Source organism: Sinocyclocheilus grahami, unplaced genomic scaffold, assembly GCF_001515645.1.
Source record: "Sinocyclocheilus grahami isolate Dianchi unplaced genomic scaffold, SAMN03320097.WGS_v1.1 scaffold1321.1, whole genome shotgun sequence".
NCBI lineage: Eukaryota > Metazoa > Chordata > Actinopteri > Cypriniformes > Cyprinidae > Sinocyclocheilus > Sinocyclocheilus grahami.
The window spans coordinates 29302-87560 of NW_015506500.1; the positions used below are offsets into that span (position 1 = coordinate 29302).

The 58259-nt window shown below is 38.4% G+C and overlaps 2 protein-coding genes across 3 annotated transcripts in view; both read left to right on the top strand.

Moving 5' to 3' along the window:
- The first annotated feature begins 4108 nt into the window (after positions 1 to 4108).
- Positions 4109 to 39480, top strand: LOC107569183 (parathyroid hormone/parathyroid hormone-related peptide receptor-like). The gene is made up of 13 exons (XM_016255192.1): positions 4109 to 4174; positions 15981 to 16086; positions 16858 to 16968; positions 32084 to 32205; positions 32684 to 32778; positions 33271 to 33424; positions 33531 to 33684; positions 33827 to 33887; positions 35163 to 35229; positions 35426 to 35520; positions 35602 to 35743; positions 36326 to 36367; positions 39055 to 39480. The coding sequence occupies exons 1-13, from the start codon at positions 4109 to 4111 to the stop codon at positions 39478 to 39480; spliced, it is 1641 nt and encodes a 546-aa protein (XP_016110678.1).
- A 6898-nt stretch (positions 39481 to 46378) lies between these two features.
- LOC107569197 (RUN domain-containing protein 3A) overlaps positions 46379 to 58259 on the top strand; it is a 21594-nt gene continuing 9713 nt past the window's right edge. Inside the window, exons 1-9 of one of the 2 annotated variants that reach the window (XM_016255218.1) lie at positions 46379 to 46562; positions 46740 to 46862; positions 51151 to 51266; positions 51365 to 51492; positions 53121 to 53206; positions 53409 to 53498; positions 53736 to 53816; positions 54573 to 54735; positions 54855 to 55012. In XM_016255218.1, coding sequence (XP_016110704.1) covers positions 46558 to 46562; positions 46740 to 46862; positions 51151 to 51266; positions 51365 to 51492; positions 53121 to 53206; positions 53409 to 53498; positions 53736 to 53816; positions 54573 to 54735; positions 54855 to 55012 — 950 coding nt within the window. In that variant the 5' untranslated portion in view covers positions 46379 to 46557. Of the gene's footprint in view, positions 46863 to 51150; positions 51267 to 51364; positions 51493 to 53120; positions 53207 to 53408; positions 53499 to 53735; positions 53817 to 54572; positions 54736 to 54854; positions 55013 to 58259 lie in introns of both variants that reach the window. The other variant, XM_016255217.1, reaches the window with a different exon arrangement.

The following is a 58259-nucleotide window of genomic DNA, read 5'->3' on the forward strand; positions in this document are numbered from 1 at the left end:
ATATATATATATATATATATATATATATATATATACCATGCTCACTCTGTCTGTCACTGCTGCTATATTGTATTTGTCTTCTTGATGTTATCTGGAGTTCACTGTTTCTTGTGTTTTGGATTACCTTTTGCCACGTTTTTGTTCCGTTTTGATTATTTGTTACTTTCAATAAACTGCACCTGGATTCTTACCTTGTCTCTCTTGGCATTCCGTGACCGTTTCACTTTCACAATGAAACACAGCGTCACACACGGTGGCCTAGAGTGAATAGAGACCAGGGAACTTTCTTTGCGTGAACATTTGGGCGGCGTTATGCAAATCTTCCCACATCGTGACGTAGACATGTGGGGGCGTGTTAGAACGAGCCGTTTTAGGTAGGCGTGGCTGACTAACTTTTATAAAGCATATCTCTTTGGATTTGAGACTTTAGTCTTTGCAACTTTACAGATCTTCTTTATGCACCAAGAGCTTGTAACACTCCAAAGAGAAATAAAAACTTGAAATCGCATCATATGACCCCTTTAAACCTGCTTCTATCTGTGTGCTTAAAGGGATAGTTCCCAAAATTGAAAATTAGCCTATTATTTACTCACCCACCATCCTAGGTGTATATGACTTCCTTCTTTCAGATGAATCCAATCGGAGTTATATTAAAAATTGTCTTTAATCTTCCAAGCTGTTTAATGGCAGTCATTTCAGTTACAGTTCATCGGTCCAAAAGAAATGAAATAAAGCGCATCCATTCATAATAAAAAAGTGCCTCACATGGCTCCGGGTGAACAAAGGTTGTGTTGTAGTGCTCCTGTAGTGAATCGATGCGTTTTTGTAAGAAAAATATCCATATTCAAAACTTAATCAATTTAATCTAGCTTGCTCTCACTGTTGTACACGGAAGCAGCTCCGGGAGGATGACGTAAGATGTCGGCGTTGTGCATTAATATAAATATTCTTACAATCAGATTTTTTCACATTTGGACTCCCCATCTTAATAGAAAATCCAGTACTCACACACTGTCTGAGAAGCATCTAACTGGTTGTATACTTTGGGTTTGTCAGACAGGATAAGTACTGCATTGAGTTCTTTGTCAAGGCTTATTACACTTAACTTCAGTTCAGATATGTATTCTCATCCATGCATTGTTTTTAATTTGCTCTAACATGTCAATAACTTTAAGTAGTCCTGTACTGCATCGGATATATTTACATACCACTATAAAAACAATACAGCAATAAAATCTTTGAGTAGACACTCTTATTGTCACCACAATATATATTTTCATACCACCCAATCCTAAAATAACTTTTATGTGTCAATCTTTATCAGGGTCCGGTGACAACTAGGGGGTGTCGACAAACGTCTAATGAGGACCATTAGACCACTTGAGAAGAATTACTTCATATGACCAAGCTTTAATGTTGTAAAGTGTTGTTAGATAAATAAGTGTATGAGTGAATAAATAGTGTGTGTTCCACAGTTATTGTTAAGTGTTCATGAGATGGATGGCCTGAGGGAAGAAACTGTTCCTGTGTCTGGTCGTTCTGGTGCTCAGTGCTCTGTAGCGTCGACCAGATGGCAACAGTTCAAAGAGGGAGTGTGCTGGATGTGAGGGGTCCAGAGTGATTTTTCCAGCCCTTTTGCTCACTCTGGATAAGTACAGTTCTTGGAGAGAAGGGAGGGTTGTACCAATGATTCGCTCAGCAGTCCGGACTACCCTCTGTAGTCTTCTGAGGTCAGATTTGGTAGCTGAGCTGAACCAGACATTTATTGAAGTGTAGAGGATGGATTGAATGATAGCAGAGTAGAACTGTTTCAGCAGCTCCTGTGGCAGGTTGAACTTCCTCAGCTGGCGAAGGAAATACAACCTCTGCTGGGCCTTTTTCACAATGGAGTCAATGTGAGTGTCCCACTTCAGGTCCTTAGAGATTGTGGTGCCCAGGAATCCAAGCTCTTTGCACCAACGGTCGCGTCTGGTGTGACATGCTGTTGCGTTAAAAACTCGAGTTTTACTCATTCATCAGCTTGCTCCGATCCGGCAGTGCGTGGTAGCACATAATTTCAAATGTTGAAGATTCATCGTATAGATGTCGTATAGAGGTAAAGAAGACGACTCCTTAACAACTGAAAATGTTCGATCGATTGCAATGTTTACCAGATGCTACGATCTCTCACAGACGTCTCCGCGACGTACCTGTGCTATCTGGGAATAGCCTGTGAACCAAACTCAGCATCATCTCAGTATTTTCCTTTCGTTTTGTTACTGTTAATTAGCCTATTTAAGTCAAATATTTCGCATATTCATTCATTTTATATATAGACTATGATTTAATAAAAACAGATTTTGTTATTTTTTTGTTAAACTGAATTTGTGTTGCTTGTCTGCGCTCATCCGCCACCTTTTTTTCACTTCTCCGACCCCGCAGCTCTCTCCGACAGCTCAGTGTTAGTGGCACCAGTCCAGGTGTTTCCAGGTTTTACTCGTGCTATTTCTCCATGTTGAGAGTTTGGTGTCGCATATATTGCATCTGACTATGCATTCTTATCCTTTTCTCCGATAAACTGAAAATAACAGGAGTGTGTCCATCTCACAAATGTAGAATCCGTCTCTGCAGTCATCTCAACCATCTAATTCCAGCAACAGAAAATAGACAAACTATTTTACTCGCGGAATTTTTTCTCTGGTGCTGTTTTGCGGTGTTAGTAAACACTTAATTTTGAGTTAAAATATGTTGTTGTAACTTGCGTTACTGAGATTGTAACGAGTTATTATTACCTAATTTTATTAGCAATGCGTTATATTACTGCGTTACAGCAAAAAGTAATATAGCCTACTACTGTAATATTATTACTTTTGTAATGCGTTACTCCCAACACTGCTTTTCAGTAATATATTTCAGTCTTTTGTATTTTCTACAACATGTTGAAAATGTATAATATAATATAATATAATATAATATAATCAAAAACAGCATGCTAATGATATTAATAATAATAATAATAATAATAGTAATAATAATAATATTTTTTGAATTTTCAGTTTCTTGTGAAATATATGAAAATAATAATGTTAAAAGAATAATGGTATATGATTAATACATATATATATATATATATATATATATATAGTGGACAACAAAAGTGGATTTCATTTATTATGTATTTCATTAAAGGCTAGCTTATTATGTGTTAGACAAATTTACCTGTTGATTAAAAATTATTCACAGTATATTGTGTTCCAGGGTTATTGTTAACAGATGAAAGAAAAATACAAAATACAAAAACTGATTCAAATATTATGTTATATATATATATATATATATATACACACACACAGTATACATCTGGCTTCATGTGTCACACTGTTTTTCCTGCTTATTACACTGCAGCATATACCAAATACATACATAGATGTTCATGAAATCAAACTGAATTTGTGATGTTTGTAATGTGTGTGCATGAATAGGCTTAGAAAAATAGCAACTCTTGAAAGGAGTAGAGTCAGGGCGTTGTTTTCTCATGGCAATGAAGGGTTAACATTTTTCATGCCCATCCCACATAATAAAGAGTGGTGGAGCCCAACAGCCAAGGGCCAATGATGACCACCACGCTATTAACCTCACTGAACACTCTCACACACAGGAGATCATGTCTCTACAATGACAGATGAGTCTCTCCGTAACAGGTCTCCAAATGGATCATCAAGTTTAATCTTCAATCAAGAATAAGAGAACAAGAATCTGAGAAATGTAAGAATATCATCTGTGATGGGTAAAGAATATTCAATTGTCATCTTTCCCTTTTTTTTATTTGAAACATTTTACAAAGAAGTGGATTTTACTCTTTTGAAATATGTCTATATATTCAAATGTAAGTGTATCCAGGTAGCCCATAAATTAACCTGAGCTAAAACAAACTATTGATCACACTCCAACAGATGAATAGCTGGTGGACGCAACGACATCAGAATAACAACAGCTTTAACACAACACAGCAGTAATGGCTCCAAACGCCACTTCTCTGCACCTCAATTAGACCACCATGTCCTAAAGAGAAACAGGAGCTCTCTGGTGAGCTGAAGTTCTGGAAAAGGTCAAAGGTCTTGGGTTAAGCATGGTGTCAGTGGAGGTCTCCGTGGCTTTTGTGTTGTGCTGTGTGCTGATGAAAGCCAGAGCTCTGGTGAGTATTTCACTACTGGCATGTGCTTACTTCCCAGCGTTAACATTAATACTGTACATCTACTGTGGGGCCAGTTTTTACACATTTGTCAAGACTTAACCTTGTGAAAAAGAGTGTGCTTAACTGTAATGTATGTGATCTGAAATGTGTGTGTGTGTGTATAATATATTACATTATATATTTCTATACAGTCAGATAATATATTACTTAAATAAAAGGTCACTTAAATGTACTTAAAGAGAGTACACTAACGTACACTTTTAAAAAGAGCATTTTGTAATGTCAAATATTTACAAAAGTTTTACTTTAAAGAACGTTTTAAATCATTGTTTTATCATCTTTTGTCCTGCTTTAAAGAAGTACACTTTTTGATGTGCTGAGTTAATATATTTTAATTGTACAAAATTGCATTCATCATTAAAAATATGGAAGTATCAATAGAAATGACATTGAAAAAAATATTTAGGTTTGCTATTAATGTTTGTCAATACATTCGGCAGTAACCCCATATCTATTTCTATTCTGCCTACTTTTCTTTTTATTTATTTAAAAAAATGACCCTCTAGCACTAGCCTTCTCTATTCTTTTTCTATTCTATTTACTTGTTTTCTTTTTATTTATTTAAAAAATACACTCTAACACCAGTGTTCTCTATTCTTTTTCTATTCTATTTGCTTGTTTTCTTTTTATTTATTATATATAAAAAATGACCCTCTAACACTAGCATTCTCTATTCTTTTTCTATTCTATTTACTTGTTTTCCTTTTATTTATTTAAAAAATACACTCTAACACCAGTGTTCTCTATTCTTTTTCTATTCTATTTGCTTGTTTTCTTTTTACTTATTATATATATAAAAAATGACCCTCTAACACTAGCATTCTCTATTCTTTTTCTATTTTATTTACTTGTTTTCTTTTTATTTATTTTAAAAATACACTCTAACACCAGTGTTCTCTATTCTTTTTCTATTCTGTCTACTTGTTTTCTTTATATATATTATAAGGAAAAAACCTTGCGCGTAGTACTGCATTAGACTAACCTGGACTTGTCGCAGCACTTACATAATACTGCTCTTTTGTTCGTTTGATTGCTTCTATTGTCCTCATTTCTAAGTTGATTTGGACAAAAGCATCTAAATTACTAAATGTACATGTATATTTGAACGACAATAGAAGTAATTATGAAATTATAAAACTGTACTTAAGCCTATAATGGGTAAAACACTGACACTTTGCACTTATATTCTTATAAAGTATATAATTTCTGTAATAATTACTCTCTTTAAATCTATGCAGAAGTCATAATCTATGCATTCTTTTTCATAAGGGCTGTTTCAGACGTTGTCTGCTGCTTTCCCTCCTCATGCAAAATTATAGATCAATACCTGACTATATGAAATACTTGTTTATTTGGTTAAGATATAGTTAGTTTAATGGTTCCTTCCTATTTGTTCTTGTCTCTATCAATAGTTAACAGTTTTGCTTCATAGAATTGCTTAAAAATACTTCAATTATATCAAATCATGTGAAATTAATTCAATTTGAATGAGACCAAATTAAGTGCAAATATACTGTGAATATGCAAACACTTACCTAAACTATCAGATCAACATAAATTAATACAAAAATATATATATAACTCAATCGACAAATGTTATGAATGACTGTACATGCTCTTTTAGAGATATCTCTAGAGCTTTTAATCTTCGCTATTGTGACTAAAGTGTAAATGGATTTTTACTTTAAATCCAGGTTTGAATCCAAATTAGAATTCAGCGTCATTGACTGGTTGAACACAGATGATCATCTTCAGTTGATCAGTTTTCCCAATTGTCTATTTGAATCGATGTCTCATCAGCCACATACATTTTTGATTGGTCCATGAGAAGACTGCAGACAGGACTGTGTTTGTGTGTGTGTGTGTGTGTGTGTGTGTGTGTGAAAGAGAGAGATTCCCCAGCCAAGAAATCACTCGGGCAAAGGGAAAATGACCCTTTTCACCTTTCACTCTTTCAAGACTGCTTTTTCTCATTTTTGTTAGTTATTATAGTTAGAAAGTATCTTAGTCTTTTGCTTAAAGTGGTGTCAGCAAACTACAAATGAAGCCAGGGCTGTAGCTGGGGTTTGCAGAGCCCCGGTGCAGGTTATACCCATGGGCCCTGTTTGATATGGTGTAAAAAGCACAAATAAACAAATAGAACAAAGATACAAATTAAACAATGTTTACGTTTTTTTCAAGTTTGTACACTCTAAAAAAATGCTTAGTAATTTTTTTTAACCCAAATTCTGGGTTCAGCCAGTTGGGTCATTTTGTTGGGTTGTTTTTAATATTTTTACCCAGATGCTGGGTAGTTTTTCTGTAACTAAGTTGCTGGGTAGTTTTTAATGCTGGGTTATTTTTTTCTACCCAAACTGCTGGGTTGAGCCTAGCTGTCTCCAACGAAACAACCCAGCTGCTGAGTTACAGTCAGATCGCAGGCTTTTTGCATCCTCTACAGGAGAGAGCGGTTCTCAGCGCCACCTATTAGGTGCACTTCTTCAGCAAAATAAAGGTTTGTATACATTTTATTTCATTCATAAAGTCTTTACTGTGCTGTAAATTGTATTATTTTACGCAACATAACATACAAGGATGAGATGTCAGTCAGCTGCGTCCACTGCTTTTGCCTTGCATAACATAAATGGATTTTATTCGTTAATACTGTTTCATTTAATTTGATGATAAAATATTTTGTCTAATCTCAGTACTGTTTGTTTATGGGCAGGTTATGGAGTCAGTCACGGCTTCTTTCAACTACAAGTGAAACGCGAGGCCACGGTCTGAAGTTTACAGTTCTCCGGCGATCACTGTCTCAGATTTTGGCGACACACCTGCATGCGAATTAGCACTATTTCGGTAAAATGTGATTACAGAGAATGGTTGAACACACTTAAAGGGGTCATATGATGCGATTTCAATTTTTCCTTTCTCTTTGAAGTGTTACATGCTCTTGGTGCATAAAGAAGATCTGTAAAGTTGCAAAGACTAAAGTCTCAAATCCAAAGAGATATTCTTTATAAAAGTTAAGAGTCAGCCACACCTACCTAAAACGGCTCATTCTAACACGCCCCCACATATCTACGTCACGATGTGGGAAGATTTGCATAACGCCGCCCAAATGTTCACGCAAAGAAAGAAGGCGTAACTTTTATTCTCGCTGTAGTATTGTTGCTGCCGCCATGTAGTGAAGACGCTGTGTTTCGTTGTGAAAGCGAAACTACTTTGTTTGGCCTTCCAAAAGAGGACGATATCCGCTTCGTCATGCCTAGAGCTGATCCGTGCTGGTCGCTGAGGAAATACATCAACTTCGCGCTGTGGATCGCCGGATCGGCTTTCACCGTGAACGAAGTGGAGTCCAGCCCGGGGTCGTCACATGTGGTTGCCGCAAGCCCGCCGGCCACTCCTTCGTCGAATCCGCCGGTCTCCGATCACTCTAGCCCGCCGTGTGTGACGTTTTTTTGAACCTTAAACCGCATAAACACATTTCATTACACCAAATACACAAAATAATGTTCTTTTTAGCAACATCATATGACCCCTTTAAATTAAAATGCTACTTTTAAATGTTACATTTTTATGTCTAAAATGCTTGTTTAAATGTAATTGTAAACTATGCTGAATTCACTCAAATAATTTCATAAAATGTCTTATATTCTGTCCATGTTCTTGCTTAATAATAAATGTTAATCTTTTGATTATTGCTGTTGCCTCTAGTAATTCTGTGGGTTTTTTAAAATTTCCGGTCCATTTTAAGCCAGCAATATAATAATAATAATAAAAAAAAATAGTTGACTTAAATAAAACAATGCAGCATGTTGGGTAAAAACATTTAACCCAACCATCTGGGTCAAAATAACCCACCATGTGTTCTGTGCAATATTTACCCAGCGCTGGGTTGCCAAATAACCCAAGTTGGGTTCTTTTTAACCCAGCATTTTTTAGAGTGTAGGTGTCAATGTACAGAACAGAGCCGATCCTCCCTATATGCAAAATACACACGCTGCGTAGGGCCCCTCCCTGAAACACCAGGGTGCCCCCTTGCTCTCAAAGATGATTTAATTTTAGTTTCGTTTTTGAATTTGGCCAGCGGTTATGAAAACATGAATGATCATTTATTTTAATGCGGTGCGCTGTTGCCCTTTCTACGTAAAAGTCAGTCAAATCATGTAATGTGAATGTCGTACAGTCTTGCTCAAGACTAAAAAGACGAGTTGAAAGTGTACCGAGCCACGGAAGAGACACTATGGCTGTGTCCGAAATCGCCCCCTATACCCTCAATCACTATTCCCTACAGTAGGTCACTAATGCTGCTTTTCCACTGCATGGTACGGCACGGTACGGCTTGGTACGCTTCACTTTTGGGGGGGTTTCCCCTGGGTACAGGACCTGGTACCTGGTACTTTTTTTAGTACCACCTTTACCAAAACGTGATGTGTAAACTCTGCTGATCACGGATTGGCCAGAGAGAATCGTCACTACCTGCGTCACTGAACTTGCAACACAAACACAAACCGCTAGATTTAAATCACCACAGCCAGCGAAGGATCGAACGCAACTGTTTTGAACAAGCGCACCTTTTTTTAACAACCAAAAAGTTTTGTTGTCTGTTGCGGAAGAACAGACATTCCTCTCGTTGATAGCAGAGGTGCTGATCCAGCGAGAGCTTGATGGGGCGACGCGGAATGAAAACGTTTTTTTTTTAGGAGTCGTGGCGGCGCAACTTTAACGACATGTGAATAATCCCGCCCACTCTAAAGAGGTACTGAACTGCAGTGGAAATGCAAACCGTGCCGAGTCGAACCGTGCCGTGCCGTACTGAGCCGTACCGAGCCGAGTCGTACCACGCTGTGGAAAAGCGCCATAATTCAGTTCACTAGAAGGAGTGAATGAAAACGAGTGAGTGAATTCGGACACTGAGTGCACCGGAAGGACTGCCTCTTTTGCATAGTTGGTGCTTGTTTACACTCGTTTTTGCGGTGCGTTGTGGGATTGAATGAGTGCGCTCGAGAATGTCCACTATGGCCATTTCTCAATACTAAGTACGCAAAGTTCGGTAATTCTGCAAATGGAACAGCATAGTACTTGATAACGCCTTGGCTACTCCAGTTATCTTCACTGTATGTATACAATATGACGAAATATCAAACACAACTGCCTCTTTTAGTTTTCTTTTAAACATTAATAGCCGCAAAAATGTAGTTCGGGGAACGTACATACATTACAGTGAAACGAAATATATCAAACAGCATTGCCTCTTTTCTGTTTCATTTAAAATATTCGCCACAAAAATGTGGTTCATGCAACGCGTACACGCATTACAATAAAACGAAATGATATCAAACACCACTGCCTTTTCGTTTTCTTCAAAATATAAAACAAAACCCTTTTCGTTTTCATTTTAAAAATATAAAACATATTAATATGTGATTTAGGTAATATGTGTCAGGATCATGGTCTGTCTGTGTCATGTTTTGCCCCTGTTTCTGTTCCCTTATTTGGTCATGTTCCTGTCCTCGTTTTGTTAATTAGTTTGATTAGTCATCCCATACACCTGTGTTTCCCCAATCATCCCCTGTATTTAAGTCCTAGTCTGTGCAGGCTGTCTCTGTCAGTTCTACTTGTTATGTTCATGTGTTTCCTGCCGTTCCCAGTGTTAGATGTACCCTGTGTTTCTTGGATTAAAGACTGTTTCATTTATTCCTCGTCTCCATCGTTCCTCGCCATCACAGATTGTGACAGAAGAACCGACCAATAACAGTTACCTCCGTGTTTTCCCCTCCGTTTGTTTTCTCATTTTTCTCAGTGTTTTTGTTTGCGTTGTTTTTCCCTCATGGATGCACTCCTTCGCCCGGAATTTCTCCTCCTCCTGCTGGAGCAGGGGGAGAGATCGCTCGAGGACCATACGAGACTGCTACCCGGACGCTCTGTGCATTCTACGACGCCAGTCTAAACATCGAGTGCAGAGCGCCGTCATCAGAAGATGGTCCTCAAGCGGATTTCACTGCCTTTGTGGAGTGGATACCACTCTCGACCCAGAGCCTAGCCCACCATCTCCCCGCTGTGCGGAGCTAAAGCCCGAGCCCACCGATGATGGAGAGCCAATTCCCGCCACGATCTACGAGCCAGCACAATGCCGAGTGACTGAGCGGAGGATCGCCCCGGAAATAGAGCCCAAGCCGTCAGACCAGATGTGAGAGCCGGCAACAATGCCCACCACGAGGGAGAAAGCTGTGGATGGTGCGACGAAAGTGCCAAAGCGAAGAGGAGAGGGCTCCAGTCCCCGAATCCAGTCCAGAGTGTCCTCCATTTCCCGCTTCTAGAAAGCACCCTTCAGTGCCCGCTCCTAGAAAGCGCCCACAAGTGTCCGCTCCTCCTGAGTGCCATCCTGTTTCCGTGTTCAGCTTAGAGGATCAGCCCACCATCATTACGGTGCGAGCGCCACGGGTCTGCCATCCTCCAGCGTCGCCATGGCTGGAGAATCCCTCACCACTGCCTCCAACCTCCGAGGCCCAGCCTCCGCCTCGGCCCGTAGACCCAGCGGCTCCACCTCGGCTTCTAGCTCCCTCACCTCCACCGTCACCTGTCGATCCACCAGCTCCACCTGGCTCCCTTGTCCCTCCGGCTCCACCTAGGTCGGGCGTCGACCCGCCATCGCCTCAGGAAGTTGGCTCTCCGCCTCGGGCTCCTCCACCACCTGCTCCGCCACCGTTGGTTGGCCCCCTGGAGTTGGCGGCCTTTCCTCCTCCATGGCTCCTCCCTCCGTAGGCTTCACCATGGGTCGACATTATGGCTGTGGCCTGGGTCCTGCTTGGCTCCTCCTGCTCCGGGCCCCTCCTGTCTCCTCCCTGGCTCCTCCCTCCTTCGTCGCCTCCTTGGCCCCCTCCCGGGTGTCCGTCCTCCTCCGGAACCTCCTCCCAAGTTCCCACCCACACCTCCCTCTGCCTAAAATGGCTGTCCCCTCAAATAGTGGCTATTTAAGGGTATAGGGGGCGATTTCTGATAGCCTGTTTCTCAAGCGCTTTCCGCAAGAGCGATTCGAGAGTGAAACACGGACAAATACATTTCATTAATTCATTCATAACCACTCATACCCCCCAACCACCCCACTCACCCCGAAATAGTTTTGCGTAGGGCCCCCAGAAGTCTAGGATCGGCAATGGTACAGATACTGACTAATCAAATGTAAAAAAGCATTGCACAGTCTTCACTGTATAAATTAAATATAGATTAGTTATTGTTAAAACTACAAAGTAATTCAGTAAAGAGCTGTGAGTGATTTTCTACCATTTAATTTCTTGGATTAACATTAAGGACACCAACATCAGCTAGTAAATTATAGGCGCAGTCACTTTAAGAGACAATACATCCAATATAATGATACACATTTTTTTCTCAACTATTTACTTTCACTTAAGACATAACAACAATTATTTCTTGTGTTTGAGTGCTTTAAATAGTTTTTAATGTTTAAACTGGCAAGGCTTAAAACGTGCAACTGATAAGCTTTCGTGACAAACCCCCTCCCCCACAGCCACGGGCCCCTATAATCGTAACCTTTCACCTCACTAGCGGCGACCCTGGTGTTGTTCTGAAATTTAGATTGGGCGCAAAGAAATGTATAATTTTTTCAGGGTTGTGCATATGTCTGGCTATTGAGGAAATGAAAGTGTCTCTTTGTTTGTCCTGTCAACCTCAGAGAGAATTACTGGCGTATGCATGTACATGTTCAATGAAGCAGAAAATGAGTCTGTCAGAGAGAGATGTCAGAGAGAGATGAACGCTCGATAAACAGACAATTTAGAAACGGTATTAACATGACCCAGAGAAGCACTATTGATCAAGCACACTGCCATGCCACTAATTGAACCTTCACTGGAGAAGACAGGTGTTTGAACATAGTGAAATATCTTCAGAATTATGCAGAAGTCTTTTATTCGGCAAGTTCAAACGTTTACTTCTGGACTAGTGAAACAGAATAACCCTCTTCAAACATGAATTAAATGTGTAATGAAATAAACATTCACTTATATCTATCAAATGACATCCTTACAATTGTTTTAACACTGGGCAGTCACGCAAACCAGTTATTACGAATCAATGGCATTCGATTGTGTGACAGTGTGGTTCATTAATGCCTATGTCTTCCAGTGGTAAAAAAACACAAATCAAACGAGACAGATGGTTAATTGACTTTTTGCAGTTTTAGTCCCTTAATGACTAATGTGAACTGTAATGATGATGCTGTGATTATAATCAGGGCCGGATTTACCTCTTTTCGTGACATAGGCAAAACCCATTTTTGCCTATGCGTAAATCCGGCCCTGATTATAATGTTATCTCTGTGTGAGTGTGTGTGTGTATGAAATATTAAAGCATTTTAGAATTGCATTTTTAATTTGAAATTTTTGTGATGCTATCACAAAACAAAAACAAACAAATAATAAGATTTTAGAAATACATTCACATTTACAATGTCATTTTACAAGTATTATCAATATATTCATTATAATTAAATGCAAGCTTTACTGTTACTATTGCTCAAATTAAGGGTTAGAGATCTGAACAAACCCAAATGATTAATTGTTGGCCAGTAACTCTTTCCCAATTGTGCTACAACTGTGCTGTGAACAATTCCTGAAATCATGTGGCTTGTTGAGGGATGATATTCTATTGTTTGTCTAAGTGGCCGGACAATTTGGTGCAAAGCATAAACTAAACAAAGTCATATAGAGATCAAAATATCATAAAGAATTAGATGTGGATTTCTTTTTCAGTAAGAAAACAAACAGGGTCATTTTTGATTTCATGGCGACTTAAATTGTAATTTTCTCTTTCTTTCTTTCTTTCTTTCTTTCTTTCTTTCTTTCTTTCTTCTCGTGGTCAGTGTGTGAGCTTGAAGTTTTGTTCGGTGGTTGTGAATGTATTCAGGGCACAAATGCTTCTATGTTTTTCTACTCGTGAGGACCCAGTGGGATGTGGGACAGTGGTGAGGGATGGCCATGGGTGTGGGGTGTGTATAAGGTTGGATATGCTTTCTCATCCTGAAGGATGAAGAGAGCTCGTCACATACCACAGGACTGTGCAAATATTTCACAACACCGAAAGACAGCGCATGAGCCTAAAAGAAGGTGCGCCAGATAGTGATAGATGGATGATTTGTCAATGATTTAAGATGAGATTGTGGAAAACTATAAACTCCCCCACAGCCACGGGCCCCTATAATCGTAACCTTTCACCTCACTAGCGGCGACCCTGGTGTTGTTCTGAAATTTAGATTGGGCGCAAAGAAATGTATAATTTTTTCAGGGTTGTGCATATGTCTGGCTATTGAGGAAATGAAAGTGTCTCTTTGTTTGTCCTGTCAACCTCAGAGAGAATTACTGGCGTATGCATGTACATGTTCAATGAAGCAGAAAATGAGTCTGTCAGAGAGAGATGTCAGAGAGAGATGAACGCTCGATAAACAGACAATTTAGAAACGGTATTAACATGACCCAGAGAAGCACTATTGATCAAGCACACTGCCATGCCACTAATTGAACCTTCACTGGAGAAGACAGGTGTTTGAACATAGTGAAATATCTTCAGAATTATGCAGAAGTCTTTTATTCGGCAAGTTCAAACGTTTACTTCTGGACTAGTGAAACAGAATAACCCTCTTCAAACATGAATTAAATGTGTAATGAAATAAACATTCACTTATATCTATCAAATGACATCCTTACAATTGTTTTAACACTGGGCAGTCACGCAAACCAGTTATTACGAATCAATGGCATTCGATTGTGTGACAGTGTGGTTCATTAATGCCTATGTCTTCCAGTGGTAAAAAAACACAAATCAAACGAGACAGATGGTTAATTGACTTTTTGCAGTTTTAGTCCCTTAATGACTAATGTGAACTGTAATGATGATGCTGTGATTATAATCAGGGCCGGATTTACCTCTTTTCGTGACATAGGCAAAACCCATTTTTGCCTATGCGTAAATCCGGCCCTGATTATAATGTTATCTCTGTGTGAGTGTGTGTGTGTATGAAATATTAAAGCATTTTAGAATTGCATTTTTAATTTGAAATTTTTGTGATGCTATCACAAAACAAAAACAAACAAATAATAAGATTTTAGAAATACATTCACATTTACAATGTCATTTTACAAGTATTATCAATATATTCATTATAATTAAATGCAAGCTTTACTGTTACTATTGCTCAAATTAAGGGTTAGAGATCTGAACAAACCCAAATGATTAATTGTTGGCCAGTAACTCTTTCCCAATTGTGCTACAACTGTGCTGTGAACAATTCCTGAAATCATGTGGCTTGTTGAGGGATGATATTCTATTGTTTGTCTAAGTGGCCGGACAATTTGGTGCAAAGCATAAACTAAACAAAGTCATATAGAGATCAAAATATCATAAAGAATTAGATGTGGATTTCTTTTTCAGTAAGAAAACAAACAGGGTCATTTTTGATTTCATGGCGACTTAAATTGTAATTTTCTCTTTCTTTCTTTCTTTCTTTCTTTCTTTCTTTCTTTCTTTCTTCTCGTGGTCAGTGTGTGAGCTTGAAGTTTTGTTCGGTGGTTGTGAATGTATTCAGGGCACAAATGCTTCTATGTTTTTCTACTCGTGAGGACCCAGTGGGATGTGGGACAGTGGTGAGGGATGGCCATGGGTGTGGGGTGTGTATAAGGTTGGATATGCTTTCTCATCCTGAAGGATGAAGAGAGCTCGTCACATACCACAGGACTGTGCAAATATTTCACAACACCGAAAGACAGCGCATGAGCCTAAAAGAAGGTGCGCCAGATAGTGATAGATGGATGATTTGTCAATGATTTAAGATGAGATTGTGGAAAACTATAAACCATATGCATGGAAACTAAGGGAGGCTGTTGTTAGTCTTTTGTAATCTCACATGTGTAGATTAAATGGTAAAACAACCATCTTTTCAACATGTTTATGTATATTATTGCATTCTTTGTTGAGATATATATTTAAACATGTGAAATAAATTTTTATTATGTATTTTAATAGTTTAAGTTTGAAAGTCTTGAAAGAATTTCAGGGACAATAAAAACAATAAAACATAAAAGGCATTAAAAAAAATTATGAAAGTTTTTTTTATGTGACATTTATATCCCTTGAGTATCTACTGACAAACATAACTTTAAAAACTGTAACTTTAAATATTTAAAATATGTTAACTTTAAATGTAATACGAATCAAGTATTTTATACTTTAGTATATTAGCAAAATAAGTGTATGTCATGAAAGCATGACAAATGATTATTTAAAAAACGATTTAAAATGTACTTTAAAGCAACTTTTAATTTCACATTATTACAAATTGGACTAAAGTGGGTAATAAAGTGTGACATTTATTTAATTAATATTATATTATCTGCAATTAAAGTTTTTTTTTTTTTTTTTTTACATTTTAAAGATTTTTAAAGTGCACATTCAGTACAGTTAAATGCACTTGTTTTGGGGATAACAAAAAGAAAACCACACCATGGGACATAAATGAAAGTGCCTAAATAAAAAAATAAAAAATGCAATTGCATTTAGAAATATAATTGTATCTACCATGTAGAAATTGCACAATAACATTAAGAAAAAAATTACCACTATCTTTCAGAATCAAGATATGATGATACTGTGCTGTTGGTATTCATCATGGTGTCTAGAATTGTGTAAAGTGAAAAAATGTGAAAGGGAGAGAGTAATGTTCTCTCTTTCTATGTTGCTGTTCTTACAGATTGATTCTGATGATGTCATCACCAGAGATGAACAGATCTTTCTTCTGATTGATGCACGAGCGAGGTGTGAGAGAGGCATCCGTGCACAGTTAGATGGTGTCAGAGGTATTATAATGTATTTCGGCTTGATTTGTGCACTTAATTATAAAATTGCTTCAGTGAGAAATGTGCATGTAATTATTGTGTGAGTAAATTACTGTTATACAATGTCAGAAACACCCCTAACCCTAAGTATAGCCTATCAAATTATAGGGCCTGTTGAGGAGAAGCATGCAATTACTTTTAAAGCCAATCACATTTATGATTTTCACTTGATGGACGATAGAAGAGGAGAAAAAAAATCCCATATATGACTCATACATGCTGATATCTACTCTATCTACCATCTCTATCTAATTAAATCAAATGTGTAATTTGGCATAATATAAAGCTAACAAGAGTTGTTGCGACAAATGGACAACTATACTGAAGCAATCAAAAGATGGTATCTTCCTAACCCCACAGATCCAATTTCCTGAAGACAGCGAGATCTATGATTATGGCAAATTAGACTGTGGCCCTGTTTATATGAAGATTTTAAGATTAGACATATTGATTTGAGCTCAGGTTCCTTTGTTATTCATAGTGATGAGTCACTTTATAGCAGGATATAGAATTGCCTAATTGTGTGATGAATGCAGATCCACTGCTCTTGGGTTATATCAAAAACATACCGGATTTACTTTTGGGTTATTACAGTATATGTTGAGGAGATTAATTTGACTTGTCACCTTCAAACATTTTGTTGGAGAATACATTGAATGCATGTTTTAGTTAAATATAGATGTAATTCATGTTATACTTTTGGTAAAAAATTATATTTGTGTATATTGTCAGAGGATCACTGTGTTCCTGAATGGGATGGGATAATTTGCTGGTCCATGGGAAAGCCCAATCAGACGGTTGCAGTTCTCTGTCCTGAGTACATCTATGACTTCAACCACAAAGGTCTGCTAAACCCCCCTGAACAAAATGAAATTAAACCTGAAGTATGTAATTTCTCCAGTTTCAAGAAAATGAACCTGTGAATGCCTTACTTATATTACTCTGTATTTTAAGCTGGGAGAGTAAAATGTGTTTTAAGGAAAAGTTGAAAAAAACAAGAAAACTGAGAAGTTAGCCCGTACAAAAAAGAAGTATATTTCAAATTTATTTTATGAAGTAAACTTAAAATATACTTTATGCAGTAAGTATACAAAAATAAATCAATCAATGTACTAGTACAGGGGTGGCGAAAGTCGGTCCTAGAGAGCCGCAGCCCTGCAGAGTTTTGCTTCAACCCTAATCAAACACAACTGAACAAGCTAATCAAGGTATAAACGGTTGCTAGAAAAGTTCCAGGCAGGTGAGTTTTAATTAGGGTTGGAGCTGAACTCTGCAGGGCTGCGGCTCTCCAGGACCGGAGTTCGCCACCACTGTACTAGTAGTATACTTTATAATAGTAGTATAATTTCAGTACTTGGAACTAAATGGGCCCACATTCCAGTTTATAGAAACATTTTTAAGTAAACAAAACGTGATATTTACCCTCACTAGGCACCCGCTAAGTGCCATCTGGCAGTGTAAGCAAAAAATACACCAAAAGAGTGGGAGAGAGTGCCAGGACCCTCGGGTGAATTTTATGGAGGGACCTGAGGAGGAGGACACACTGAAGAAGCCGGTGGAAGAAGAACTCACATTGGAGCTGATGGATGGAGGAGCCAGGGTGGAGATTTGGCTGTGGATCGAGGTTAACAAGGCGATCAATTGAGCGAGGCGAAGCTGGGCGAAGAGTTAGAGACCCAGGCGGAAACAAGGAGATGAAAACCCAGGGTGACACCGGAGCCATTATACAGGATGTAGCCAGCAGAAGGGGAGGAGCCAAGCAGCTGAACAGGACCAGTGAGGATGACTAGGTTTTGGATGACCTCCATGGTCAAGACACGGAAACATGGTATGGCCTCCATGGTTGGGATGCAGGAGCTTGAAGGCTGGATGGAACCAGTGGAGATGAAGGAGCTTGGAGGCTGGAAGGGGAGGAAAGTTTCCAGACAGGACAGGCGGACAGGACCAGAAGAGAAGGAAGAGCTTCGAGGGTGAGGACATAGGTAGGACTTTACTTCAGGATGTCAAACTGGATTAGTGCTCCCTCTTGGCCAGACATGGCTGCTGGCTCTAGCTCTGGGACAGATATGGCAACAGGTTCAGGGTCTGGGACAAACAAGTCCTCCGCTTCTAGCTCCATGACGAACATCTCCACTGGCAAGAAGTCAGTGGTGAGTGTGAGCTCTAGGTCTGTGGCGGGTGAGTTGCAATCAAAGCCCTCCTCCACTTCATCCATGATGAAAGAAAAAAAATCAATAAATTTCCCTCGAGTACCATCAAAAGGAAAAGGGATATTGGTTTTTAACTGTTCATGAAATCCAGTGTAATAAAATGAAATTAACAAACTGACAAGGAAGTGTTTTTCCACACACACAGTAGTGAACACACATCCAGAACAGTGGGCAACCAATGCTGCAGCGCCCGGGGAGCAGTTGGGGTTTCGGTGCCGTGCTCAAGAGTCTCACCTCAGTCATGGTATTGAAGGTGGAGAGAGCACTGGTTATTCACTCCCCCCACCTACAATTGAGACTCAAACCCTCGACCTTTGGGTTACAAGTCCAACTCTCTATCCATTAAGCCACAACTGATTGATGGGCATGTTCCAAAAAATATGTGGTATGGTCGTCAAGGGAGTGATCATCCTGGGTGAAGAAGAGGAGGAGGTGGACAGCTGCTAGATCCATCTCCTTTCCAGGTCTGGTATTCTGTCACATTGCAAGCAAGGCAAGTAGAAGGGATGTGAATCTAAATGCAGCTTTCTTCTTTACTGGCACAAAAAACCAAGCAAACAACAAACACAGAAACTAAACTAAACACAGGAAGAGAAACCAAAAGAGAATGTGTTACCAATGGCTGAGTGTTTATATAATATATTTGCACTTTAAGTATACTAGGTTTTTATTTAGGTATTATTTTTATACTTGATATAATCCATTCATTTAAGTTGACTTAAATCTAGCTCCCTTCATTGGATTTTTTTTACTATTAATAGTTACTATTCACTGCAAAGCTGACTTGTTACTATTACTACAAAGTATCGGTATCGGGCCCGATACTGAGCTCCTGTACTCGTATTCGTTAAAATGCCCCGATACCAAACGCTGATACCACACAGCATGTGATAAGTGCCATATTCAGACAATGAAACACTGACAACAGACAGCAGAATGGAGTTATTAGAGATTAAGGATGTCTACGAAGTATATGTATGCAATGAATATAATGTTAAACATTCAGTATTAATGCCTGTATAGCTGGTGTGTGCGAGCTGATAAACAAAGCACGCTGAGTGGATTGAGCGCGCGGCGGCGCAGATGAGCGAGCTTGTCGAGTGAATATACCTTTCTCACAGACATCACTGGAAAGTTTGTAGTTCGGTCGGATACGTCAAAAACAAGTAAGTAAAACAATGCACAAGTTACTTAATGGTAGGGAGAGAGAGCGAGAGAGCAATTCTGTTGTGTGATCTTTGATGTTCACTCACTTAGCACACGCATCATTCGGATTAAAGGGGTCATATGATGCTTTTTTAAAGATCATTATTTTGTGTATTTGGTGTAACAGAATATGTTGACATGCTTTAATGTCTGTAATCCTCTATGCCCCGCCTCTCTCAAAACGCTTCGTTTTCTACAAAGTCCCTCCTTCCGACAGGCGCAGTCTGCTCTGACTGGCCAGCTGACCCAGTGCATTGTGATTGGCCGAACACCGCAAGCACTTGTCGGAAATGTAACGCCTCTTACCATAATCGTGAGCTTCATCTTTCAAAGTAAATGTAAAGACCGTAAGTAATTAGTCACAGCATGACAGACACAGTGATGAAGCTGGTATGTGTTTGCAGTACACAAGCCGCGGTTAAGACAGCTGACTCCACTGTGATGTGACCCTGTCTCTCTCTCTCTCTCACACACACAGACACACAGACACACACACACACACACACAATGTGCAAGACTCCGCATTTGAACAGTCAATAGCAAATCCTTAAACTAATAACAAAACATACTTACAGTAGCTGATTCAGAAGCGCCAGATTGTCATAAGGGCCTTTCGCACTGCGGCATCCTTTTCATAGTACCAGAACTAATTGTGGAACTACCCACTTTTTGGCGTTTTCACACAGCCGGAACTGGGAGCGATTTTAGTACCGGACTGCCTTTTTCGAGAACCAAATTATCTCCTACTCCAGAGCAGGGTCTAACCAGCACAACTGGTATTAATCATGATGTAAGTAGACATTGATTGGTCAAACGTGTGCGAAAACGCCCTCACCCACCATGATTTAAAACGCAGTGTAAACATACTGTAAACATTGTGTCAACTTATTTCGCAAGTAAGGAGAACAGCGATAGATGGACGAACGCTGAAGTGCAGGCACTTTTAGCAAATGTAGCACTGCCAGTTGTCCTTGGAGATTCTAATATGAGGTTCCATTTGTGTCAAAAATTGCTTTGTACTATACATTTGTCTTTGTCTACAGTCATTGCCTACTTTGCCTAGTTAAATTAGTACATGTAGACGTGCATGTTGTCTGTTGACGTCGTCTTAATCTGTCGTCCTGCTTGATTTTTCTCTGTCGTTTAATTACTGTCGTCCTTATTGTCGTTTTGTTCTGTCATCTTGTTCTGTCGTCCTAACTGTCATCTTATTCTGTCGTCCTAACTGTCATCCTGTTCTGTCATCCTTACTCTCGTCTTTACTGTCGTCCTAACTGTCATCTTATTCTGTCATCCTTACTGTCGTCTTTACTGTCGTCCTTACTGTCGTCATGTTCTGTCGTCCTTACTGTCGTCATGTTCTGTCGTCCTTACTGTCGTCTTGTTCTGTCGTCCTTACTGTCGTCATGTTCTGTCGTCCTAACAGTCATCTTGTTCTGTCGTCCTTACTGTCGTCATGTTCTGTCGTCCTTACAGTCATCTTGTTCTGTCATCCTTACTCTCGTCTTTACTGTCGTCCTAACTGTCATCTTATTCTGTCATCCTTACTGTCGTCTTTACTGTCGTCCTAACTGTCATCTTATTCTGTCATCCTTACTGTCGTCTTGTTCTGTCGTTATAACTGTCGTCTTGTTCTGTCATGCTTAATGTCGTCTTGTTCTGTCATCATAACCTTCATCAGCTCGGTAAAGTTAGTTTCACATTTCATATTCGACTAAGCTGCTTTAGGAACCGTCTGCAAATTTACCTCACAGTACAAAACGACGTACAATAATTCATTCAAATTAATGTTTAGGAAAAAAAAATACTTTAATTCACCAAAAAAGGCTTTTTCATGTTCCAAAGGTTGTAGTATGTACCTAGTTACAAAACTTACGAGTTTGCCAATATCTCCCTTACTGTATGTACTGTACACAAAATATTTAATGAAAAAATTAGAGTAATTTACCAATAGGTTTTTTTCATGTTCCAAAGGTTGTAGTATGTACCTAGTTACAAAACTTACGAGTTTGCCAATATCTCCCTTACTGTATGTACTGTACACAAAATATTTAATGAAAAAATTAGAGTAATTTACCAATAGGTTTTTTTCATGTTCCAAAGGTTGTAGTATGTACCTAGTTACAAAACTTACGAGTTTGCCAATATCTCCCTTACTGTATGTACTGTACACAAAATATTTAATGAAAAAATTAGAGTAATTTACCAATAGGTTTTTTTCATGTTCCAAAGGTTGTAGTATGTTCCTAGATACTGACATGAGATAAATCGTGAGATTTTGCTCATACCTCCTTTACTGTATGTACAGTACACAAATATTTTTAGAAAAAATATAGTAATTTATCAGTAGGGGTTTTTTTTATGTTCCAAAGGTTGTAGTATGTTCCTAGATACTGACATGAGATAAATCGTGAGATTTTGCTCATACCTCCTTTACTGTATGTACAGTACACAAATATTTTTAGAAAAAATATAGTAATTTATCAGTAGGGGTTTTTTTTATGTTCCAAAGGTTGTAGTATGTTCCTAGATACTGACATGAGATAAATCGTGAGATTTTGCTCATACCTCCTTTACTGTATGTACAGTACACAAATATTTTTAGAAAAAATATAGTAATTTATCAGTAGGGGTTTTTTTTATGTTCCAAAGGTTGTAGTACATTCCTAGTTACAAGATTGGCTTACTACAGGTGAGATTTTGCCAATACCTCCCTTACTGTACATACAGTAAAAAAGATAATTGGAAAATATCACCTGTAGTAAGCCAGTCTTGTAACTAGGACTGTATTACAAGCATTAGAACATGAACAAACCGTTTTGGTAAATTACAGTAGTTTTTTTCTAAGAATATTTGTGTACTGTAAGTACAGTAAGGGAGGTATTGGCAAAATCTCACCTGTAGTAAGCCAGTCTTGTAACTAGGACTGTATTACAAGCATTAGAACATGAACAAACCGTTTTGGTAAATTACAGTAGTTTTTTTCTAAGAATATTTGTGTACTGTATGTACAGTACACAAATATTCTTAGAAAAAAACTACTGTAATTTACCAAAACGGTTTGTTCATGTTCTAATGCTTGTAATACAGTCCTAGTTACAAGACTGGCTTACTACAGGTGATATTTTCCAATTATCTTTTTTACTGTATGTACAGTGCACAAATATTTTTAGAAAAAGGTTGTAGCGTTTTCTTATTTACAAGACTGACTTACTACAGGTGAGAGTTTGCCAATATCTCCCTTACTGTATGTACAGTACACAAATAGTTTTTAAAAAAAACTACAGTTATTCACCAAGAGGGTTTTATCATGTTCCAAAGGTTGTCTTATATTTAGTGAGTTTTGCCCACTAGTAATTTACCAATAGGTTTTTTTGTTTTGTTTCATGTTCCAAAGGTTGTACTACAGTAATTTTTATGAAAATAATTGTGTACTGTACATATATGATCGGAGGTATTGGCAAAATCTCACATGTAGTAAGTCAGTCTTGTATCTAGGAACATACTACAACCTTTGGAACATGAAAAAGCCTTTTTGGTTAATTACAGTATATTTTTTATTTTTTATTTTAAAAGCCTTTTTTTATTTTTACAGTATTCAGTTTTTTTCTAAACATATTTGTGCACTGTACGTCCAGTAAAGCAGGTATTGGCAAAATCTCACATGTAGTAAGTCAGTCTTGTATCTAGGAACATACTACAACCTTTGGAACATGAAGAAAAAAATACAGTAGCCTAATTTTTTCATGAAAATATTTGTGTACTGTACAGACTGTAAGGGAGATGTTGGAAGTATTGTCTAAGGCAAGACATTGGCAAAATATATTTAGTAATTTTGCCACTAGGCATTTACTATAGTCCTGTGAACATTAATTTGAATGAATTATTGTACTTCGTTTTGTACTGTGAGGTAAATTTGCAGACGGTTCCTAAAGCAGCCTAGTCAAATATGAAATGTACGACAGAACAGGACGACAGTTAGGACGACAGAATAAGATGACAGGACGACAGAACAGGACAACAGTTAGGATGACAGATTAAGACGACGTTAACAGACAACATACACGCCTACATATACTGATTTACCTGATCAAGTAGGCAATGACTGTAGACAAAGACAAATATATAGTACAAAGCACAAAGTATTCGACTAATTTTTGACACAAATGGAACCTCATATTCTTAGTCCTCCTTTCCGTTCTTTCAATCGTTTTACGTATACGTTGACTTTCCATGTCCATTATTGTGAAACCCGTGAGACACAACAAAAACACAGCTCCGATCACAGCGTCCTCCATCCTCCTGTTGTTAATGTTGTTCTTTGTTTCTGTTGTTGAATGCCACGCACAAATGACGTCGCTGTCGACCGGCTTACGTCACTTCTTATGACGCTTTTCCACTGCATGGTATGGCACGGTACGGCTCGGTACGGTTCACTTTTCTTATGGCGCTTTTCCACTGCATGGTACGGCACGGTACGACTCGGTATGGTTCACTTTTGGGGGGTTTTCCACTGGGTACAGTACCTGGTACCTGGTACTTTATTTAGTACCACCTCGGTTGGGGTTCCACCGAGGTACCGTACCGTTACCAAAACGTGACGTGTAAACTCTGCTGATCACGGATTGGCCGGAGAGAATCGTCACTACCTGCGTCACTGAACTTGCGACACAAACACAAAAGAACCACTAGATTTAAATCAGCACAGCCAGCGAAGGATCGAACGCAACTGTTTTGAACGAGCGCACCATTTTTAACAATCAAAAAGTGGCTGTTCCCCCTGTTGAGGAAGTACAGACGTTCCTCTCGTTGATAGCAGAGGAGCGGATCCAGCGAGAGCTTGATGGGGCGACGTGGAATGAAAACGTTTTTTAGGAGTCGCGGCAGTAGAGGCGGCGCAACTATAACGACATGTGAATAATCCCACCCATTCTAAAGCGATACTAAACTGCAGTGGAAACTTAAACCGAGCCGAACCGAGCTGTGCCGTACCGTACTGAGCCGTACCGAGCCGAGTCGTACCACGCAGTGGAAAAGCGCCATTAGTACACACTGTCGGTGCGAATGCAACCCTTTAAATAGTACTGGGAAATAGTTCGCGCAAAATCGTCTCAGTACTTTAGTACTGTACAGGCCCTATAGCAAAGTCAGAATTACCTCCTCTCCTAGGTTCACGAAACGGTCGTCCATAAAATACATTGCTGTTCTGTTGTAAGTAATCTTAAAGATTCCTAAATGCATCTACTTCTGAAAGGCCAAATAGAGGGCTTTTGCTTTCGCCTAGAAACACACAGCGTCTCCCTTACATGGCTGCTTCAACACTAACTGCGGTTACTGAAACCATGCCTTCTTTCTTTGCGTGAACATTTGGGCGGCATTATGCAAATATTTCCACATAGTGACGTAGATATGTGGGGGCATGTTAGAACGAGGCGTTTTAGGGGGCGTGGCAGATTCTTAACTTTGATAAAGAATATCTCTTTGGTTTTGAGACTTTAGTCTTTGCAACTTCAGGGATCTTATCTATGCACAATCAGCTTGTAACACTCCAAAGAGAAAGGAAAACTTGAAATCGCATCATATGACCCCTTTAAACCTAAATCGTAAACATAAGACCATTTATAGGGGCATTCACTATAAATGTCATTTATTTTTAACCTTAGGCATACACGACTTTCTGGCGAAAGTGAATCGAGCAGTCATTGTGAAATGCGCTAGGCTGTACTATTCTGCATAAAAAATGTGTGCGTACAAATACGTGCGCAGGTTGCGCGTGTTTTGCTTGCTTGATTGTTTCTGCATTATATGAGTGGCTTTGGAATATAAATCGCAGTACATTTCAGATGAAAAAAAAAACTAATTATACCCAAAATTTCTTCATACAGTGGACTACCAGTAAAACTGATACAAATTTGGGACCAAAAATTATTCAGACCGAGTCTGGGAAAAAAACAATTTGAAGTTGAGGTTTGCATGAAGCTGGGTGACAGCATGCCCAGGAGACTACAGGCTGTCATTAAGGCTAAAGGTTGCCCAACTAAGTATTGATAGTTGTGTAAATACTGTCATACTAACAGCTGTCTAATTTTTGGTTGATTGTAATTCATTACATACCTTTCTATCAACGTTATCTAACATTATCAAGCTGAATTTGTTCTGACTCCGTTTAACTCTGAGTTCTTCTTATATTTTATTACTATTTTCTAAACTATAGCGAATAAACTGTGATAATGGGAGAAATGTTGAAGGTGTCTGAATAAATTTAGGTTTGACTGTATCTATTTGATAAATAAAGTTAACCAACATTATACATACTCTTTTGGTTTCTGTACCCTATATTTTAAAAATGTACAAATGCAATAAAAATATTGGTCTCGGTATCGGCAAGTACCAAAAATAAAAGTATCGGTATCGGGCGAGTACTGGAAAAAGTGGTATCGGTGCATCCCTACTGCAAAGCTGACTTGTTTTTATAAACTTTAACAAGTAAGTTTATCAAATACTATATAAATCATGCTGGAATACTACTGTACCTCCAAGCTGTCAATATTTGAAAAAGTATGTAATAAGCTGCTATATCAAAAGAGTAAACACAACTACAAGCCAAGTATATTTAGAATATTTAATTATACTTTTCTTAAGTATATCTAGATCAAGGGTGTCAAACCCAGGTCCTGGAAGTCCTGATTCAAGTGTGTGCACGTTATGCTTTGCCCACTTTTCTAAAAATCCTGTATGGTAAGAGCTACGCGCAAGACTTCGTGCTCTTTTTGAGTGGTTTAAAACCCCGGTTCCGCCTTGGGCACCACTCCTCCTATGTATCCTCTGGATACCTACTTAACAGGGTATTGCTACTAAGGATCTGTTGAGACAGTTCCTTCAGCACATGCAAAGAGAAACGTGCGGTAGCCCCTGTGTGACAGGCCAAGACTAGTATGATTCTAGGCTCTTGGTCGTATTCCCTTAAAGGAATCTATTTCTGATTCCAAGCCTTGAGCTCTACCCCGGGCCCAGGAGCCTGGCCCTAACAGGTAAGTATTTTTGGGGTATGTAGCCTAGGCCTTTGGCTGTAGGGAGTAACGTCACTGACGGCCGTCTAACGTCCCAGGGGCGACTCCCATAGCAATATGGTAGAGTTGGTACTTAGTGCACAAATTCTGCATACCACTCTTGTACGGGTCACCTGCCACAGGCTATTACCAGGAAAAGCTTGAGCAACAAACTGGCCAGATTTGTTGACAGAGGTAGGTGCCACGGCCACCTCAGTTGGCTGATACAGGTCTCTGTTAGCTGGTTTAAGGTGTTCAATTGAGACACATTCTGACCTCCCACCGACATCAATTACAAATGTTTTATCCGTGGACTCCAGAACCCGGAATGGCCCATCATATTTCATATATGGCGATTTCAATGGCCCTCTGCCTGCATCATGTCAAACGAACACAAATTTTACAGACGACAGATCATTGGGACCCCAAGCCTTGTTAAGTCCATGCTAAGAGTTGGGCACTGGAACGAAAGTGGAGTCATGGCTTAGTAGAGTGGGATTGTGTTCTGATCCAGACCATGGAGTTTTGATACCAGGAACAAAGTTGCCATGCACCCTAAGTGTCTGCCCATAAACAAGCTCTGCTGAACAAGCCAGTAAATCCTCCTTAGGGGCCATCTGAAGTCCCAGCAACACCAAAGGGAGCCAGTCATTCCTATCAGATCTGGTACTCCAGGTGCCAATAAAAGCACGTGCAATGTCCCCAGTTGATGTTGAGAAAAAGGGCACAACTTCTGGCCACCTAGTAGTCCGATCCACCAGTGTGAGCAGGTTAGCATCCCCCCGGGACCAACAAGATTACATGATCGAAACGACGTTCCAGTACCTCAAAACGCACCAGCGGTGCCTTAACGTGACTCTGCATTTTCGCTCTTTGACAGGCTATGCATGAAACGGACCACGATCTCACATCTTTTTTAAGGCCACGCTAAACCATTTTTTTAAACATTGATTTTTAGCATTTTTGCCTTTATTTAGATAGGACAGTTTAATGACAGGAAGTAAAGTGGGAGTGAGAGGTGGCGTGGGATCGGGAAAGGTCCACACGCCAGGATTCGAACTCGGGATGCCCGTAGCACAATGGTGCTGTATGTCAGGGGACAGCCCCAACCCCAAAATCAGAAGAATCTTTAGTAAGAGCAATTGGAACATCTGGAAGTGGATGCACCAACATGGCTTTGTTGCCATGGAGAAAGTTGACTGAGATGTCAGAAAACTCATGAGCATTTGCAAAAATTCGCAACTAGACTTGACAAGTTTGTAGTTGAAAAGACGCTGAGCATACATGGAAAATAACTGAAATCTTTCGCATTGACTAAGTGGCAGTTTTGTGCATCTACCAACAAGCCAATTGCACAAAGAAAATCAGCACCCAGCAAAAGAAGAGCCAACTTAGCCACAACAAAATCTCAAGTGAAACGCCGTCCATTAAAACACAACTTCACTTGGCGCTTCCCGTATGTTGGGATTTGGCTACCTTTAGCGGCCTCCAATAAGAGGTTCTTATCTTCAGAACACATGTCGAGGGGAGTCACCGTCAGTACGCTCACCTGGGTCCCAGTATCACAGAGGAAATTTCACCCCGATATTGTGAGTAATGAAGTGAAGGCAACCAGTATGGCCAGTGTCAACAGCATTCACAGGCTACTGACCCCTGTGGTAATTCTACCACAGAAAGTACATGGTAAGCAACACTTCTTGGCCCTGTCCTCAAAGTGATCATTATAAAAGCATAATCCAGAGTCGTTTCACCATGTGGCGCTTGTGCAGTTTGATTTGCTGCACCCACCAGTGGGTTGATGGAGGCGTTGAAAGATGTTGGTAAAACAAAACTCTGTTTTAAAGGGGTCATATGATGCTGCTAAAAAGAACATTATTTTGTGTATTTGGTGTAATGAAATGTGTTTATGGTTCAAAAAACACATTATTTTCCACATACTGTACATTATTGTTTCTCCTCTATGCCCCGCCTTTCTGAAACGCGTCGATTTTTACCAAGCTCATCGGTCTGAAAAGCGAGGTGTGCTCTGATTGGCCAGCTATCCAGTGCGTTGTGATTGGCCGAATACCTCAAGCGTGTGACGGAAATGTTATGCCCTTTACCATATTGTGATGCCCTGTCCGGCCGGACACACGCACATCTACATGTACCAAAATTCCTTGGATGTACAATAAACTTTCATATACCTGGTTTGACTGGACTGGACCTGTTCTTACCGACAGCCCCACTGGCTTCAAGCTAGCTACCCAAACTGCTGCCAGTTCTCCTTAGACATCCTCCATTTCACAACTTAACCACTGATTTCTAGTCGTGTCCTCTTTTGGAAGGCCAAACAAAGTAGTTTCGCTTTCACATCGGATTCGACGAAGGAGCGTCCGGCGGGCTTGCGGCAAATGTGACGAGCCCGGGCTGGACTCCGCTTCGTCCACGGTGAAAGCCGATCCAGCGATCGACAGCGCGAAGTTGATGTATTACCTCAGCGACCAGCACGGATCAGCTCCAGGCATGACGAAGCGGATATTGTCCTCTTTTGGAAGGCCAACCAAAGTAGTTTTGCTTTCACAATGAAACACAGCCCCTACATGACATGGCGGCGGCGGCAACAACAATACTACAGCGAGAATAAAAGTTACGCCTTCTTTCTTTGCGTGAACATTTGGGCTGCATTATGCCAATCTTCCCATATCGTGACGTAGACATGTGGGGGCATGTTAGAACGAGCCGTTTAGGTAGGCGTGGTTGACTCTTAACTTTTATAAAGAATATCTCTTTGGATTTGAGACTTTAGTCTTTGCAACTTTACAGATCTTCTTTATGCACCAAGACTTTGTAACAGTCCAAAGAGAAAGGAAAAATTGAAATCCCATCATATGACCCCTTTAATAAAGACTCTATTAGTAAAGACTGTCGGCCATCTTAGCCAGCTCTCGTAAGTCCTAGATTGTCATGCTGGTCAAAGCCATGCAGCCTTGTTCTGTCATTTGCCGAAGGAACAGCTCTTTGAATATAAAGCAGGGCTTATGGTCACCGAACAATGTCAGCATGTGGTCCATAAGCTTAGAGGGCTTTGCATCACCCAGTCCTGGTAACGAAAGAAGCTGCCTCAAACGCAATTCAGTCAATCCAAAATTTCCCAACAAGTATGTTTTAAGAGTGCCATACTTGTCCCTCTCAGGGGGCTCATTTAACACGGTTACCACTTGCGATGCTGTGGAGCTGCTGAGCAAAGCTACTAGGTAGTAATACTTTGTGTCATCTGCAGTGATGTCTCGCAGTGTAAACTGTGCCTCTGCCTGTGCAAATGACTCCAGGTTACGAATGTAACCATGGTTCCCCGAGAGAACGAGACCCTGCATCGGAAAACACTTTGGGAATGCCTTCAGCGTGACCATGCTCTGAATCACATGTAAAATCAGTCCAATGGAAGGGCGAGACGTCACAATCGGGTGACGTAGAGCTATAAAAGCACGTGCAGTGGAACCGTCTGAGCCATGGCATCAGGACTCTCTTAGCTGAAGTCTTCTATCAGGGCAGGACCCAATGAGACATGCTTGGCAGGGGCTCCCAAACCACCAGGTGACCTACTAAGGGAACCAGTCTCTCGAGACTGGCTTCTGGTGCACTTAGAGCGGCTAGGTCGGTGCCCTGAAGCGGCGGACTGGTAGGGAACGGCTGAACTAGCTGCTCTAGAAACCTCCGAAGAGGTAGCGAGCCTCTTAATAACGCTACATTTCTGGGCGGTGACTGAGAGAAGTGCTCGCCGGAGACCGCTGCACCCTGGCTGGGTGGCAGGGTTGGCAGATCGATCTCCTGAAGGCACTGAGGAGAGACAGGCACCGTATAATGAGGTGTACACCGCTCATCCCCAGAGGGGGCCGGCCCTCAGAAGTCCTGGGCCCTAGGCGTCAGGACGTTTTAATCGAAGACTATCGAGCGAGAATGACGGTCCGCAGATCCGCTTTCCGCTAGAAGCCTTCGGCCCGGGAAGGAGCTGCATGAGGAGCTGGAACACGATTGGTTGGGGCTGCTCCCGCCCAGCAGCCCATTGACCACCTCAACCTCCTTGGAGGAAATTTTTATTTATTTGTTTTCCAAGAGCTCCTGTATATCTAACTTCTCATAGTCTCAAGAAATAATTCATTTAAATTCCTCAGAATAAAATGCACCCAAACAACCAGACAAGTAAACATGGTCTGGTGTGATAAGATTCATATCAAAACCGAAAATGATGTAATGCGAGCAGCAGCGCACAAGCCGCTCGGTCACACAAACAATATCAATCTCCTCGGAGAAAGATAGCTGCAGCAGCGAGCTCTCACTCAGAGGGGGAAGAAGCCGCAGCGTGGGCTTCTGAACCCCGAGAGAGAGCGCTAGATCTAGGGAATGTGGGTGGAAATAGGGAGAGCCCATCTCCAACTCGTTCGCCAGATCATGTGCGATCCCTGCGATCTCAATCGCTGCCGTGCCTCAGCAGCAGCGGGACCGGAACCGCAAGATCACAGGCACGGACACACTCCTCGGAGCGTGCCCGACGAGAGCGGATCGTTTTGCAGCGGGAAAAGCACAATCAGCCCCCCGAGAACCGCAGCGCGGGATTCCGATCCCAGAGAGCGGGCACTGGATCATATGCGAACCCCACGAGCGCCCCCGCCGCTCCGAGGAACGCTGGTGAAGGCTCCCTCCTCAAAGAGAGCCTTCCGAGAGCAAATCATACGCAGTAACAAACGCTCGCAATGCGGGCAGTCAGCTCCCTTGAGAACTGAATCTGCGTGCTTCACTCCCAAGCAGACAACATACAAACTGTGCGTGTCCCCACCCGAAATATAGCACGGGCAGGGAAGAACACACAGCCTGAACGTTGCCTGCTCTCGCCCAAATGCTTCTTCTTGGCTGAAGCTTGACATAATGGAGCTTATGAGTGGACAAACAACACTAAATAAGACTCACAACAAATAGTGACTGACACACACACACACACAGAGTGCTTGCTTATCTTGACAGAAAGCTGACACCGGTTACACCGCACGTGCTTTTATAGCTTCCTGGTCTCTACGTCACCCGCCTGTAACGTCTCGCCCTTCCATTGGACTGATTTTACATGTGATTCAGAGCATGGTCATGCTAAAGGCGTTCCCAAAGCGTTTTCTTACGCAGCTCGAGTTCCTGAAGGGGAACCATGCCAAGGCTTGCTGTCCCCAAAACTCTGGTAACTTGAGAGCACCTGCGCTGGCCTTCATCTTGTCAAACCATAACAACAAAAAACTCTGGAAACGTCCAAGAGTATCGGGGTCACTACATGTAGGTATTTGTGCGATTAAATGAACACAGACAACATTAAAATTGGATGAAAAGCTGTGAACTGGCTATTGCTTTTTTCCACCACAGGCAACTAAACATATCAAACACTGTATGTGAATTCTGTCACATATTTAAGTGTATGCAGCCACACTATATACTTAAGTATTTAGCATTACAGTTTTATGTGCATTTTAGGATACGCATATCGCCACTGTGATGCATCAGGTAACTGGGAGCAGGTATCCACTATAAACCGGACATGGGCTAACTACACAGAATGCACCACCTACCTGCACACTAACCACAGCGATCAGGAGGTGTGTATTTTTTAATAACTCCTAGGCAGCTATTATCCAATTTATGGCATGCATTACATTTCTGTTGCTCATATTATACTATATATTGCTCATATTCATACTATATACATTTAAGAATGTAACTCATTGGCAGAGTCAATTAATTGACATCACCTGGTAGATGGCTAAACAAAATGGTTAAAAAAATCAATATTCAATAGATTAAATTGAAAGAGGCACCTGAACCATTTATTTAGACCAGAATATCATAGATAGTTTGATATGTACTCTTTTTACATGTTTCAGTCACCAACCACCAATAGCAACCACACAGAAGCTATCAGCATAGCAACACAAAAAAATTTATATAATATTTTTTATTTCATTTTTTTTGTCTAAAAGATAAGAAAATAAGATCATGGACTAAAATGAACAGTCTTTTACAGTCACATTTACATACGTTCAATAATATGTTTTCTATTTTACTGTGTTTATTTAGGAGGTCTTTGAGCGACTTTATCTCATGTACACTATTGGATACTCCATATCACTGGTCGCGTTACTGGTGGCTGTCTTTATCCTTTGCTGTTTTAAGTAAGTGCAAAATTAACATTTAGACAAGATAAATATCAAGTTTTTAATGTAAGAGTAGCATTGAATATGATATCCATGTGTTCAGATACAGACTTATGAGATATCTTTGCTATGATCTGATCAGACAGTCAGCAGGTCCTCTGCTCACTGAGAAAGCTATAGTTGTAAGAATAAAAGTTGAAAGAATAGTTGTAATTTACCCATGCAGAACTTTTCATTCAGTTCACACTAGTAATTAATAACAAGAATCAAGTAATTGTAAAATTACATATAAAGATGTACTTAAGTCATACTTTAAGTGGGTCAAAAACACCCATAAGTTCAATTAATTGCACTTAAAAAAAGTTACAATTCATAATGAAAGCAATCTGGATGTACTACAGCTGCATTGTCATGTGACTTACAGTATGAGACAATGAAATTAATAATTTTCCACAACTACTTAAAAGTCAGTTTGATTATTCTCCTTTCTCTGTTTCTTTTTTTCTATAGACGTCTCCATTGCACCCGTAACCACATCCACATCCACCTCTTCACCTCATTCATATGCCGAGCAATCAGTATATTTGTGAAAGACGCCGTTCTTTATGCTGTCATAGATGAAGGCAAACTAGAAGATGGGGCCATTGGACAAAGACCCTACATGGTACTTACAAAAACACATTTGCAAATGAATACATAAATACTGTACATAAATAACACAAAGTGTCTGCAGAACCCAACATTGGTTTTATTGTTCTGTGTGCTAACAGGTGGGCTGCAAGTTTGTTGTGACCCTCTTCCTGTATCTCTTGGCAACCAATCATTATTGGATCCTGGTGGAGGGTCTGTATTTGCATAGTCTGATCTTCATGGCCTTCCTGTCTGATAAAAACTGTCTGTGGGCTTTAACAATCATAGGCTGGGGTGAGTTGTCACTTTTGATTTGAAGATAGCATATGATAGTAACATTTTGTAGAGCAATACATTATGGCATTGAGGGTACAAAATGTAGATAGTATTCTCCTTTAACTTCCTGCTTCAGTCTCTCTTGCTTCCTCTTACATAGGAATACCTGCAGTGTTTGTATCCATATGGGTCAGTGCCCGGGTGTCTCTGGCAGACACACAGTAGGTTTACACACACAAACAAGTGGCACACATGCGTGCAGTGCCTACATGCAAAGGTTTCTGTTAAAGCTCTAAATGTAAACCTTGGAATATGATCTCCTAAGTTCCCTGCCTTCGGCCCGAGACTCTGGGATTGGCCCTAATATCCCCACAACCCTACATAGGACATGCAGTTTGGAGAATAAATGTATTATCTTCTGGGTGATGAGCTTTGTTTGGCTTTAACTTGCACTTTTAGGCCAAATAGGTCCCATCAAACCACAAAACTTTTTTTCCAAAAGGTTTAGGTTTTGTCACATAGTTTTTAGCAAATTCCAGGCAAGACCTAATGTTGGCCTTTCTAAAAATAGTCTCTGGCTGAACCTGTGAAGTCAAGATATTTATGGTGCGGTCAAGCAGTTGTTTAAGTAGTTCATGTTTTTATTAATGTATTTATACATCATCTATATTAAGCAGCAGTGTGCTGCAGGGTTCTATTCTTGGATCGATTTTATTTTCACTGTATATGTTTCCATTAGTCTACATTTTTTTGTAAAAACAATATTTCATATAATTTATATGCTGATGATACGCAGCGGTGTATTATACTCATTCCAAGTGGTTCTTCAATATTTAGTTTCTTATGGGCCTACATTGTTTAGGTAAGATTAAAGCCTGGGTGTCTAGTAATAAAATAAGGCTTTTTTGAGTTAATAATTTTGGTAACGCTTTACAATGAGGTTTCATTTGTTAAAATCAGTTATCTATATTAGTTAACATAAATAGTTATACAAAAGTTGTACTATTATTGTTTTACTATTAGTTAATGCACTGTGAACTAATAACTAATAACATTAATATAATTTTATTAACTAACATTACAAAGGTTAATAAATGCTGTAAAAATATATTATTAATTGTTAGTTCATGTTATGTAATGCATTAACTAATGTTAATAAACCTTATTAATAAACCTAACCTAATTGTAAATGGTTACCAGAATTGTTGTATATTACTTTTTTGTTGGATGCTGTCCAGGTGCAGCAAGATTAATGTGCAAATGGAAAAAGTTTCAAATGTTTGTTGAAAAAGTAGGTAATTTGCTCTGGACTTTTTATAGAGGATGTGTGAGGAAAATACTCAAGAAAAACTCTGAACTGTGTAATGAGTGTCCCAGTGTAAAAAAAGTTTTAAATAATTAAATATTCCTTTCACATTACAACACAGTAAAATAAAGATAATAGATGATTGAGAGTGCTTTCTAAAGCATTGAAGGCTGGATTTCTTTATCTCTAGGTGCTGGGATATAAGCGCCGGCAATCTCAAATGGATCTATCAAGTACCTATCCTGGCAGCCATTGTTGTAAGAAAATATATATTTTTCTCTAATTAATACTAATAATAATTCAAATTTTTCAATTAAATATATCCTATGCAGTAACAAAAATATGTACTTTATAAAATGGAAAATATATTATCCATATTTTATAAACAATAAACGCTTCCTATCAGAAAATCCCTACTGAAAAGTCACTTATTTTTGTGTTTTATTTATCTAGGTAAACTTCTTTCTCTTCCTCAATATCATCAGGGTTCTGGCCTCTAAGTTGTGGGAAACCAACACTGGAAAACTAGACCCTAGACAGCAGTACAGGTTATAAATTACTACACACACGCGTACGCGTTTACGCATGTAAATACACATGTGATTTGTAGTGATTTGTTTGCTGTGTAGGAAACTGCTGAAGTCAACCCTGGTGTTGATGCCACTGTTTGGAGTTCATTACATGCTGTTCATGGCTCTTCCATACACTGAGGTCACAGGTCTACTGTGGCAGATTCAGATGCATTATGAGATGCTCTTCAACTCTTCACAGGTATAGTCTACTTTCCAAAAAAATTAATAAATAAATCAGATCCACTCATCTGGGGTCAGGCGTCTCCTTTGACCTGGCAAATTTTCCCCAAGGGCATTTTTAAACCTATAATCTGCAAGTAATAGATGTGAAGGAAATTACTTTGGGATTCAATTGCTAAAAATTGAATAGTCTGCCGTTATGTTCACAGTGACAATGATTTACACTTTCTATAGAAGTTTAATTAATTGATTAATTTTCAATAAGAATTGATGAATTAAGATGACAGGGTTACACTTTACATGCATTAACTGACATTAACTAATAGTGAACAATTAATTGCTTATGGTTTTTATTAATATTGTTTACATTAGTCAATAAAATACAACTTTTTATTGTTACTGTAGTTCATGGTATCTAAGGTTCTTAAAATAAAATGAACAGATACAGCTTTTAAACATACAAATTGCTTGTCAATGGAGCTTTTCATGTTGCTTTAATTTAATTAGGGAACATGAAGCATCATACATGGTTGCTGCCCTGAAAAATTGCATGATTTTTCTGGTTATGATTTCATTGGAATTTTTCATTTCATTTCCACAGGGTTTCTTTGTGGCATTTATTTACTGCTTCTGCAATGGGGAGGTGAGTGTTTCACACTTTATATTAATACGTGTGTACTTACCGTATTTACCCAGTGTGACTTGATGGTGTGAACTTGAACCGTTCAATGAGCTTTCTTTGAAAAATGCATGTTTAAATGATTAGTTCACTTCCAGAATAACAGTTACCTAATAATTTACTCACCCCCATGTCCTCCAAGATATTCATGTCTTTCTTTCTTCAGTCGAAAATAAATTAGTTTTTATTTTTAGGAAAACATTCCAGGATTTTTCTCCATATAGTGGTTTCAATGCAGTTTCAAAAGGCTCTACACCAGTGTTTCTCAACCCTGGTCCTGGGCGCCCCCAAACACTGTACATTTTGTGTGTCTCCCTAATCAAACACACCTGATTCAACTCATTAGCTCATTAGAAGAAACTCCAGGACCTGAAATGGGTGTGTCAGACAAGGGAGACATACAAAATGAGCAGTGTTGGGGGGCGCCCAGGACCAGGGTTGAGAAACACTGCTCTACACCATCCCAGCCAAGATATAAGGGTCTTATCTAGTGAAGCAATCCGTCATTTTCAGAATTTTTTTTTTCTTTTCAACTGAAGAAAGACAGACATGAACATCTTGGATGACATGGGGGTGAGTAAATAATCAGGAAATTTTTATCCTGGAAGTGAAATGATCCTTTAAAGATGCAGAGTGTAATTTAGGACAGAATGTAATTGTAAGAATAATGCCTTTAGCTAATGTTGCTGTTTTGGGCTGGTTGGAGAGCTCAAATAAGCAGAGCAATGTTTTATTGACAGTTTATACAGTTTTGGGGGGAATCAAACACAAATGGCTTATATTTGTTTCATTTGTCTCTACATATTTAAAGGCATATTTCACTTAAAGGGGTCATATGATGCTGCTAAAAAGAACATTATTTGGTGTAATGAAATGTGTTTATGCGGCTTAAAGTAAAAAAAAACACATTATTTTACGCCTTCTTTCTTTGCGTGAACATTTGGGCGGCGTTATGCAAATCTTCCCACATAGTGATGTAGATATGTGGGGGCGTGTTAGAACGAGCCGTTTTAGGTAGGCGTGGTTGACTCTTAACTTTTATAAAGAATATCTCTTTGGATTTGAGACTTTAGTCTTTGCAACTTTACAGATCTTCTTTATGCACCAAGAGCTTGTAACACTCCAAAGAGAAAGGAAAAATTGAAATCGCATCATATGACCCCTTTAAAAATTTAAGTTCTGTCATCTTTTACTCAAACTTTTAATTTAGAGTTCTTGTCTGTGTCGTGTGACTATGGCTGAAAATTCTTATACACAATTTGGACCGACAAAGTTGAACACAGGATTTTAATTTTTGGGTGAACTATCCACCTTATAATAATTTGCAACGTGAAAGATGCTATTTTCTGTGAGTGTGCAAGGCTTCTGATTCATTAGTCACCATAGGTAAATTAACAAGGAGAATAAAAAGTGCTATAAACTATTTGTGTTACAAACCAGTGTGTCTATAATTGCAATAATACGGTACTACATTAAAATAATAAAATAAATACCAGTTTCCAATATCAAGCAGCACAACGAGCTGTTTTGTTCAGATAAAAATAACTGGAAGCTGATGACCCCAGAAGCCTTTAAAATTTTTACTTAAAATTTAGGTGGATTGATGTATCTCAATTCATACTGTGCATATTCATTGCACTATGCAATTTGGTAGCATAAATAGTAGTGTGTTCACACTGAAAATTTCAACAAAAAGTGCACTTCACATACTCAGACCATGCACTTGTGCACTGAGATTTCACTAGTAAGCTACTAGGCTACTACAGTGGGGTAAAAAAGTATTTAGTCAGCCACCAATTGTGCAAATTCTCCCACTTAAAAAGATGAGAGAGGCCTGTAATTTTCATCATAGGTATACCTCAACTATGAGAGACAAAATGAGAAAAAAAATCCAGAAAATCCCATTGTAGGATTTTTAAAGAATTTATTTGCAAATTATGGTGGAAAATAAGTATTTGGTCAATAACAAAATTTCATCTCAATACTTTGTTATATACCCTTTGTTGGCAATGACAGAGGTCAAACGTTTTCTGTAAGTCTTCACAAGGTTTTCACACACTGTTGTTGGTATTTTGGCCCACCCAATTAATTCTTTAAAAATCCTACAATGTGATTTTCTGGATTTTTTTTTCTCATTTTGTCTCTCATAGTTGAGGTATACCTATGATGAAAATTACAGGCCGCTCTCATATTTTTAAGTGGGAGAACTTGCACAATTGGTGGCTGACTAAATACTTTTTTGCCCCACTGTATAAGGCTGGAAATTTATTTTCTTGCATTTTGAAATATATTTTGGTATATGAAGGATAAAACTAAATATATTTTCAATTTCCAAAAAATATTTCATTAAGCTTTTAGCATATATTTGAAATATATTTTGGTCAGAAAGTATATATTTTTTGCTGTATAGGTTATTACATACAAGGGCTACGAGACTCCAATGCCACATTACAGAATATCCTTCATACACTAGAAAGTACATAGTATAAGTGGTTTTCATTTGGGTCACAACATATTTCGTTAAGCTGGAACAAGTGACTGTATTTTAACATAGAGGAAACCACATACATCACCTTTAAATTTGTGTGTGTGCCAGTGTCTTAACCCTTTTTCTCTGTCTCTTTCTTTTTTTATCTCTCCATCATGAACAGGTGCAGGCAGAGCTTAAGAAGGCTTGGCTGAGGCGCAGTCTTGCAATAGACCTGAAGCAGAAAGCTCGTGTCAACAACAGTGCGGGATGTGGAAGCGGCTACTATGGAGGCATGATGTCACACACCACAACTCAGAGCGTGTGTCTCAGTGTCAGCGGCACTAAAGGCCTGCCTCTGGGCACCATGGGGTCCAAAGGACAATCACGTCTCCACCATTCAGGAAACTTACCTGGGCATGCGCCTCACGACACAGAGACTGTGTTTTTTACAGTGCGGCAGCATGAGCTGGTTCTGAGGCAGAATGATGGGAAAAGGTCTCCATGCAAGCAGACCAGCAAGAATGCAGAGGAAAGTGAGCATGATTTTGTAGCAGATGATGAACATTCAGGTTCCATGTCTTGGAAAGAACTGGAAACAATGCTTTGATGGTCTCCTGGCTGAATATCAGTGGTTCTTACTATGGTTAGAAGCCCTTAGTATTAAATAGTCTAGAATTAAATACAAGTTAAGCTCAGTCAGCAGCACTTGTGGCATATTGTTGACCACAGGTTGAATTTCACAATTGCACAATTTAATTTCAACTAAGTTTTCATTTTCTTAAAAAAAGAAAAAGAAAAAGAAAAAGAAAAAAAGGTTACGTGCGAATGTAAATGTTGAAATACTAATTTGTGTTTCAATAGTATAACCACATGATGTAAACAATGTTAACATGAATTTAATGTGAAAAATCACTTACTAACCTTTTTGTGTTTGTGTGTGTGTGTGTGTGTGTGTGTGTAAAATTATATTTAGTTTCACAACTTTCACAGTTCAGATTCACAACCATACACTCAGATTCTAAAAAAAAAATTACTGTAAAAAATTGTAATCTAATTTACCGCTCAAATAATACATTTTAACAGAAGAATTAATGTATTAATAAAAGAAAATAGATAAATTAATTTATAAATAAATTTATAAAATTTAAATCTTCCAAAAACTGGCCTCTTTCACTTACACTGTATGTGACTCACCATTACTTTTTTTTTTTTAAGAAAATTAGAAATTAATCTAAATTATTTTTTATGGTACATTATGCCACAAAGACTGTTTTTCACCTGCCAGACAATTAAACAAACAAGCAAACAAAAATCCCATGGATTTACATTCAAGAAAGAACAATATCTAGAGGTCTCATGGAGGAGTGCAATTTTGACTTGGGCCAATAAGCAACCATCTAGCAACGTCCTAGCAACCACCCTAAACACCCTATACTAACTACATAGCAACATGTTGAAAACAGATAGAAAACACTGTAGTAACCAACCCAGCATACTAACATTGTAACATTGTAGAGTTTCTAAAAGTGCAAGCACCACTCATTTTCTTGAGAAAATGTTGTTTTTAGTATTGTAATTATGGATGTCTGAATTTGAGATGTCAAGCAAAAACGTATATTTGTCTGTCATGCATATTGTGCATATAGAGAAAATGAAAATGTCTGAAAATGAAAACTTTTGTCAAGTAATGAACCTGTAGGCCACTAGAAATTTGCATGATAAAAGTTTCACATTTGAAATGAACTGTAAAAAAGAATGCTTACTATCAGTCTTTCAAATATCATCTCAAAATAACGTCATGCATTAAAAACCTGCATTAGTATTTGTGAGACAGTCCACGTTGTGCCATCTCTTCAAATTTCTGCCCAAGCCATTATGATATTATGATACTTCCTTTAATCTGCATTTGAGCTCTAATTTTGGAGATATTATGATTTGTTGCACAGCTAAATGCATAATCATGGTTATAATGATAATGATATTTTGTGATTTTGTATTTAGAAATTCACCTGCCGACTGACAAAAAAAGGACCATGTAGTGTTTAATGTAAAATTGATGTGTGTTGAATAAAATCTGTACGGTCTGTAACAAGTTTAATACTTATTTTAATTATTTATTAAATATGTAGCCTATGTCACTGGAATATGTACTTCATTAATGGCAGTCATTATAATGTTAATGATGAACACAGTAAACTTCACCAGGTTTCACCAGGACACAAGGAAACCAGCACTTACATTAAAAATCCCATTGCAAATCAGTGACTAAATTATGTCCACAGTGTAAGTGGAGATATTCGTTTTCCTAAAAAAAATTTGATGTAAGGTTTAAAAAATGGATGTGAAAGAATGCATGGGTTTGTGTTTGACTGTCAGATATTTTTACTTCTATCCCAATTCAAAACAAACATTTTTTCCTTCTGTTATGGATCCGCTCTTTCCCTCAGTCTTTCTTCTACTCTAAAACGATATATTTCACATTCTTTCAGCACCCTGCCCTAGATGCCCTCTCACTGCAGTCAGGAATTTCACAGCAGAGCTTCAGGTCTAAACCTAGCCCTGGACATAGACAGTCTCTGCCTGCTTCACATACAAATGTGCAAGAACATTAAACTTAACATTAGCATTGTTGGTTATATTTTTTGCCATTATGAATCTGCATTACACATCAAGTGAGCAATTATTGACACCTTTTCATATTTACATTTCACAGTGCAACAAAATAAGGGTAGTGTGTGTGTTGCATGTTTTAGCAATTCAAATGATGCTGCCAAAAGGACCTCTGGTGGATATATGGGTAACTGCATCTCAATCAAGTTTTTGGTATGGAAAACATGTGGGGCTATGCATTATTATTAAAAGAAATAGCTCACCCAAAAATGAAAAATCGCTGGAAATTTACTCACTCTTAGGCCAACCAAGATGTAGATGAGTTTGTTTCCTCATTGGAACATATTTTGAGAAATGTATTATAACTTCACTTGTTCACACCAATGGATCTTCTGCAGTGAATGGGTGCCGTGAGAATGAGATTTTATCAGCTGATAAAAATCATCACAATAATCCACAAGTAATTCACACAAATCCAGTCCAAGTCTTTTGAAGCGAAAAGCTGTGTGTTTGTAATAAAGAAATCTATTATTAAGGCGTTTCAACATTTTTAACCATTGCTTCTGGCCAAAATACCAGCTATAATCCATAATAAAGCTTCCCTCAGTAAAAAAAAGCCCATCCCTGCTTGTCTTCAAACTGTTTTCACTTGTAAACAGTGCTTGATTTCTCTCCTGAATCAGACTAGATTATTTTTTCACTAGACAAAGCAATATTATGGATCGAGGACTCATGTTTTAGCCGGAAGAGTTTGAAGTTAAATACATATAAATGATGGAATTGTTTATTACAAACACACAGCTTTTCATTTCACAAGATGTTAATTGATGGAATCATGTGGATTACTTGTGGATTATTGTGATGTTTTTACAAGATGTTTGAACTCTCATTCTGACGGCACCCATTCAAAGCAGAGAATTCATTGGTGAGAAAGTGAAGTCAATTTCTCCAAATCTGTTCTGATGAAGAAACAAACTCATCTACATCTTGGATGGCCTGATGGTCAGTATATTTTCAGCAAATTTTCATTTTTGGGGTAAACTGTTCCTATAAAGACATATATGTCAGACAATCTCTTTAGTTCAATTTAGCACTTGTCTCACAAGCAAATACTTAAAGAACACAAGGGATATTACTCTTGTATTTTATGTCATAGAATAAAATGTGAATATATCTTGAGCTTGTGTGAACCACAGACATTATTTTTTAGGCATTTAACTAAAAACTCGACTTCAGGACGATGTAACCGGAAGTGCTAAAATGTTAACTCGTTCTGGGTTTTGACCTGTTTTTATTTGGTTTTTATACAGTCTATGGTTTTGACCTACAAAAATACGTCATCCATCCACACAGCACTCTATTTAGCCAGAGCCTGTTAAAAAATAAGTCCTTATTTTACAGAAACTAGTACAATAATGGTATAATCTTGGTGAGACAGCTATTCAAGAATAATGGACATCTCTTTAATTACTGTGAATTCCTTAATTATTATAAGATCCCTGTAACTGCTAAAGAGTTTGCAGTATATTTGATGCCATTCCTAGTGGCCTTATTCAACTTTTGTCTGGCAATAGTCTATCCCCTTATATACTAATCAGTTAAGTACAGGCCCGGACTGGCCATCGGGAGCACCGGGAGAATTCCCGGTGGCCTGGCGGCTGATTTGGCCCGCAGCCCTGTTTTTTTTGTTTGCTTTTTTGCAGCTATTATTATTATTTTATATGCCTTCTCAATGTACCAAAGTGATCATTTCCGATTTTTTCATTCGATAATAAATCATAAATCGGTTCGTCTTGACTGGCAGCGCTGCACTAGGCCTATAATCAGCTCACATCTGATCCGCGCTTCCGTCTAACGATTCCGAACAGAACCGATGCACGGGACTCGATGAAAGAGATGAAGCGGCCAGAAAAAGCAGCACTAGCAACATCACTGACCTGTTCAGGGCTTCAAGTGCAGGTCAGTTTAGTGAAAGTGACGTGACATGTGGCCAAGTATGGTGACCCATACTCGGAATTAGTTCTCAGCATTTAACCCATCCAAAGTGCACACACACACAGCAGTGAACACACACACACCGTGAACACACACCCGGAGCAGTGGGCAGCCATTTTTTTGCTGCGGCGCCCGGGGAGCAGTTGGGGGTTCGGTGCCTTGCTCAAGGGCACCTCAGTCGTGGTATTGAAGGTGGGAGAGAGCGCTGTACATTCACTCCCCACACCTACAATCCCAACCTTGGGTTACGAGTCCAACTCTCTAACCATTAGGCCACGACTTCCCCCGTAAATCTGTAAATTAATCTGTAAATACGCTAGATAGTTTTGTCTTTATTAACGTAGTTGAGTATTAAACTGCTAGTATCAGTACTAGCACCCCATTATTATCATCATTCAGAATACTGTGCTAAAGGACATCAATATCGATTGTAAAATTACATTAAAAATTTAGCAGAGACAGATATTCACATGCATTTATTGAACAGGGAGGGAGGGAGCTAGAGCAGACAGCAACTCAAAAATAATATGAGTCACAGCCTAATAACTCAATAGTGTGTTCAGTATTAGAATTTTTCAACAAATATATTGTACTAATTTTGACATTTAGGCACTTTAGAAAATGTGTTTTAATACACTACCAGTCAAAAGGTTTTGATCAGTAAGATTTTTTATGTTTTTAAAGAAGTCTCTTCAGCTCACCAAGCCTGCATTTATTTGATCCAAAATACAGCAAAAGCAGTAATATTGTGAAATATTTTTATTATTTAAGATAAGTGATTTCTATTTGAATATATTTTAAAATGCAATTTATTCTTGTGATTTCAAAGCTGAATTTTCAGCGTCATTACCCCAGTCTTCAGTGTAGTATATATAAACAGAGTAGATACTAGTGTATTTGAGTCATTTTAAGATAAATAACATTCTGTGCTAACAAATTGAAATGAGGTGGTTGTTTTGAACAAGGTGGACACAGTTCTGTTCATAACAGTAGACCTGCTGGTGAAGAAGTGACAGGTAACAAAAAAAGGGAGAGACAGTGATATTGGGGAAAATGAAGAAAGGGGAAAGGGAAGTGATGGTGCAGTGCAAGAGAGAACCTTTAATTATTTTCCACTGCCCCAGACTAAGGATTTAGACCTTTTTTATGTGATGGCCATACAAATAATAGGGTTGTCTGGTTTCAGAAATGGTTGTGGATGTATAGGCTATATACAGAAAAAAGGGGCCAAAATTGCACCTTTTGGGGTACAACAGCTTGTCACTGGAACAGTAACCTTAAAAGATATTAAATAAATAAACCCCTTTTTAACCCCTTATAGGTATGTATGCATACCACATTATTGCCAAAATGCAAACCTATTTGGAATTTGTTATATAATTGAATGGAAAGAGGTCTGGAGTTTACCTAATAAATATTGTCTCACCAATAAACTTACATATAAAGTTATTCATTTGATTTACCCAGTGAGACAAGTAGTTGCAACATTTTTTTTGGAAATATGGACAGACTGCATAAAACGCTTATTTTATGAAGGCGTATTTACCTATATGTTTTGGACTGATGTTGAATATCTAATATTTAAATTTAGCTACAAAATTAAGACTCTCTGGTAAAGATATATTTTTGTTGTAAAGTTTGGAGCCAAATTTGGTGATTAATTTAATACACTGAACAAAATTATAAACGCAACACTTTTGTTTTTGCCCCCATTTTTCATGAGCTGAACAAAGATATAAGACTTTTTCTATGTACACAAAAGGCCTATTTCCCTCAAATATTGTTCACAAATCTGTCTAAATCTGTGTTAGTGAGCACTTCTCCTTTGCCGAGATAATCCATCCACCTCACAGGTGTGGCATATCAAGATGCTGATTAGACAGCATGATTATTGCACAGGTGTGCCGTAGGCTGGCCACAATAAAAGGCCACTCTAAAATGTGCAGTTTTATCACAAAGCACAATGTCACAGATGTCGCACGTGTTGAGGGAGCGTGCAATTGGCATGCTGACTGCAGGAATGTCCACTAGAGCTGTTGCCCGTGAATTGAAACGTCTCCAAAGGCGTTTCAGACAAGGAGATGTGTTGCACTGCGTGAGGCAAATGGTGGTCACACCAGATACTGACTGGTTTTCGGACCCCCCCGGAAACCCCAATACAGTAAAACGGCACATTTTAGAGTGGCCTTTTATTGTGGCCAGCCTAAGGCACACCTGTGCAATAATCATGCTGTCTAATCAGCATATTGATATGCCACACCTGTGAGGTGGATGGATTATCTCGGCAAAGGAGAAGTGCTCACTAACACAGATTTAGACAGATTTGTGAACAATATTTGAGAGAAATAGGCCTTTTGTGTACATAGAAAAAGTCTAAGATCTTTGAGTTCAGCTCAAAAAAAGAAAAATGGGGGCAAAAACGAAAGTGTTGCATTTATAATTTTGTTCAGTATAATTATGTATGGGAAATACCATATACACAAACAAAAATGGACTAATAACAGACCTAACATTACATTATTTAAAACTGAACTTAAGCAGTGCATTGAGGCCTTAAAAGATCTAAGAAATAAAAGAGCAAATAGGACGCATCAAATTTTTGAATCCTTTTCTTTTGGAAATTTCTTGTACGTTATCCCCTGTATAGTTTTTAATAATATTTATTTATTTATTTTCTTCTTCTTTTTTCTGTTGGTTCCTTTGATGCTATTATTAATATATTTGATAATAGTTGAATACCCTGTGATCCTCTATACAAGTATGTTATGTTACTGTACTTCTTATTCAATAAGAAAGAAAGAAAGAAAGCCGAGATTTCAACCTAGCAGCATGATAGTAGCTAGATTTCAGAACCTATTGACTGAAGCCCTCTAGGGGCCGCTTTGGTTCACTGCGTCCCCCGCGGCACTGGAAAGGTCTGTGCGTCCTTCATGCGCATCTCAGCCTTACAGCAGGACCCACCTGGAATAACATTTCCAGTTAATTCATTTGATTAATTTGACCTCATAGTTGAAGTGCTGGGAGTTGAAAGAAACGTGAATCATCCTAAAATGATTTTGCTGATCCGGTGAATGCTCAGATGAGGTCAGTATATAGGAGGGGTGCAGACGGTCGCCATCAGTGTCTCTCTTTAACAGCGCTCAAGGAGAAAGCCTCAGTTCGTCTGCACTGTAATAGTGGAGAATGGCGTTTTCAAACCGACTATCTTCACCTGTCATGCCTCGTCTCTGAATGCGGTTGTGTGTGTATTTGTGGCGTAAGGGAGGGGTCCAGTGGGATGGAGCAGAGTTTCATGCAGTCCGCGATGGCAATGGGTGCACAGTCCAAGAAAGGCTTCTCCAGGAGCATCGCCGTGGAGAGAAAAAACCTCATCACGGTTTGTAGGTGAGTGAGAAGCCTTCAGAAGCCACATAACGTTATGTAACGTTATGCATGTTGCAACGTTTCTGGCCTTCAGCGGAGTCATAAACAGACAGGGATGCGTCCGAAAATATCATTTGCTCTTTTATTTCATTTAGGAAACGCGGCACTTCGCCTGTGTACTGCATGGAGAGGCTTGCTGAAAACAATATGTGTCGTTTTCACCATCATCTTAAAGAAATCTGTAGATTCGGAGTTACGTTTCGTGAGGTCTATGACCGACATACATCGTAAACACCGGATTGCTAAAGATCTTTAGTTCCGTTTACTTCGTTGTGTGAGTCTATAAGCTAATTATTAAGGGTGTTTTATTAAATGTGTGTACACAAATTATTTCTGAAACCTGGCATTTCACGCAATGTGAGTTATCTCCGTTCCCCGGATGATGTCGATGCTTCCTCCCGCTGACGGGGGCCCCTGGGAATCTGCTGTGCTCTACAGAGAATAGGGGTCACAATGATCCAAATATAAAATTAGTACTTATTATTAAAATGCTGACGAAAATCATTGATGTTTTGGATTCACTTTATGTTAGGTCAGTCTTTACATTTAAATGAATCATTTGAATTTGATACAAAACATTGTACTTATATTTAAAAAAATACATGTAATTCAAACTTGTAATTTTATTTCTGTAGTTACACATATGATTACACTGTAATACAATAGCAGCAAAGGCTTTTCAGTACAACATGTAGACTAACACAAGTATAAGTATAAGTGCATGGTAGTTAAGGCACCTAATATAAAGTTGGACTGAAGTTTTTCTCTCCAGCTTCTGGCTGTCATGTCATACTCTGCCAATTGTACTGCAGTGGAGGGCTGTACTGAAAGAGTCATTGTTGTGATCAGAACAATTGATGGTGAAGTCACTGCTGGTTTGGCATTGGCAGGAATAACATTGCTCCATGTATGATTATGCCATATTATGCGTTAAATGAAATTATATTTTGCCTGTCTGACACTGATGTACGCTGCAGAGGTGAACTGTGGCAAGGTGGTCCTGATATTCCCTGATTTTATGACATTTTATTGAATGTCTGACGGCATTGACAAAAAGTGGGGACGTAACTTTAAAATCTTATGAAACATGCATGTGTCATTAAAAAAACAACCTTGCTTTGATAGGAGATATTATTAAGTGTTGCTTTTGATAAAACAAGCTCTTTTTCATCATTAAATTTTTTTTATCCATTTTATTGCATATGAATGATTGAACCCTTCTCTGTGGACACACTGTTTTAGATGTAGTGAGAGGACATTAAGAAACACAGATTTGGTATAATAATGAGAAAATTAAATTGAAGGTGATAATTGTGTTAAATACATTCTATTATTAATCCCTCATGACATTTAAAATTGAAAATATTTGTATTTTTTAAAGCTAATAGCAGTTACCCTTGCTGGACCTGTTTTGTCCCACGTCTCAAGAATGACTAAGTTACAGTATATCTTCTTTCTAAAATGATGGCAACAGAATACAAGAAATATTATAAATTAAATATGATTATGTTTGGAAGTCACCTGTCCAGTGTATTTCTATGCCTGCGGCCCCAGACACTGGATTATGTTCCAGCATTCCCATGACCATAAGCAGAAGATTAGAATTTAGAATTGAGTCTTTAAACTGGGAGACTGATTGAAAACTGATGCTTTTGAATTTTAGCATCACACATATCCAGCTTCATATCTATGGGGTTTCATAGGCGGTAGGTTTGTAGACGTAGGCCTACTTAAGAGGTGAGGAGCTCCGGTTTGAATCCTGTGCAACTACAGTGCAACAAAACAGTTCAAATCTGCATATAAGGAAGTTCAAATAACACGGTTGCATCAACAAATGTGTTTTTATATCAGTTTTGCATTTGTTAACACTATCGGGTAGGTTTAGGGTTGGGTTTGGCGTAGGGCATATTTCCACCACGATAGAGCATTAACTTTTAGCGACAGTCCCCGGATATTTGAATTCTGAACCGCCACAATACGTACCTGAAGCAACGTAATAAAAACACAGCAATATATACCTATATCAAAGTAATAAAAACGTGCCAGGGTTCACATATTGAACCCGTGATTTAGTTCCACTCAGTGGACATTTCTCTTTGAAACTGCGGCGAAACGTGCAATAAGGTACGTAAAAACGGTGTTGCAGAAAAGTACCCAGAGGTACATATTTTTATGAGACCAGGTTGAAAAACTCATATAAAACATTATGTACTGTAATGTATGTCACTCAGTTGGAAGCAGTTATATTCATGACCTTTCTAAGGATTAAGTAAGTACAGTAGTTAAGTAGAAAATGGTTTAGTCATTTATCAGAAAATGGTTTAGTCATCAGAAAAATTCAGTTAGTGCATTGATCCACACAGTACAACGGAACACACACAGCTGCAAAGATCATCGGTGCCCCTCTCCCCTCCATCCTGGACATTTTCCTTACACGATGCTCCAGCAAAGCCAACAGTATCGTGAAGGACCCCACCCATCCCTCCCACAGTCTCTTCCAGCTCCTACCATCAGGAAGACGGTACCGGAGCATCAGAGCCCGCTCCGCCAGACTGCTCAACAGCTTTTTCCCCCAGGCTGTGAGAGCCCTGAACTCAAATCACCCCACCCTCCTCTGAAACCCCGTACAAACCCCCTACCTCCTGAAACATGGACCATCTCACCTCCTCCACCCCCCCAACCTTACCACATCACAAAAAACTGTCTGAAACATTTCTGAAACGATTCGAAGTGTGCTACAGGGCCTGTACAAACCACCTGTAGAAACACACTCTCCTCTATGCGCACTAGACACTTTTCACACACACTGCTTTGTGTACATAATCCCACAAAAGACTCTGTAATATGTGTGTTTACATGCTCATGCACTACAAATCATCTTGCACTGTTCCCCAGCCAGCTGCTTGACTTACGATGTTTCTCTTTGCACATGTACAGTATTATGTGAAGCATCCGTATAGTCTATTTTTTTAATTTATGAATAGGTAAACATTTATCTGCTCAACATTCATAGTCAAAATCAGTCAGTAGGCTAGTTGTGTATAGGTTTTACTGTTTTACTTCATTGTTGTATGCCTGTATTTATGTAGCACTGTGGTCCTGTGAGGCACGACATTTCGTTCCACTGTATGTCCCCACATGTAGCAGAATCACAATAAAGCTCAACTTGACTTGACTTGACATCATATCATCATTGGCTATTGCCTCACCAGTGCTTCCTAAGTAGACTTAGGGTATTAAAAATGTCAAATTTTCAAAGATTTTATATCTTATCTTAGTATCTGAAATTGTTTTAGTTAAATATACAATGTCTTAGCATGGACAAATGTAAAGAGATTCTCTTTGATGTTGATTGGGGTAATGATTTACCTATAGATTACCTTGTGAAACCAAGCTTTTTCTTTAAATTATCCCTTGTGAAAAGATAGTGCACTTGTATTGACTGTGGACTTGCAGTGTACTTGCAGATGATATAATAATACAAAATAATGACCACTTAAATGCACTTAAAGTGAGTGCGTTTTCATGATCATGTTTCTTAGCACATTTAAGTACACTTTTAAATAGTTCACTTTGTTAAAAATGTCAAATTAAAAGTTTGCATTTTAAATTATGTTTTAATAATCGTTGTTAAGACATTTATTTTGATGTGTTGTCTAACATACTAAAGCACATGTTATTATATGTTATGTTATTTGATCGTACATTTAAAGTTAATATGTTTTTAATGTACTAAATTGCAACTTCATCATACAAATATGTCATTACAAATATATTGAAGTACATGACAGTCAAGTTTCAATAGATATGACAATAAACACAACAATACTGTATTTCAAAGACAATAAAGACAATAAGGATATAGGCTAAGTCCTAGTTAATTGGGTCAAAAACACACTTAAGTTCAACTAATATGATTTGATAAAAAAAATATTTTACTCAATTGTAAATGAGATGCAGTTAAGTGTCTGAAAATATTACAATTTGTTTGCACCTTTTAGTAGTATGCTAAAGTGTACTTCTTTTTCACTTGAGATTTCAATCACGGTCCACAATACGTACAATATATAGTTGAACTTATTGAAAAAAGAAGACACTTTCTTGGATAGTGATGAAATCAACCGGAAAAACAAGTAGAGAAAAAATCCATATGGAATCAGTGGTGTTCTCTAGGTATTGAAGCAAAATGGAAACCAGGTAATTTTTTCCGTATTGAAGTACTTTGTAATTGTTTGTGTTTGTATGGCAGGTTTTCAGTGAAGACACTGCTAGAGAAGTACACAGCAGAGCCCATCGATGACTCGTCTGAGGAGTTCATTAACTTTGCTGCTATTCTGGAACACATCCTCAGCCACCGCTTTAAAGGTAAGAAAGTATTGCATTTTAACTGTACAAGAACATTAGGGACATATTTAAGCCAGTGATGTAAATGAAGGTGATCTCCCACATCACGTCTTTTGCAGGCTCTGGCAGCTGGTTTGATGGTCAGCGCAGTTTTTGGGACTTCATCCGTCTGGCCTGCAGTAAAGTGCTCAATAACTGCATAAGCAGCATTGAGAACATGGAGAACATCAACTCCTCACGAGCAAAGGTGGGAACACAAATATCTGTACTTAAAATAGTTCAAGTAGAATGGGTAAATAATACCATAATCATTAATGCTTCAATTTAATACACAAACAAAAAATCCATTGTACATTTTTGTGCCACAGTTATTGTAAGATAGAAGTACATTGGAGTACATTCAGTAAGGTTCGTACTCAAAGAGATAGTTCACTCAAAAATGAAAAATCTTCATTTACTTCATTTAAATCTTCAGTCTTCATTTACATGCTTTTCCAAATCTGTATGACTTTCTTTTTTTCTGTGGAACATGAAAGGTGATATATTGAGAAATGTCTCAATGGATTATTATAATTTTTTGCCCACATATTGGAAGTCAGCTTTACAAAAACTGTTAGGTTACCAACTTTCTTCAAAATATCCTTATTATAAATATCTTTAATATATTTTTATTGTTTTACAGAAGAAATGACATGAAGGTGAATAAATAAAGACAGAATAAATTGTTTTTAGATGAAATACTTTTTAGGAATTAATTAATTAAATTATTTATTTATTTGATGCTTGGGATAAAAGAGCATGATGTACATACAAAAACATAATGCAACATGCAGAACTCAAACTAGTCTCTTATTTGATGAAATAAAGCTAAAATAAAACTGTTTCGAACAGTTATGAACTTACAATTGAGAGAAAAAGAGATTGCCATGAAATAATAAAATATGATTGTTTTTGGCACCACCATTAAAATTGGACTTTTAAAATTAATTAAATACCATGGTATGTGAATATGAATATATCCAGGGTTGGAAGGGTTACTTTTAAAATGTATTCCGTTACAGTTACAAATTACTTCATTAAAAAGTATTCAGTAACGTAATCCAAGTACCACAATATAAAAGTAATGCAATCTGATTACTTTTGGATTACTTCAAGTTACATATGTAAATAAGTAAAAAAAGCAATATCTAAGTACTTTTATTTAACTATGACTTTATGATCAAATTAAAACAAATAAAAACGACAGTAAAAACTATTTGAATAATTGTAGATGGGTGTTATTTGCACACGCGCCAGCAGGCGGCTCACGTGAGTCAACGTGTCAACAGAACAGAATAGTTCCTATGCAGCGCTAAATAAATAGCGTTATGTCAAAATACTCATTTATTTCATTTTAAATGAAACATATGTAATCCTGATAGTATTCCCACTTTTTACAAAATGTAACTGTAATCTGAATACTTTGTTTTTTGATGTAACTGTAACGGATTACAGTTACTAGATTTTTGTATCCTGATTACGTAACGGCGTTACATGTATTCCGTGACAAAGTACAGTAAGTTTTTGTTATGGTACTATTTTCTACATTACTGTTTTTAATTTTAATGTATAAATAATGTATTTTTTACAAAACAAAAGTTGTTACAAAAATGTTACAGAAAACTCTTAGTACAGGGGAAATTTTCATTTTGGTGAACTGTAAAATTGTAGAGTTTTCTTCAAAAAATATGATTTTGGTATGTTTTATTCTCATTTGCAATTAATGGACTCTCTTTAAAATGGTTCATTAATGTTTCTGCAGTATATGCATATAGATGTTTGATATGGTTTGTATGATGAAGCTTGCCTTGATTTGTGATTTATCCGTGTATTTAGGGCAGAGCATGGCTACGGGTTGCACTGATGGAGAAACGGCTATCTGAATACATCGCCACAGCTTTGCGAGATAGCCGCACCACCAGGTCAGACTGAAAGAGAAAACTCAATATTAATCAAACTACCAATATGATCCTTTTATGCTGTCACACCCAGTCATCAATACACATATCCAGTGTAAGCATAATAATTGAGACAGCCATTACACTACTGCACTATCGAATACATAAAATGGTGCATCTATAATGTAACTGTGTTTATGTATTGCATGTGTGTGTTTGTCTACAGGCGGTTCTACGATGAAGGTGCCATAATGTTGCGAGAAGAAGCAACTGTTTTGACCGGAATGCTCATCGGACTTGGAGCAATTGACTTCAGGTAAGAGAATGGGAAATAGAAGGGGTAATAAAACTACATAGCACACAAGCTATGTTTCAAAACCAACTGAAATGGAACCTCATAAGTGATTGATTTGGAATTTTTTTTAAATAGGCAGAAACTCTGCACACCACACTCATGTAATGCATATGATATTTTAATGCAGGTTTTGGAACTGAGCTATAATGTTATGCAATGTAATCAGCGTAATCCTTGCTGTTCTTTGTTTGTTGTCAGTTTCTGTTTGAAAGGGGAGGCTCTGGATGGGAAGTCTGAGGCTGTTATTGACTACACTCCTTATCTGAAATTTACACAAAGGTGAGGAACATTTATTTCTTACAGTATAACACTGGGGATCTTTCAGGGAATGGTGTGGGCTTTGATGTTTAGATTTGATTTATATCTCTTTATTCTAGGGCTGCATTATTAATAAAATTTTAATCATATTGTTATTGTTCTCTCGATTAATTATGCATAATCATTGGAACTATTTTTGCACTGGTTATTTATTCTTAAAACGTTGTTTTCATTTGACATTTCCATTAACCTGTGTTGTTAACATGCATCCACATGATTGGGGTTGCCAGATATTATGAGTTTAACCCCTTAATTTCTCTTCCCAATCTTCCTATTGATTTTTGAGAGAAGCCTCTTACAGTTTTACCATTTTTTATAATGTAGATAGAGTAGAGAGTCAGTTATAACCATTATTGTGCTGCCATACTGTATACTAATGGAATGCTTGATATTTATATGGTTTCCTGAAAGAAAGAAATATTTTCTGTTGCTGCTAATACTGCATTATAGCGAGTAAGCGGTCAACTGATATCAAATCTGATCACATTGGAATATTAATAACATTTTATTATATAAGAAATACACAAAAATTGTTAAAATGTAAAGTGTGATTTAGTAACTGTTCAGACATATTCAGCAAGTTTTTGGTTTAACTGATTCAAACTGATGACTCATGAGTCATTTTGACCTGGTCAGTGCTGGTCAAACTGACCAAAATCAAGTATTGCTGCTGCTCTGTTTCCATAGCAATGAGATGTTGTGTTGTGTGTGGTTCAGTTATGATTACCTTAGTGACGATGAGGACGGTCAGAGCGTGGACAGCAGTAACAGTGATGACAGTATTGAGCATCCGTACATCCCTCTGATCACTGATGAGGAGAGCTGGAGGAACAAGTGCCGCAAGATGGAGCAGAGGTTCAAGATCGTCAATGCGCAAAAGGTTAAACACACACACACATACACATACAGGACAATACAAGATTTACTTTAGTGGGTACGTTACTCTCAAATGAATATGTCATGTGCTAAAGTGTGTGCATTTGTATTATTTGTGTTTAGGGGTACCTTGAGGAGCTGGTAAGGTTGCGGGAATCTCAGCTGAAGAATGTGGAGTTGGAGAATAAGAAACTAACAGCTGGACTAGAAGAACTGCAGCTGCAGAGCCAGAAAGAGAAGAGAGAACTGGAGAACATCATTCTGGAGCTGCAGGAACAACTGTGAGAGAAACACACCCACACACCACTGATTCTTGAGACATGGGAAGTTTATGGAATTATTTTAGATTAAACTGTCCAGACATAGTCATTTGGTTTCTTCCTTTCTTCTATGAATGATTCCGTATGTATTAAAGGGGTCATATGATGCGATTTCAAGTTTTCCTTTCTCTTTGGAGTGTTACAAGCTGATTGTGCATAGATAAGATCCCTGAAGTTGCAAAGACTAAAGTCTCAAAACCAAAGAGATATTCTTTATCAAAGTTAAGACTCTGCCACGCCCCCCTAAAACGGCTCGTTCTAACACGCCCCCACATATCTAGGTCACTATGTGGAAATATTAGCATAATGCCGCCCAAATGTTCACGCAAAGAAAGAAGGCGTGGTTTCAGTAACTGCAGTTAGTGTTGAAGCAGTCATGTCAGGGAGACACTGTGTGTTTCTAGGCGAAAGCAAAAGCACTTTATTTGGCCTTCCGAAAGTAGATGCATTTAGGAATCTTTAAGATTACTTACAACAGAACAGCAATGCATTTTATGGATGACCGTTTCGTGAACCTAGGAGAGGAGGTAATTCTGACTTTGCTATGACAATCTGGCGCTTCTGAATCAGCTACTGTTTTGTTATTAGTTTAAGTATTTGCTATTGACTGTTCAAATGGGCAGTGAGAGAGATTATGAGCGAGAGAGCGAGAAAGAGAGAAAGAGCGGGGGGGTCACATCACAGTGGTGTCAGCTGTCTTAACCGTGACCAAATAATGATATTTAAAAAAGCATCATATGACCCCTTTAAATCTGTCAGATTCAAAAACATGTATCAATGTTATAAATTGATACAAATATACAAATAATATTTTATCAAATAAATATTTTCATAGAGAATAGAGATTTCATATTCACTTAGCTTCATCTATTATGTTAACTTTTTTTTTTTTACTATTTGTGTGAAAAATTTCAGTAACATTTTAAGTTAAAGAGGACATCGGATGCCCATTTTCCACAAGTTGGTATGATTCTTTTGAGTCTTCATGAATAGTCTATAACATACTTTTGTTAAAATTCCTAAACAATAGTGTAAAACAACACCCTTTTTACCTTGTCAAAAACAGCTCTGTTCACAGCGACCCGTTTCGGTGCATGTCCCTTTAAATGATAATGAGCTACTGCTCACCGCACCCCTCTCTTCCGTTCTTGCATTAAAGTCACCATTATTTTTCATGCAGTTATAACTCCTCAAAATGATTTAAAATACATTTGTAAATGACTTATTAGTTATTAGGTTTTGGGAGTCCCCAACAACAGGTTGACATGCATGCAAGGTCAAAAAACACATTAATTGTCTTATAATATGCATTTATGTTTGCCTTACTTGATCAACGACTCCTAAATGATTCGCTCAACGATTCATTTTTCCAAACCCCTCCTTTGCGTGATGCTAATAGGCGGTGATTGGTCCGATTGGTCTCATTTTCATGTCATCATGCCTGTAACGCCTGATAAAGCAGCCTTTGTAAGCGCAGTGCTGCTTTGTGTACAGCGTTACCGGGGAAACTGCTATTTTTACCACACCAAAAGCAGCACTTAGTGGCAAAGAATGAATTTGCATTTTCATTCAGACCAACACGAAAAGACCAACAAGTGGCTGGGCAATATGCTAATGTTTCATGTTGATGTCAACATGAAACGGCTTGGGATTCGTTTTAAAAACGACTCGTTTCAATGATTCAGAGTTGACTCTTTCTTTTGAGAGACAATAACTTTATACACGGTGCACTTTCAGATTTAAAACTTTGCAGGATGTTTTCATTCACTAATTTTCAAAAATCCATAATAGGGGCACTTTAACAAACACCTTTATAAACCCTCTACAAAGGTAGTGTTTCCATGTTATCTTTACAGAAAACGTACTCAGTTTGTAATAAGACAATCACCTTAATGCAGTTTTCATTATAAACGTGCGGTTATGAATTATATTGAGAAGGTTCTAAACAGAAATGATGACATAATGTTCTCTGAGACTGTTAAAGGTGGGGTAAGTGATTTCTGGTAGCCTATGTTGATATTTGAAATCACCAAAACAAACACGCCCCTACCCTAAAAGGGTCTCGCCCCTATTGTGAAAGCTCCGCCCCACACATACGTACGCAACCCAGGCAATGATTAGTTCTGTGAAACAAAGCAAAACCAATGTTACACGTGTCTACACTGGACGCGAGCGGTGCGACAAAATACTATAGAACTCAGTATAATCAGTGATGCTGTCTACACTGGATGCGACGTGGCGCGGCGCGACACGACAAATCCCCGACAGAAAACTGCTGCTGTGTTCTATTTATGACGTATTGACACAAATTTCAAATGATTTTCAACGGTCGCTTTATCGTGTCCAGTGTAGACAGACTTTAGCTGTTGCGGTGTGGCGCGACATCTGTCACGTCCGGTGTAAACACAGTGTTACTCACCTATCTAAGTCACACCTCTGTTTATCAATTTGCACTGGCTACCAATAGTTGCTCCCATAAAATTCAAGGCATTGATGTTTGCCTACAAAACCACCACTGGCTCTGCACCCCTTTACCTAAATTCATTACTTCAGACTTATGTGCCCTCTAGAATAGGGGTGTCAAACTCATTTAAGGTTGAGGGCCGGGTCTGAGAAAATGTCCCCTTGTGCGGGCCGAATGACCTTTTGTTAAACTCTAGTTTGCTCACAATTACATTAATATTAACCATACAAACTACAATATAATAAAATAAAAAAAATCTAGGACAACTTTTTTTTTTAAAGATGATGCTTGGTTATTTTAGGGGTGTGCAATATTGACACAAAATGTCTTTTTTTTATAGTGATAATTACCATATTTTGCAGAGTGTGTTTTTGAGATACCACCTTGGTTGGTTTAAGCCTGTAATGGATAAATAAATATGACACTAAAGCCGCCAGTAGGTGGCAGCAAGTCGTCTTAATGAGTGATCCATTGACTCATTCATTCAAAACGGCTGATTCGTTTAGAAACTAAGCTAGTGATTGTCTTTATGAATGGGCCACTGAATCATTGACTCAAATAATTTGTTCAAAAACAGATTAATTCAGTAACAAAATATACAGTGCTGCCTTGGAGACACACAACTGGTTTTACTTCGGCTTTGTTAAAAAATTTTCTTGCCAAAACAGAGATAAACAGACAGCATTGTGACTAATATAACACACTTAATACTAGTGTCTTGTTTGTTGAGCTGTTATATAAAAT

Excerpts from the sequence above, each read along its gene's own strand:
- LOC107569183 (XM_016255192.1), top strand. The coding sequence starts at position 4,109 with ATGGTGTCAGTGGAGGTCTCCGTGGCTTTTGTGTTGTGCTGTGTGCTG. Across the intron at positions 32,779-33,270 it reads TTTATCCTTTGCTGTTTTAA|ACGTCTCCATTGCACCCGTA; the intron begins GTAAGTGCAAAA and ends TTTTTTCTATAG. Across the intron at positions 33,685-33,826 it reads TTTAACAATCATAGGCTGGG|GAATACCTGCAGTGTTTGTA; the intron begins GTGAGTTGTCAC and ends CCTCTTACATAG.